We start from the raw sequence: 72,089 nt of genomic DNA on the forward strand, positions 1-72,089 counted from the left end.
TACGTCGGTTTAATTGTAATTAATGTCAGTTTAAACCGACGTAATCAATTTTTAAATTTTTAGGGTGTTAAACCTTTCACTTTCACTTGGTTAAAATCTCTTCTACCCTCGTCGTCGGTCTCTTTTTTTTTTTGCTATGGCCTGAATCTCGAGCTCTCTCTTCTACCACCGTCTTCGATCTCTATCTTCTGCTATGGCCCAAATCTCGAGCTCTATCTCTCTTCTACCACTGTCATCAATATCTCTCTTCCACTATGGTATGAATCTCGATCCCTCTTCATCATTGTGATTACTCATCTCTCATCTTTGTCCTCGATCTCTCTTCTTCACCTTCGTACGCGTAAGGTTTTGTTTTCGTTATTTATTTTGATTCCAGCTTCATTTTGATCTGGTTCTCCAAAGAGATTTTGATTAAAATTTCCTTCTTATATCGCAGATCTGTTACTTCCAATTGCATTTTTTGGGATTCATTCTCTTGTTTCACCTCTAACAGTCAATTTCCATTTTCATCTTGGTAGATTCATTGTCAAAGAGGTTTTGACTAGGCACGTTGTTTTTGCAACGATCTCCTTGTCCGATTCAAGGTTTGTTCTCTTCAACATGCATCTTGCGTTATTGTTTGTTGCTATTGCTTTTTTTTTTCTATGGATTTTAGTTCCTTGACATCGGAAATTGATAAATGGCTCACTGCACTCTTGATTGTACGTCTCCTTGGATATCGCCATAGAATTTAGAATTGGAATAGTCAAATCCTCTCAACCACCGTTTCTTCCTCAAATTCCAGATTGAAAATAGAATGGGATATTAGATTGGGAAATTATATTATATGTTTGTTGAATTCACTTTAACTAATACCTGAAACTAAAGGATTGAATTATATATGTAGTTAAGTTCTTTAGGCTCAGATAGACTCTCTAATGTCATCCACATTTGAAAAAAATCAAATTCAAGTATTCTATAAAAATGTAAGCTTCCTAGTGTGATTATAGCATAGTCTATATATGTACATAAACATATTAATTGAAGTCTGATAATTTAAGCCAAATTTGATGAATTATGTTTTTGAAACGCTTGTCCAAACTAAGGTCTAGGAGAAAAGTATAAACATGATTCGGTTTTGTTTTCTTGTATGTTGAACTTTTGATTAGATAAACTTCTTTTGATTTTTAAGTTTTTTCTTTGTTTACCAAGAGAAAAATATTAAGATATAGATTAATAACCTAGTGAGAAAGAGAGAAATTTAAAACCTAGTTTTTATGTATCCACCAATTGTCAAAATACCATGCTTTCTAGCATCTAATGTATTCTGCTTCAATACCTAATGAGGCTGTAATCGCTGGTCAACTATCAGCAATAGTCTTCTATGCATGTTGGCTACTCTTTTTCTTGTTAAGATTGCACTTTCTAGAATATTTACCTCTTGAGATTATTAAAATAAGTTCTCAAAATGTAGCCTTCCCTGGCAACCATTTGTACCTTCTAAAAAATATTATATAGGATCATCAATTATGAGTTATTATTAATAGTACAAACACGGACCGAACACAATAAAACCATTGAATCGTCAACATATGACTTTACTAGTTACCTATTCTACTTATAAAACATTGGTTTTATGACAATTCCAAATGCGATCCATTTTTAAAATTTCAAATTATCAATAGTTGAACATCGGGTGACCAACGGTGAATGAGCTTTGACGTTCTTTCCTTTTATGTTATCATATTTACAAATATGCTCTTTTATTATATAGGGGTTATAAATTCATCAATAGACTCACAAGAAGGTTCGAGACTATGTGAATGAAAAACAAATTAGGGATGCGACAAAGGAACGGGCAAGAAACCGGCGAGTGATATGATAGTTCAGAGGGCCTTTCTCTATCATCATCTTCATCAGGTATGGTTTTATATGCTATCTACCTCGATATCTTAATTTGATTTATTTTGATGTTATGCGTGCTTTGTTTGTCATATAAATTTCTGCATCTATGTTCTAATTGAAGCACTTGAAGTTCTAATGTCTTGTTTTGCCGACCTTCGTAATTTCTGTGAGAGTGCTATTCCCAATTTGATCATAAAAATAGTTTCTCTCAGTGCTTGAGATCTCGATCACTATAGGGTTTGATATATGATTTTTTTCCCTTTGGTTCCCCTGTCTGTTTTCCCTTACTATTATCTGATTAAACTTTAGAAGTCCTAAGTTTCCTCACATTTGTAGGGTATAAGGTAATTCATTTGAAAATTTGAAATAAAATTCTTTTTCATTAATTGTTCAATGACACAACATGTCCTATAGTGCTCAGATGGACAGCATGTCCTACATTGGTTTCAATCACCATTAATTGTTCAAAGAGCTTCATTTTCTAAAAAATCTTTTTCATTTATTAGCCTATCTGACAACATGTCCTATAGTGCTCAGATGGATAACTTTTGGGGCTTATCCTATTCTGGTTCTTCTAGTGGATATATGATTTTTGCTGGTCCTTATATGTTTATGCCAATAAATCCTTTGACCAGAAGAGGGAAAAAATCAACACTTTAGCTCTGAAAGATAATGATGACTACAGGGGTACCCGTACCCATTTTGCTTTTGTCAAAGGTTCAAAGGAATATGCCCTCGTGTTTTTTTCTAATGGTTCCTGTAGGTTGAATGTCTATCAATCCCAGAATTCATGTTGGGCTATTTATTCTACCAAAGGAGATCCATTGCAGATTGCGGACCTTGTAGTTTTTCATAATTCTATATATTTTCTTACTTACAATGCCAAGATATGGGTACTTAACCAGAATTCTACAAGTATAAAATTTGTAGAGCTGAAGAACACTCCTTCGATAACTTTTAATGACCTTAGGTTGGTTAGTTGTGATGGAAATATTTTAGTGGTCCATTTTGTTCCTGGGGAAATGTTGAACATGTACAAGATAGATTTCTCAACTAAGGAGTTTGTCAGGCTGGACACAGTGGGTGAGCTAGCATTATTTTATTCACTCTATGCAAACTGTTGTTCATTGAGCAACCCAAGAAGGCGGGGATATGACAGCAACACTGTGTATTTAATTATCTGCTCATTTCCAAAATATAACGTGTATTCAGGGAATGGAAAACTGCAAAACCACATTAGGCCTGATCGTGGACTTCAAGTTCCTAAGAGATTCGTACTTTACTGGGTGGATTGGTATTTGCCACATCTGCGGGATGAGGTGGAATGTTCTCTGGTCGAGTAATTTTCTTATTAAACACCATGTTGCTTGAGACAATTTTCTTTAGACATTGTTCCTTTCATTGAATTTGTTCAGTGTACTAATTTAATTGTACTGGAAAAAGACTTGTAATTTTCTTTTGTTTGTAATTTATTTGACTAGACTTAACAAACTTGTCATGCTGTATAATTTCAGTAGCTGTATAGTTGAGAAGATTAGTTCTTGTTGAAAGATGTTATATTTCGTGTAAAGGTGTTGGTCAATCTGCAAGTGTACAGAATCCACCCGGTTTAAAAATATCGAACCACAAAGAATTGAGAGAAAATCACTGGTTTAAGCTTGAAGCTTGTGAGTTTGAAAAGCAATACAAATTCTGATTTTAATGTTGATTGGTTGTGACAAAGAATTGTCAAGATAGCAATGGAGATATTGTTGAAAATATCGAAGGTAAAAAGGCTTTGGGTTGTCGATGATCTATTCCATTCTAGTCTACCTATCCTATGCATATGAAAACCTTGAACCTATCTTTGTTGCTCTAGCCAAACCAATTACTTATTGATGCCTCACATAAGCAATTCTCACAAACTAAAAGTTAAGCCCAATTCCTTGTGTACTTAATCATTCATTTGAGGCTCTAAGCATACATATTCATGCCAGCAAAATCCAACCCTTCCATTATTCCTAGTAGCAAGTATAGAAGAGTCTATTCCAATTCAAGTCCCCAGATACAACAAACTTTCGTTATGATTATAGTCTAGCCTATAGCAAGTGTGCACTCAAGCTAATCATGCATTATAGAATTGAAATACAAAGATAGAAACAAGAACTCATGCATAGAGATACGATTTAACAACTAAAACTTCATAGAATCTCTAAAACCCAAAGCAATGAAAAGGCTAGGCTAGAGGATCCATACAAGAGTAATGAAAGTGAACCTGAAAATTACAAAGTGGAAGCTTCCCATAAGCCCCAAGTTGCTCTTCAGCTTCCAAACTTTGCTAAAATATCAAATGTACCAAGAGTCTAGACTAGCTCCCAAAATAAATGACAAAAATCTTATTTATAGGCAAAATGGGCGAGTCATGGCGCTCAAGCGCTAGGAAAGCATGCTTGAGCCCCAATGCCTAAGCCTCAACACAACAAGTTTCTGTTAACACTGGCGCTCCAGCGCTAGACAGGGGCGCTCCAGCGCCAGCCTTCAAAATTGCCAGGCAGAGTATCTGTTGAATTGGCGCTCAGGCGCCAATTGGAGGCGCTTGAGCGCCACATGCACGCTCATAAACCTCTTGAACTTCACTTTAACTCCATTTTATTGCTTCCTTCAAGCCTTCAAGCCTCTAGCCCTTCCATCTTCAGCTGATTGCACATGAAACCTTAATGACCAAGCTAGGAAAATATCTAGAAACTCAAAGATTAGCTTTGCACAAAGGCCCCAAAACAAGTGTATACTTAATAAAACCCCTAAACTTAACTAAAATGAAAGAAAAGTCCCTATAAAGCTATAAAATTACCAAAACGAAACAAAAACACAAAAAGGATAAAAATGCATGATAATGCATGAAACACTACTTGAGAAAAAGAAAAAGGCTCAAAACTAACAAAGAAATGTCCCTAAAAAAAGACTAAATGAGGGTCATCAAAAGGTACAAATGATTTTTTTTTCTTCTAGTAATCGATGTGATCAAGGTGAAAAATTTCAGATTTTCTAATTTCAAAACTTTTGTGATGGAAATGGAATAACTCATTATTTATCTACACCCAAAATCTCCATAATCAAACATAATGCTTAAAGGAAAATTAGAAATTTGCAAAAAATGACCATAACCACACTTGTTCGAAACTTTATCATAATCACTGCTAGCTTGGAGAAGAAGTCGGCTGGTGGAAATGCTAGCCGAAATAGCAGCCCTTAATCTTAGCGTGTAAATAATTGGCATGTCAAGCTTTGTTGCGAGATAAAACCTTTCTATTCGTTTCGAATCTTTGTCCCAAGCTAATTCACACTTTTGAGGCTTTACCTTCTTTACTAAACGGTGAATGAGCTTTGACGTTCTTTCCTTTTATGTTATGAGATTTTACAAATATGCCCCTTTATTATAAAGGGGTTATAAATTCATCAATAGACTCACAAGAAGGTTCGAGACAATGTGAATGAAAAAAAAAATTACGGATGCGACAAAGGAACAAGCAAGAAGCTAGCGAGCGATATGATAGTTCAGAGGGCCTTTCTCTATCCTCATCTTCATCAGGTATGGTTTTATATGCTATCTACCTCGATCTTTTAATTTGATTTATTTTGATGTTATGCGTGCTTTGTTTATCATATAAATTTTTGCATCTATGTTCTGATTGAAGCACGTGAAGTTCTAATGTCTTGTTTTGCCGACCTTCGTAGTTTCTATGAGAGTGCTTTTCACAATTTGATAATAAAATAATGTCTCTCGGTACTTGAGATCTCGATTACTATAGGGTTTGATATATGATTTTGTCCCATTGGTTCCCCTGTCTGTTTTCCCTTACTGTTATCTGATTAAACTTTAGAAGTCCTAAATTTCCTCACATTTGTAGGGTATAAGGTAATTCATTTGAAAATATGAAATCAAATTCTTTTAAATTCATGTTGTGCTCCTAGTTGATTAGTTCATTTAAGTTAAACAACAAGTGAATGAGAAATTGGGCTTCAATTAGTTAGATGTGTGATTGGCATTTGAGTAAATCCTTAATTTCATTCTCTAAAGATACAAACATGATCTGAGTCTTCCAAATCATTTCTCCACCAATTTAGCCATTAAATTATGTTGAGTTTTATTACCGGTGTTTCTATGTCAGATTTAGAGTAATGAGTTTAATGGCGTCCTATTTGAGGGATAATTTGATGATGTTTTGCATGACTGGAAACACAAGTTGAGAAACTATGAAATAATATCAAGGGGGAAATCTTCCTTTCTTTCTTCATTTGCCATGATACTATGAGATAAATGAACAAATATTTGTGTAATTCTTTTGTTGAAGTTATAAATCAGCGACGATTCTCATTTTCCTTGATGTACAGGAAATAAAATGAAAAAGCTAGCAACTTACAATTTGCTTCCTTGGGATGATCTTGCTATTATTTGCAAGAAACTAAATTTCAATGACATATTCCAACTTTCTGCAGTGTGCAAGGACTGGAGGTCATTTTTTAAAAGTTACTGGAAAAACTCCATGGAATTTCAATCACCATTAATTGTTCAAAGAGCTTCATTTTCGAAAAAATCTCTTTCATTTAATAGCAGATCTGACAACATGTCCTATAGTGCTCAGATGGATAACTTTTGGAGCTTATCCTATTCTTTTTCTTCTAGTGGATATCTGATTTTTGTTGGTCCTAATATGTTTATGCTAATGAATCCTTTGACCAGAAGAGGAAAGAAAATCATCACCTTAGCTCTGAAAGATAATGATGACTACAGGGGTAGCCGTGCCCATTTTCCTTTTGTCAAAGGTTCAAAGGAATATGTCCTCGTGTGTTTTTCTAATGGTTCCTATAGGTTGAAAGTCTATCAATCCCAGAATTCATGTTGGGCTATTTATTCTACCAAAGAAGATCCATTGCAGGTTGTGGACCTTGTGGTTTTTCAAAATTCTATATATGTTCTTACTAACAAGGCCAAGATAGGGGTACTTAACTTGAATTCTACATGTTTGAAATTTGTAGAGCTGAAGAACACTCCTTCGATAACTTATAATGACCTTAGGTTGGTTAGTTGTGATGGAAACCTTTTAGTGGTCCATTTTGTGCCTGGGAAAATGTTGAACATGTACAAGATAGACTTCTCAACTATGGAGTTTGTCAGAATGGACACATTGGGTGAGCTAGCATTATTTTATTCACCCTATGCAAACTGTGATGCATTGAGCAACCCAAGAAGGTGGGGATATGACAGCAACACTGTGTATTCAATTACCTGCTCATTTCCAGAATATAAAGTGTATTCAGGGAATGGAAAACTGCAAAACCACATTAGGCCTTGTTCCGGGTAAGAACATTGAGAAAGGGTGTAATCCCTAGAGAGAGAGAATAACTGAATTTCATGTGTGTATTCATAAAATGAGCCAAAGTCCCTTACAATTGGTATCTGCTACCTATTTATAGAGGTAGTGTTGGGCCCCCATATGCTAGAGTCCTTAATGGGCCGTGTGGGCCTGGCTGAACGAGGCCCAACCCTACTGGCTTGGGGCGCCACCGGGCGGTGTGAACCCTGGGCGTTGCCCCTCTAGGGGCTCGCCCAGTCCACAAGTCCACAAGACACCGAGCTCGAAGCATGAGAGCTAAGTGTGTCTTTAAGAAAACTATAACATAACTGCCTAATGCTTATCCATCGTGTATGCAAAAATCCAAGTCGCCAACATGGCGTGAAAAGATGAAGGGCGAGCGCCCTTGGTCCGCAAGTCCACAAGCTCGAAGCAGGAGAGCGAAGTGTGTCTCCAAAATGTGACCGTCAATCTCTGTCCCCTTGTGATCCTCCTAGCAGGTCGCCCGTTGCCACTTTCCACTTGGTACGGCGTTCCTCGGCTGGCGGTTTCGACCAACGCGCAGGAACTATTCCCAAGCTTCTAGTTGCAATAGCTTCCCCGCCTAGAAGATCACCTAGCCACGCTACTTGGCGGGATCAACAAAGAATGTATAAAGCGTGTAGGTCGCCGACATGGCGCAAATGAAACACAAACCGCCAATAGCGCAAGGAAATACGCAAATACATGAATCTCCGATTGACGCGGGACCTAGAAAGATGGTGTACAAACGCCTACAAGATTAAGGAGTCGTGGTGGCCCGCCTCATATGACGTGACTCGCTGAATAGAAGCTGGCTCGCCTGGTGACATGGTCTCCCGCCAATCTCTCCCGCATCCGCCCCTCGTAGCATCTTCATGGATCAAGTTGCTTCCTGGGCGAGTCCCCTAATATGGTGAAGGGACTCAACCAGTCCACAAGACACCGAGCTCGAAGCATGAGAGCACAATGTGTCTTCAAGCTGAAGTCGCCGCCGCATCGTCCCTAGGAGAAGATCCGCCCAGCACGCATGCTCCTTCACTCGCCATAGTCTACAAGTCCACCAGACTCTGTGTCCAAGTCATGAGGAGTAGGAGTGTCCCCACTTGCCGCATCGCCATCACCATCTTGCTTTAGCCTGTTTCCTAATCATCAAAGAAAAATCAACCACCAAAGATGTGCTCTTATAAATCTAAGTTAAAACCAATTTTGTCAAAGAATTCTGTGCCTTATAAGAAATTAGTTTGACTTGCTCGCCACTCTCAGCGTAAGGCCGCCACCATTTTGCGGTAGGTCGCTACCCTCATTTTTGGCGGTAGGTCGAGAACCCTCTTGCGGTAGGTCGCGACCCTCTTGCGGTAGGTCGCCACCATTTTGCGGTAGGTCGCTACCCTCATTTTTGGCGATAGGTCGCGACCCTTTAGCGGTAGGTCGCCATCCTCTTGCGGTAGGTCGCGACCCTCCTGCGGTAGGTCGCCACCCTTAGCGTGAGGTCGCCACCCTTTTGGCGACTTTTGTGTGTCTAAAAACTGAGTCTTACAGGTCGCCACCCATAGCGTTTGGTCGCCACCCTTTGGCATGAGGTCACCACCCTAGCGGTAGGTCGCCACCCTTGGTGTGATCGTCCCATTTCGGGACTCAAAGTGCTTTGGGTTCCAATGGCCAGTTGGATTACCAAAGCGGTGCTCAGTAGAATGGGCAATTTGTACCCCACACATCGCCAATGAATCCGGTTGTTACGTGGGCTTTTCCGGGGCTAATTTAGTTCATCGTGAAACTTGTTTCACTTTGTAACTAAATCGCGCCATCAGGAGCTTGTCCCACCCAATAACAAACCGCTTATGGAAGAGTCTTCCAAGTTTCACAAAACTTTAATGGTGTGCCTCAATTCACCCACTCCTTCTCTTTGATCCGATTTGCTCCTCTCTGTCTGAATCAAAACCAGTGAAGACAATATAACTTCTAATATCAACTTCAAAATAAGAAAATTAGGAAATACAACAACTGAGAAGGGAATCAAATGAAAGATGGAGGAAAAGTTTGAAGGAATTGGAAAATTTGTTGGCCAGCGATCTTAACCATAGCAACGCTTTACTCGCCAAACTTCCATGGCCAAAACAAAACGTGCCCACCAGAATTCCGCCGCCGGAGTAAAACGTGCTTGCTAGATTCCAACGCCAACGACATTCTCTTGCCGTCGAACTCCATCGCCAACAACACTAGCTCGCCGCCTACCTTCAAAACGTGCTCGCCAAAGCCAACACGTGCTTGCCAAAGCAAACGTGCTCGCCAGAATTTGCTCACCGCCTAACTTCAACGCCGCCGACACTTGCTCGCCAGAATTTGCTCACCGCCTAACTTCAACACGTGCCCGCCAAAGCAAAAGCGTGCCCGCCAGAATTCCAACGTCTCGGGATTGGTTCTGCTCCTCATGTATTGTGCTCTAAACAGATTCCTCGCCTTTGTTCTTTTCTTCGTCATTACCGATCTGCTCTCCCTTGCCTACATGCTTCCTCGATCTGAAGCTTCACCTCTGTTGACGTTCTTCATTGTCGGTCTGAACCATGTTGCTCCGATCTGCCATCGCTGGATGCGCCTTCACGCTGAATCTCGATCTGTCATTCTCTCGTGAACGCACCTTGTTCTTTCCCCTCCGCATTGCCACTGATCTACTCCTCATCAGTCTCTTTGTTGTTCTCGATCTGAAACTTCTCCTTTTATCGCTGTTTTTTTTTTTTTTTTCTTTTTCGAAACCTGATCAGCTTTCTTGATCCGTCATTCTCCCGTCCACTATAGCCACTGAGTTTCATCGATTCCTTTCTTAGTCTCGAATTCGCTCCCACTCCGTCGATTGACAACAGCGATCAAGCTTCCACCACGCTCCGCCTGTGATGCCACAATAATCAACAGATCCGTCCACTCTAAATCGCGAATCCCCTCCTCCCAGTAGCACAGGCGGTTCCGCCTCAGAATGCGTGGCTTGTCTTCGATGCTTCTATTTCCGAACTTCCGCCGCCATTGTTGGCGAACCTTGTGGAAGAAGATGCTGCCGAGAGAACTGTAGTGACATGGATTCTTGAAGGTCAAGGTGCATTGTATTCCTTTTCCAATCCAGAGCCCAAAAAGATCATCCAAGATCCATTTCCGTAATCAAAATCCGTCCCGCGAAATCCACGAAAATCAACGAAAATCTCAAGCAAAATCAGTTGTGCAATCAATCCACGTGATCCGGGAATCAAAAGTTTATCGATCCCCACAGACGGCGCCAAATGTTCCGGGTAAGAACATTGAGAAAGGGTGTAATCCCTAGAGAGAGAGAATAACTGAATTTCATGTGTGTATTCATAAAATGAGCCAAAGTCCCTTACAATTGGTATCTGCTACCTATTTATAGAGGTAGTGTTGGGCCCCCATATGCTAGAGTCCTTAATGGGCCGTGTGGGCCTGGCTGAACGAGGCCCAACCCTACTGGCTTGGGGCGCCACCGGGCGGTGTGAACCCTGGGCGTTGCCCCTCTAGGGGCTCGCCCAGTCCAGGCCTGATCGTGGACTTCAAGTTCCTAAGAGATCCATACTTTACTGGGTGGATTGGTATTTGCCACATCTGCGGGATGAGGTGGATTATTCTCTGGTCGAATAATTTTCTTATTAAACACCATGTTGCTTGAGACAAATTTCTTTAGACGTTGTTCCTTTCATTGAATTTTTCCAGTGTACTAATTTAATTGTACTGGAAAAAGACTTGTAATTTCCTTTTGTTTGTTATTGATTTGACTAGACTTGAAAAACTTTTTATGCTGCATAATTTCAGTAGCTTTCCTGAGATTATTTTTATGCTATTAAAATTGGTTATTTTCTTTTTTATCTTATATTTTATGTGAAACTTTTATGCAAAAAAATCAAATACATATTACTTTATTTTCAACCCCTCGAATAGTCAAAAGACACGACATGATAAATATCTCTGTTCCTAGACATCCAAACTTAAGTTGAAGTTTGCATCACTTTTGTGCTAACCAAAACGAAATTGTAGTAGGGTTAGGTAAGATGGATAGTTTTCTCTTACTACATGACAAACGTTATTTTTAAGGAAGGTTAAAACATAATCTAAAAAGCGTAGGCCAATTGGCTGATTGAGAAATCAAATTTTATTGTTGGCGGCGACTTGTGCCACTCCTTCGCACACAGTCTAGGCGTCTGGAGCTTCAACTGATTTAGACTATGAGTATGAGGATTTTTCTAGATTCTGCTTTCATGTTGAAATGACATTTCCTCATAGTTATTCCTTTTGCATCGTTCATCCCTCGATGAAGCAATCCTTGATTATCTTCTTGAGATTGGTACTTTAATTGCTTTGAGTGATGTCTTGCCATGAATTTGAATTGATGTAATTTCAAGAAGCAAGTGTTGTGTCATACTAGAGATGCACATGACTGTTTCCTTGTTGTCTTGAGTTCTACTCTTTTGTAACTTCTTCTTCTTAGACACTGTGCTTGGTCAGTTGGCGTCTGATGTCTTCAGACGATGACTTCATGTCTTCGGACGATGATGGCAGACTTGGACTTTGTTCGAAGTGCGGGTGATGCAGTTTTATGGACATTTTCCAATTGATCATCGGGTGCTTCTGCTACTTCTTAGTGCTTTGTCCATCTCTTCATCAAGCCTTTTGATGTTTCAGCTTGAAGCTTGTTCATTCAGTATGAAGCTAGCTATATCGGTACGAAATTCACAATCCCTCTAAAGACAATCATTTTTATACTACGTAATAATTTGGCACACTTGCCGATGAGTTATAAGTTTTCCCATATTTTCAATTAGATTAATTTCTTTTGACGTCTAATTTTCCAGCTTCCCAACGGTTCATATCTTCTAAACTTCAACAATTCTAGGAGACAAACTATAAAGTGGGTTTACGGGTGACATTAAATTGCACAAACGAATCTGGTTACAAAACTGAGAGGTAGAATTAACAATCATGAGAGTTTATAATCATTTACCAACGTAACCTTAAGTTCTTTTATCTCGTATAACTTACTTTTAAAATTAATTAATTATTTTATCTACTGTTTTCACTTGCTTACAATCTGCTTTCCTAATAAAATATTGATTCAGATAAATTTATATTTGATTCAAACAAAAGTCAAATCTCAAGTATAAATAAAACCTTCATATTAGAGACAGTATTATTTTTGTTTTTTATTATTCATGTTTTCTTCCTGAATACACAATATGATTATTTTTTGTTAAATTTTAAATATAATTTGACTTAATTTCTCAATGTTTTATGTTAATATATTATTTACAAGTTATATAGATCATCAAATATGAGTTATTATTATTTGTACAAACACAGACTGACCACAATAAAACCATTGAATCATTAACATATGACTTTACTAGTTAACCATTCTACTTATAAAACATTGGTTTTGCGACAATGCCAAAAGGGATCCATTTGACCAACGGTGAATGAGCTTTGACGTTATTTCCTTTTATGTTATGAGATTTTACAAATATGCCCTTTTATTATAAAGGGGTTATAAATTCATCAATAGACTCACAAGAAGGTTCGAGACTATGTGAATGAAAAACAAATTAGGGATGCGACAAAGGAACGAGCAAGAAGCTGGCGAGCGATATGATAGTTCTGATGGCCTTTCTCTATCATCATCTTCATCAGGTATGGTTTATATGCTATCAACCTCGATCTTTTAATTTGATTTATTTTGATGTTAGCGTGCTTTGTTTATCATATAAATTTTTGCATCTATGTTCTGATTGAAGCACTTGAAGTTCTAACGTCTTGTTTTGCCGACCTTCGTAGTTTCTGTGAGAGTGCTTTTCACAATTTGATAATAAAATAATGTCTCTCGGTTCTTGAGATCTCGATCACTATAGGGTTTGATATATGATTTTGTCCCTTTAGTTCCCCTGTCTGTTTTCCATTACTGTTATCTGATTAAACTTTAGAAGTCCTAAATTTCCTCACATTTGTCGGGTATAAGGTAATTCATTTGAAAATTTGAAATCAAATTCTTTTAAATTCATGTTATGCTCCTAGTTGATTAGTTCATTTAAGTTAAACAACAAGTGAAAGAGAAATTGGACTTGAATTAGTTAGATGTGTGATTGGCATTTGAGTAAATCCTTAATTTCATTCTCTAAAGATACAAACATGATCTGAGTCTTCAAAATCATTTCTCCACCAATTTAGCCATTAAATTATGTTGAGTTTTATTACCGGTGTTTCTATGTCAGATTTAGAGTAATGAGTTTAATGGCGTCCTAATTGAGGGATAATTTGATGATGTTTTGCATGACTGGAAACACAAGTTGAGAAACTATGCAATAATATCAAAGGGGAAATCTTCCTTTCTTTCTTCATTTGCCATGATACTATGAGATAAATGAACAAATATTTGTGTAATTATTTTGTTGAAGTTATAAATCACCGACGATTCTCATTTTCCTTGATGTACAGGAAATAAAATGAAAAAGCTAGCTGCTTACAATTTGCTTCCTTGGGATGATCTTGCTATTATTTGCAAGAAACTAAATTTCAATGACATATTCCAACTTTCTGCAGTGTGCAAGGACTGGAGGTCATTTTTTAAAAGTTACTGGAAAAACTCCATGGAATTTCAATCACCATTAATTGTTCAAAGAGCTTCATTTTCGAAAAAATCTCTTTCATTTATTAGCCTATCTGACAACATGTCCTATAGTGCTCAGATGGATAACTTTTGGAGCTTATCATACTCTTGTTCTTCTAGTGGATATCTGATTTTTGTTGGTCCTAATATGTTTATGCTAATGAATCCTTTGACCAGAAGAGGAAAGAAAATCAGCACCTTAGCTCTGAAAGATAATGATGACTACAGGGGTAGCCGTGCCCATTTTGCTTTTGTCAAAGGTTCAAAGGAATATGTCCTCGTGTTTTTTTCTAATGGTTCTTGTAGGTTGAATGTCTATCAATCCCAGAATTCATGTTGGGCTATTTATTCTACCAAAGGAGATCCATTGCAGGTTGTGGACCTTGTGGTTTTTCAAAATTCTATATATGTTCTTACTAACAAGGCCAAGATAGGGGTACTTAACCTGAATTCTACAAGTTTAAAATTTGTAGAGCTGAAGAACACTCCTTCGATAACTTATAATGACCTTAGGTTGGTTAGTTGTGATGGAAACCTTTTAATGGTCCATTTTGTGCCTGGGAAAATGTTGAACATGTACAGGATAGACTTCTCAACTATGGAGTTTGTCAGAATGGACACATTGGGTGAGCTAGCATTATTTTATTCACCCTATGCAAACTGTTATGCATTGAGCAACCCAAGAAGGTGGGGATATGACAGCAACACTTTGTATTCAATTACCTGCTCATTTCCAGAATATAAAGTGTATTCAGGGAATGGAAAACTGCAAAACCACATTAGGCCTGATCGTGGACTTCAAGTTCCTAAGAGATCCATACTTTACTGGGTGGATTGGTATTTGCCACATCTGCGGGATGAGGTGGATTATTCTCTGGTCGAATAATTTTCTTATTAAACACCATGTTGCTTGAGACAAATTTCTTTAGACGTTGTTCCTTTCATTGAATTTTTCCAGTGTACTAATTTAATTGTACTGGAAAAAGACTTGTAATTTCCTTTTGTTTGTTATTGATTTGACTAGACTTGATAAACTTGTCATGCTGCATAATTTCAGTAGCTTTCCTGAGATTATTTTTATGCTATTAAAATTGGTTATTTTCTTTTTTATCTTATATTTTATGTGAAACTTTTATGCAAAAAAATCAAATACATATTACTTTATTTTCAACCCCTCGAATAGTCAAAAGACACGACATGATGAATATCTCTGTTCCTAGACATCCAAACTTAAGTTGAAGTTTGCATCACTTTTGTGCTAACCAAAACGAAATTGTAGTAGGGTTAAGTAAGATGTATAGTTTTCTCTTACTACATGACAAACGTTATTTTTAAGGAAGGTTAAAACATAATCTAAAAAGCGTAGGCCAATTGGCTGATTGAGAAATCAAATTTTATTGTTGGCGCCGACTTGTGCCACTCCTTCGCACACAGTCTAGGCGTCTGGAGCTTCAACTGATTTAGACTATGAGTATGATGATTTTTCTAGATTCTGCTTTCATGTTGAAATGACATTTCCTCATAGTTATTCCTTTTGCATCGTTCATCCCTCGATGAAGCAATCCTTGATTATCTTCTTGAGATTGGTACTGTGATTGCTTTGAGTGATGTCTTGTCATGAATTTGAATTGATGTAATTTCAAGAAGTAAGTGTTGTGTCATACTAGAGATGCACATGACTGTTTCCTTGTTGTCTCGAGTTCTACTCTTTTGTAACATCTTCTTCTTAGACATTGTGCTTGGTCAATTGGCGTCTGATGTCTTCAGACGATGACTTCATGTCTTCGGACGATGATGGCAGACTTGGACTTTAATTTGTTCGAAGTGCGGGTGATGCAGTTTTATGGACTTTGTCCAATTGATCATCGAGTGCTTCTGCTACTTCTTAGTGCTTTGTCCATCTATTCATCAAGCCTTTTGATGTTTCAGCTTGAAGCTTGTCTTAAGCTTTACTTGACCATATTCTCAAGGCGTTCAAGATCTTGATATTCTTATAGCATTGGCTTGACTCTAGTCTTGCTCTTCTTTTCTCTGCTTCATCATTGTATATGACATGGTCTTGCTTTGTCTTAGCTTTGCAGGAGAGTCAATTGTGGTCTTGCTCTTCTTTGTTCTATCTCCTTCCTTTGTAAGAACTTTGGTCTTGCTCTGTCTTGACATTTAGTCTTGCTCTTCTCCGTTTTGTCTCATCTTTGTAGATGAGCCAGTCTTGCTCTTCTTTTCTCAGTCTTTATCTTTGTGAAGACTAGACTTGTTTGATCTACCTCTTCTGTTGCTTTGCGTTGATCCATTCTTGCTATGCTCTATGAACTTCATAATCTCCATGTAGATCTTCTTCTTTGTCCTCAAGCTGGCGCTTTCTCGCCTTTCTTCTTCGTTGCTTTGAATCACGCTTCTTGTCATCATTTGCTTCTCTTGAGCTTCATAGCATTTCCATGATCTTCATAGCTTTGTGTCATTCTTCCCATAGTCTTTATCATCATTAAAACATATCAACTAAATTTTTTTTTTGAAAAGCAACATATCAACTAATATGTTCCTTGTTAGAGAGAAACCTTATGTGAACCTTACAGGTCCCCTGTGTCATGCTCTGCCATATTTTACACACCACCATACACTCGGTCTAGCTCCACCATATTGATCAGATGTGTTCTATACTCGTTTTCTGGAAGAAGACCTACTGATCACATGAAAATACTCATCCATATAACTTTATATTTTTATTTCTTTCAATAAAATTTTCATGTGAACATATATATGTTGTTTGATTAATTTATATATTGTAACATGTCATCTATTTTCCTTTTTTGCAAAAAAGCGTAGCAACTTGGCCTGTGGATATTAATCATTCCATCCAGAAGGCATGATTGAATGTTAACTGGCATTTCAAATTTAATATCCAAAGATGGAAAAAGAAAGAAAGAACACATAACTATATAAACCATATATTAATGTCATGTAGTTAATGACCAAAATATATATATATTAATGCCATGTGTCATAAAAGTCAGCGTGCTACACAGTTGTTGTTGATCAATTGATGTATTACGAAGGCAAATAAACAGACAGTCACATGGGAATGGCTAATTTGACAGAGCTCTATTAGAATCAGACACAACAAAGCAGAATATGGCTTAGTTGTTCAGATGCATAAACAAATTGCAAAATGCGTATTAGTATTTTTAAAACCTAGACCAATTTATAACACACCCATGTCTCTCCAACTATTAACATTAAATATTGCTTTTTTTATGAGAGCTGATTTTTGGATAAAAAAAAATGTAGGGCTTGAAGAGACACCATCAATTTCCAATATAGTGGGGATCTCTAATGAGAGAATTGTCTCATCTATTACTTTTATGAAGGACAACATTTACCACTCTAATGACATGCTAAAGCACTAGTGAATAATCTTGAGTAGGAACTGCTATCAACTTAGATTTTCTGTTAGTAGGAGAATTTGAACTCACGAGATGAGGTGTTAGAATATAATATAAAACCATTAAAGTGGTCCTTACCCAACAACTTAAGCTTTTGGGATAAAGTTGTTATTTGACATGATATGCCTCTATGACCGAGAGGTCTAGAGTTCGATCCTTGCTCCCCTCACTTTCTAATTAAAAAGTGAAATTTAATTAAGCACATGGTAGGTGAGCCTGTGCATTTATCCACGCTTCAAGCCCAAAAGACTCTTGCGTGAGGGGACGTGTTAGAATATAATATAAAACCATTAAAGTTGTCCTTACCCAACCGCTTAAGCTTTTGGGATAAAGTGGTTATTTGACACGAGAGCGTGATTTTGTTATTGGAGAATATTTCCTCTGTTTTTATGTCTTGATGATGAATTCACTTTTGTTTCCGGGAACGATTTGTACAATATACAAAGAAAGCTTTGTGTGCAATTAATCAGCCACTCAATATACAAATCCTTTAAAGTAAACTTTAATTCCCAGAAACCTTTTTATGAGCAGCACTAAACATACGCAACAAATTGCTAAGAAAAAACTTTTTAACAGAAATGATGTGCTAAATGATATACACTAGCTACCATCGTAATTATTAAGCCATGAGGATCGAAGAGTAGCAATATTTTATCTAACAATACTTTCCATACATTTTTCATTGGATAAAATTTATGTAAGCATGTGACCCACTAAATAAAAAAGAGATTAGGGACACATAATGGGAAAAGATGAGCGAGTATTTCGTAGATAAAGTAAAATTAGCAATCACTAGTTGGAAGATGAGTATACAAATTTAATAACAACTCCAACAAACTAAAAAAATCTTCGATGCAGAAACCGAGTTTCAATGGCCCTGCTAGGGTTCGAAGGCCTCTTGAGACGATGGCTTGTGGTGGTGGGCGGTGGGGTTTGCTGGAGCAAGTCGGAGGCGAGCAAAGCCGACATGATGATGGAAACAGTGATGGAGTTTCAGCCTCTTCAAGCATCTAGCAATTAGGTTGACGAATGTCTTCGTTCAACGGTTGAGGAAACATGCCCGAATGTTTCATTTTGACCGGGTTCGTAAGGTTTGCAATAAGGAAGCATGCCTAGGCTATAGGCTATCCGATATGTGGCTGAGTGTCATGTTGGAGGCAGTCTTGTCAATTGCATTGACTAAGTGTTTATTTTATTTTTTTACATTTTAATTGTTCTGTATAAGGCATAATAGTTGGCTTTGTGCATAACTCACAGTTCCAACAAATGTAACACATCTAGTAGATAATTGAACTTCTTAAGTATTTAGTTTAGAATTTGATCTCTTGAGTGCTATGGAAATGGAAGATACTTATTCATTTAATGTGATATCCGAAACTCGAGGAAATTAGTCTCATAACTGACAGCAATATTGATTCATTTGAGAACTAAAATAAGTTTGACAAGTGTACTTATGAATGTTTTTTCATAAAAAGCATGAGATTTTAAGTTTAACATTGATACATACCTTAAAACTTAATTTATCATGCATATTTTTAGCATAGAAGTTACTTGTTCAAGTCCTAACTACTTTAAAACCTAATAAACACGTGTGCAAAGAGACAAGACATTGTAAAATAACATTACCAGGAGTCCAGGACAAACGTAGCACGTTAACAGATACAGAAAACTTGATTAATCTGAGATAGATTAATAAGTTAAGAAACTGATCAGAGATAATCTAATTTACACAATAAGTTAATGGATTTAATTAATAAATAAGGATCAGTGCTGCAACTACTACCTCATTGGTTGCTTCTTTTAGGTTTTGGGGTCTGAATGAATACATGCATTGCATTGCAAAGTAAAATAGTAAACTATGCGTGAAGCAGAGATCTATCATGTGCGCTGTTTCACTGAAACCCACACTCACACGGCGCGTGAAGCTACGCATCGCGCAACCATTGAACACGCCATCTTGGAAATTGGCGGGGAACACCAGTGCCTTCCTTTGGATTTAAAAACTACATTCCCCCATAAAAACAAATCTATTTTCTCTCTCTAAATTCTCATGATTGGTTTCATTAATCAAATATTTTTAGACAGGGAAAAACAAGATAAATTGGTGGAATTGGTTTAAGTATTATATGTATGATTCAAATAAAATAGTGTATTTAAGTTCGAGTCTTGTAAATGCTAAAACTTATATTATGAGAGCGTTTCACAATGATCTAGATTTTCTCGACTCAAATGTGATTGTCTTGCCTGTATGATACATGTACTGCATAAAAAAAAAAAAGTACATAAATATTAAATAGTACTATATGAGGGATGATGTCAATTTTTCTTATAAAGTTTAAGGATGTGTCACATAACTAATGAAATTAAATAAAAAACCTAATCTTCCCAATCTTTAAAATCTGAATGATTAATTGTTTGATATTTTTTTAAAACTTAAATATGACTTTAGCCCTTATAAAACAACACTATTTGTTACTTTGGTCCCTCAACTTAAATATAGTCCTTCTATTTCTAAAAGAAAATGACTTTTGGAAATAAAGACTAAAGTTAATTATACTATTTTAGAAATAGAGTAAGTCTATCCATTTTAAAATTAGGCTAAAAAGCATTTTTGGTCCCTGATGTTTCAAGTTTGTGCAAATTCCCTACTCTATTTTTGTCGACGTTTCTACCCTTCATGTTTTCAAACAGTGCACCGTCTACCCCTCCGTCAGTCATGCTTTCTCAGGAGAGGTTCCTGAGTGGATTGGAGAGATGTAGAGGAGTATATGAAGTTGATGATGATCAAGGAAATGATATGAATTAAATTTCTTTGATGTATATATCAATTATGTATGTAACTGAACTGGTTAAATGCATGTTTTTCTACTTACAGGTCTTGAGTATGAATCTCTCATGTCCCTTTTTTCCAATTTCACTTGTAGTTTCCACGTGGTAGGTCCAAAAAATATTAAAAAAAAGCCAAATCAGCTCATTTCGTTAGTTTTTTAACGTCTGACTGACGGAGGGGTAGACAATGCACTGTTTGAAAACATGAGGGGTAGAAACATCGACAAAAATAGAGTAAGGGCAAAATTTGCACAAACTTGAGACATTAGGGACCAAAAGTGTTTTTTAGCCTTAAAATTAAGGGGCCCTTAATTTTTCATGTACTTTTCTAATATTTTTTTATAAGGGGAATTCTCTGATGTGAACCGAGCCAGTCATGTATAAAGCACATTTTATAATAAAGATAATGTTAAGGTGATAAAAAAAACACATTATGAGATACATGATTGTTTGATTAATTAATTATTTTACTCCTGCTTTTGTTTCTAAGCATCTGTCATAGGAAATTTCAATTGAAGACAGGGAACTGTAGTGCCTACTGCCTAATAATAAACTTGAGTAAGTATAGTTGCATGGTGACTAATAATACCAATAGCAGTGGAAAGAAAACTCTGAACAGTAAAAGGTGACGTTGTTGCCTCATAATATGACACATGAAACTAAATTAAATAAAAATGCTAGCAACAACAATACTTACTTAAACCTTCTTTTAAGACAATCTCTCAATTCATTGAAATTCATGTGAGGTTAATTAAAAATATAGATTACACTTACAATTTAATAAGATTTACATGAATTTCAACTGATTAATAAGAGAATGTTGAGTTATAAATTAAATTAAAATAAGTTCTAACGAATGGTTGATTCAAGTAGTATCCACTTGATTCTCCTTAAGTAATGTTTCAGGTTCGAATTTTTTCGATGAAAAAAACCTCAGCTGAAAAAGTTATCCCCACCATAATGTAAATGTTTTTGGCTCGAACATAATTGTCTCAGTTGAATTATGAAGACATGGAAGTAAGCACTAAATCTTATGGAGACATGGAGACATTAGAAGGATAGAAAAAAGGCCAAGATCACTTTCTCTATCATATTTGACCTCTTAATGCACATGGTTGCTTGGGTTCCTGTTCTATAATTTTTTGATTACTTAAAAGTTTTTGCCTTTACCCTCACAAGCTTACAATCACATGCTGTCCTCTCTCTCTGTGTTGCATTAAGCTGAAGCTCTCATTCTCTCTCCTCTCTTGCATTGTCTACGTGTTTCAGTTGTGCCATTGAATGCTTTTGACTCCAAAGTTGAAGAGATTCCTCAGATCTACAGGGAAACACCTTTGAACATTTTCAGCCCCAATTCATCTCTTTTGGTCTTTTCTGGTCTCTGGCTTCCATTCTGTTAGTGCAGAAAGGTTGGAGCTCTTTAACAATTCACTTTCATGAGTTTGATTGGTTTTTCTTGTGTGTGTGTGTGTTTTAATCTTTAGGGAGCTTGTTGTGGATAATGGATATTGGTTTCATTGTTTGCAATTGGGATCAATCATCTAACTATCTATGTGTTTGTGAAAATGTGTGTTAGTTTTGTGTTTTTGGCTATTTGGTAGTGTTTGTTGCAGTTTGAAACTTATTGCTTTGTGATCAAGCTGGAAAGTGTTGAAGTGTCTTTTTGAAAATGGTTTCATGCATCCAATTCATAAATTTCTTCAGGGCTTGATCCTAGATACAGTTTCTTCAACTTCTAGTCTTCGAATCGCGGTTTCGCGAGATTCCACATTTCCATTCATTAGCTTGAAATGATAACATCTTATATCAGTAACAATTGTGTTTTTTCTCTAATGACTTTTTCATTGTTCTTTGGTTGGTTGGTCGGTTAAAGTTCCTGAATCCTGATCTTGTTGGCTACTTTCACTGTACTACTGTTTGACTTCCTCTGTTCTTTTATTTGAATTCCACCTTTCTTTCATGATATCTTATAGCATGTTTGGATGAGCTTCTCTTTTTCCGGAATCAATTCTGACTCCCAGAAGCTTCTTCCCAGAATTGATTTTGGAATCAATTGAAGGAGGTTTCCAAACATGGACTTAGTTCTAAGTTTGAAATTCAATGCCAAACTTATGAGTGACTCATGTTGGCCTTACAGATTGCAGCTTGGAGCCACAGCAGTGCTTTGGGTTCCCTCTTAGTGTTTGTTTGCGCCGTGGTGATTCCCCTATATGATGTATAAAGCTGAGATAAAACTGGGGCTAGTATTTCCTTGAGATGCAAGTACTGTGGAATTGAAGAAGAAACTAGTTGAGATCACAGGTTATATATTGTAAAGAAAATTGGATGTGATATCAGTGTGGATTCAATGGTTTGCGAGATGGAGAGCGATTGTATAGAGGAGATGGACATTGAAGTCCTCTCTTCTATGTGGCCAGAAGATATTGGAACTGATGCTGGAAAACAGTTTAACATAGAAAAGCCTGGAAGGGACCAAGATATGTTGGAGGAGGTAACAATCATAGAGGAGCCAGCTATAGCTGATTTTCAGCGTCTCTTGGAGCTTACTAATTACACAGATAAAGGGTCTTCGCAGTTGGCATACCTCATGCAACACTGGGAGTATAAGCAGGCCAATGCCGTGCGCCTTCTCCGAGAAGAACTTGACAACCTTAGCAAGCAGAGGAAGGAAGTTGAGCTGCGAAAGTTGGAGATACTTAAAGACAACAATCGATTTGAGGAAGAAAATTATGGGGGTGACAAACGTCCGGTTTCTATATTGGATGAAGTTTACTACACATGGCAAGATTTACCGGTACCACTCAGGAAAAGTGTTGTTGCTGTTCAAAACAAGAGGATCGAAATTGATGCTGAGTATGATACTGCTGTGTACTGGAAACAGAAGGCTTTGGATTTCGAAAGACAGTTGGAGGCAAGTGTCCAGAGAGAGCAGACACTTGTGGAGAAGTTGCAAGAAAGTATAGAGACTATCGAGAGGCAGTCCTCGCCGGTGGAAGAACTTACACAGATTCTGAAGAGGGCAGATAATTTCTTACATTTTATACTTCAAAATGCACCTGTCGTTATTGGCCATCAGGTATATTACTGTGAGTATTGAGTTTTTTTTTCTATATCTAATTAACTTGTACATAAGTCTTTTCATAGGGTGTTAGAATTTATATGAGATTGGATTAGTTTTTCACTACTCCAATTACTAAAAGAGTTGAGAACTTGCAAGCATTAGTGGAATCTTTTAAACTTATATTCTATTCACCACCACTTCATCATGGGTAGATGGAAGAAAGTGATCACTGATCACGCTTAGGTGTAGAGGACCCAGAACAATGACTCAAATTGTGTTTTTTAGTTGGATAGAATAAGTGAACTGTGTGCAACTAAATTCTTCTGTGAAGTTTTGAGTTGGAGGATCAGATGGTGCAAAAAACATGAAACACAGATATCGGAGTATTGAATTATCTGGTATATTATGTGCACTACTTGCCTCTTTTGTCTTAGTTTTAATTGGTTCATCACTAGGAATGCTAGATTTGTGTTTGCCATTGTAAGAGATTTTTCACTCTGCAGAGGGCTGACCCTGATATTTCTCTTCCAGGACAAAGAGTTGCGCTATCGCTTTATCTATAATCATTTTCCAAGTTTACAAGAGGAGGTAATGATTTCTGATGAAGCTCTTGTTGCAAGGTTATGTGATTAAGTTGAATTGTATATTTTTTCTGGAATCAAAATCAGCTGCACAAACCTCAAAATACACTTCTTTATAACAGAAATTTATTTCCTCTTCACTAGTAATTTTACTTCTTTTGTGAAGGAGTTCAGGTCCGGTGGCGCAATATCTTGACTCTAAAAAGTAACTAACTAATCTTTTTCAGGACATCATAGGGAAAACAGATGTTGAAATTTTCACGGGATCTGGTGTTAAGGAATCTCAAGATTTTAAGAGAGAAGTAATGGAGAAAGGATTACCTGCAAAAAAGGAAATCACTTTTGAGACAGAACTGTTTGGGTCAAAGACATTCTTGATATATGTAGAACCAGTCTTTAGCAAATCAGGGGAGACAATTGGAGTAAATTATATGGGAATGGAAATAACAGATCAGGTAATGTTATTTGGTTTTAGAAGCTAGTTTCCGTCTAGTGCTTATAGAGAGAGATTATTTATATTTCTCAAAAACTGCAGGTGAGAAAAAGAGAAAGAATGGCAAAGCTAAGGGAAGAGATTGCAGTTCAGAAAGCCAAGGAAACCGAACTTAATAAAACCATTCACATTACAGGTTTAATCACTCAGTCAAGTCTTAATTTGTGAATTTCACTTTTAAGTGTTGAAGCAAGAAGCTTATTCTTCTCCCAACCCTTCCCTTCCTTCTAATAGAGGAGACTATGAGAGCAAAACAAATGCTGGCAACAATGTCTCATGAGATAAGATCTCCACTGTCTGGAGTTGTTAGCATGGCTGAAATTCTTTCTACCACGAAACTTGATCGGGAGCAAAAACAGCTCTTGAACGTCATGATGTCTTCTGGAGATTTAGTTCTTCAACTTATAAATGACATACTTGATCTTTCCAAGGTTGAGTCAGGTTAGAAATCTCTCTTGTACAATTGCTTGTTATCAATGATATCTGAACTTGGACAATTTGACTAATTTTGATCAATCAGAGAGAAACTCAGAAGTTGTTTAGGAGAAGACTAACTGCTTTTGAGTTTTTTTAACCATCTATACTGATCATTTATATTTCTTCCCACCCCACGAAACCGCCTATTCTCTATAGGAGCTATGAAATTGGAAGCTACCAAATTCCGGCCAAGAGAGGTAGTAAAGCATGTACTCCAGACAGCGGCAGCATCATTGCAAAAAATGCTAATCTTAGAAGGAAATGTCGAAGATGATATACCTATAGAGGTGAGAACTTTATGTAACACATTCATGCTTTGCTATCAAGGATTTGTTTTCGTTGTTGTAGTTGAATGCAGGACTACTTCTATTATACACATCTGCTGATAGCTTTTGGTTTCATAAATCCTAAATGTTATTGAATTAATTAACAGAGAAATGCAAAACATGACTTCGCATGACAAATTCTAAGTAATATACGACTTTAATTGTTTCATCCATACTTGCAGGTCACTGGAGATGTTTTACGGATTCGACAGATTCTCACAAATTTAGTAAGGTACTAAAATTTATGTGATTGGTAGTGTCGTAGTTTCCAATCATTTCTGTAGTTAACCACTTCAGATGTTCCCATTTAGCTGGCATGTAACGCCTCCAAATTTTCCTTTCCCTTTATTGTTTCAAGGAATACTCTTTACTTACACTGATGACTTATTTGTATTCTGAAGTAGAATATAAGCACCCCGTATAGAATTAGCTTAAAATCTCATGCATTATTAGTGCTAGAGCTCAATATCTACTAACGGGGAACTTGGTAGCAATCTGGACTAATGAATTTGTACTTTGATAATACTACTTTACTAGCATCATGCATACAAAACGTCATGAGTATCGTTGAAATCACATTTGATAACCAGATTTTATTTCTTTTTCCCTCTCCCCCATTAAAGAATGTGTTTCTGATTATCTTTTTCTCTACATTTATTATTTTGCAGCAACGCCGTCAAGTTTACACATCAAGGAAAAGTTGGTATAAACCTTTATGTTGTTCCAGAACCACCTTTTGCCAAAGTAGAAGGTCACCAAAAGATGACCGCAGACCAATCAACTATTTCAGCAAATGGCGTGAAGGAAGAGAAGCATCTATCAACGCCTCGAAGTAGATGCGATCAAAACCTTGATGGTATAAAACAAAATGACCATTACACTCAAGATCATGCCTTCAATGATGAATGTAGATCATCAGTTAATAGTGAATGTTCAATGAATGGAGATACTGAGGAGCGAACTCATTCAACAGAAACAACAGTGTGGATACGTTGTGATGTATATGACACAGGAATTGGAATACCAGGTATATAATGACCCTTCTCTAGTTCTCTTATTTTGCATTGATATAAGGTTGATTTTTATTCAGGAGAAGTACTCAATTTTTTCATGTTATCATATGACAGAGAAGGCTCTGCCTAATTTATTTAGAAGGTACATGCAAGTCAGCGCAGACCATGCTCGAAAATATGGGGGCACAGGGCTAGGACTAGCAATATGCAAACAACTGGTAAAGTTTTTACTACAAATCTTCTTTGCTTGAAGGAAATGCCTTTTTGTTTTTATTAATAATTATAAAGTGCCTTTGTTTCACTCCATTTCACATTTTGCTATATAAATAAGTCAAGTTTAAGGTATTTCTTGCATAAGATCTTCCTAGCATAGAAACACATTATTATTAATTCTTGTTGACTTGGTTTCTTTCATAAAACAATGTATAGGTATCTATCTTACATGCATAACATGATTTTCTTTCTCCAGCTAATTGTATATTATCCTTGGTCAATGATTCCTTGAACTTGGAACAGGTTGAGTTAATGGGTGGTCGTCTAACAGTATCTAGCAAAGAACATTGTGGTTCTACCTTCACCTTTATACTTCCGTACAAGGTTTCAACCGCTTGTGAAAACTCTGATGACCCAGATGACCTTTCAGATGTGGAAAATAGTGAAGATGATACAACAGAGGGCTTCTTCCAATTTCAACCTCGCACTTTGGGCTCTCTTTTCACTTCTAATGGATCTAGCAGGCCCAAAAATATATTACCAGGCTACAGGAGCTCGAATAAGTTCAATGGGTTTTCAGATAATTCTGACTCACTCCACTCTAGTAACATATCAAAAGGGACTAGTACATTTGAAGATGCATCTTCAGTTGTTGTTGATGCTCCAGAGATGTCTGACACTACAAGTTCATCAAGTCAAAGCCCAGAAACAAAGCATGAAAGCTTAGTTAATGGAAACAAACAGAACAATGACACTGCACATGCTCGGTTACAGAATGGTAGTGCAGACTCTTGTCAACTTAAGGAGACAGATAGAGAAATGAGTGTAGCAACATGTCAGAGTCCAGGGAAGGCAGACATAACTTCCCAATATGTTAGTAGCAGAAACAGCATTTCATCAGAAGTAACGATGTCCGCATTAAAGCCGAAGATTCTTCTCGTGGAAGATAACAAAATCAATATCATGGTGACGCAGTCAATGGTGAAGCGGTTAGGATATAGCATGGATGTTGTGAATAATGGAGTGGAAGCCATACGGGCAGTTCAGCACCATACGTATGATATCATTCTAATGGTAATTTCTTGTATCTCAAAATTGTGCCTTGCTACATTTTCTCAATATATATCAGTGCCTATTATTCGTTGAGTAGATAGGGTCTCGTAGAGCCAGAAAAGGGGGTTGAGTGCTTTTGGTTTTGTTACAGATCATTGTGGATTTTTTCTATTCTTGGTGTTGTTGGTTTTTGGTGTTTCATGCTCGAATTCTGTTGATTGGACTTTGCGGTTTTCTTGGCTTGGGCGGTTGGGGGGCCTTTGTTGAGTTGGCTTTTTCCCTTGGTTGTATGTTTGTGGGTTTGGTTGGCTTTTCTTGGGCTAGCTTGTTTTGAGATTTTTTTCTTTTCCAATCTCTTTATAGATTGTGACTAACCAAACTGTCCTAAATAAATTTCCTTTTGCTTTCAAAAAAAAAAACTCAGTTCCTATTATCTTCCTGAAAACATGCTAGTTCACTTTTACACATCAATCATGATACCATTGTCTCAATTTGTATTATTAGTTAGAAAGACATGTCTTCATTTTCACCAACTTAATAATTTATGCTATTGGATTTTCCTAAAATTGACATTGCTATATCTTCACGATCATGCTGCATAAAATTCATGCAAGCAAGTTCTTCCGCTCGGTCCATTTCTTAGTGTAGCACTATGACCTGGAACCTCTATTATTATTGCTGTTGCTGTTGTTGTTGATGCTGATGTGATTGTGGATAGGAACTTAGCTTCCCTATGACCATGAACTAGTACCATAAGATATTTGGTCTATAATATTTGTGAATGGTTAACTTAAGAAGTAAGTCAAAATTTGCAAGGCAGGTGTTGTTGCACATTGATGTAAATGTTCCTAATTTTTTGGTCAGGTTCTGAATACAAACTCTAGCTTCTAATTATCATTTGGTACTTTCACTTTGCAGGATGTTTTCATGCCAGTTATGAATGGTCTTCAGACAACAAAACTGATTCGATCATATGAGGAAACGGGCCATTGGGATGCTGCAAGAAAAGCTGGAATTGAACAAAGTTTATCTGCATCGGATGAATGTCCTGTCCCACCTAATAAACGGATGCACATTGTTGCGGTGAGTAATTAGTCTTGTTGTTCCTGTCATGTCCATGTGACTGTAATTACACCTTATTCAATTCATAGCAATCTCTAGTAGTATATCCTGAGTAATTGCTTTTCTTGCTTTGGTATTTGTACTCTTTGAGTTCTGGGGTATTTCTAATTGAGCCATAATTCATAGCTGTTTCTGCTGAAAGCTAATACAAAACAAAATTCAAGCTGATTTGAATTTTTTATCTTCAAAAACCTTAGGAATTGGTTTTAATATTGGAACAAATTACCTCTTCTATAAACACAATCTTCCAGTCGTAAATTATAATTTTCTTACTATATTATATCAATGCAGATGACAGCAAACACATTGGCTGAGAGTGCTGAAGAATGTTTTGCAAATGGTATGGACTCATTTGTGTCAAAACCTGTGACTTTCCAAAAACTGAAAGATTGTCTGGAAAAGCACCTAAGGTGATATACATGTAAATTTCAAATTGTGTATAAAGGAATAAGAGCCTAGGAAAGTTTTGCAACGAATGCATCATGTTCTCTATCAGTGTTGATCTTAAGTTGTATAGATCTACTATATTCTTTTTCATCTTAACAATTTTTTTTAATAGCTCACATTGGAGTGCAGAAATCTCTGCAAAGTAGTTATTAGCTGATAGGACTAATTGGAGAGTGAATGTAGAGGTACAGGAGACTTTTTTATTAGGTTGTGTATTAGGAACCTTGGGAATTGGCAACACAAAGGAGCTTTGCAAAAGCAGAATCATACCAGAGACAAGGTAATCTTTTTCATTAATTAGTTAATGGTATAATTTACTTACTAGTACAAATTATGTAGAGTTTGCTACTATGCTACTAAAATTAGAGGACTGGACTGATTTTGTGCAAGAATTGATGTGCAACATTAGATGAGACATGGGAATTGTAATCCATGATTTAACTAGTATAATGACTTCAATATTTATACATGCAGAGGTCATTTTGAGGCTGTTCAAAATCTGCATATTCAAATCCCTTGTCCCAAATCTTAACATCTTTTAAAGAATCTCAATCAGAAATATGGTTGATGTGTGCAAGCTTACCCTGAAGATGGACTTGGATCCTCTCATAATCATATAACATTGTCAATTAACTGTTTGTGCTTATATATATATTTTTTATGAACTTCAAAGACCCACTTTTTAATACATAAAAATAGAGATAGATGCAAAATTTCAAGACGACAAGGTCAGGTTAACTCTCACTTTCAAAGGATCTTAATCCCAGCGAAGATATAATTTTTCAAGAATATTTATTGTTTAATCGTAAACATAAGTAATAATAAACTAGGTGAAAATTAAGTGTTGATGGCTTTACAGTGATTTTCTACGAGTTGATAGAAAATGGTTTGTGCGATCTCGTTCATCGTTATGTTGAGCTGAAATTTTGATATGTTGTTCAAGATTCTTAGATACTCAATCTGATCGGTCCGATTATCAAGAAAATTTATGTGTAAGGAGAACAGGCCCACACAAGAAGCAGCCACGTCACTTAAATGAAACCTGCAATCCAAAAACCACTCAAAACACACAAAAATACCTAATAAAATCTAGAAAAACTTAAAATGAACGAGAAAATACAAAAATGCATGAACTTAGACTAATGCATCATAAAATAACTAAAACACCCTAATTAATTAAATAAATTCAATAGAAAATACTAGAAAAAACACCATGAATCCACGAGTCAATTCAATCACATCAAACCAATCATCACGAGCCAAAGTGACACACTCAAATACCCCCTCCCTCTATTGAACAACCAATCCTTGACAAGAAAGAGGCCCTTCTCATTCCAATGGATCTCATATGATATATTTATTCAGAAGGCGAAAACCCATGGCAAAGCTGAATCATTTATGTCTACCCTAGAAGCTTCTCGAAGCTTCTATGCTCATCTCTGATCACGAGTAAACCAAAAAGGCAGGTCAAGCATCCCATTGCTTTGGACTAGAGAACTATCTCGAATATTGATATTCTAAGTATCTTCATGCCTTAGGTACTCGAACCGAGGGGCAGTTGTGACGAAATAAAATCTTAGGCCCAACACATTTGTCCACTTTGATGAAGTCCTACTAATTAAAGTGATATAATTTATTATCGAAATGTAACTATATTTGACTACATCATATCTACACTTGATTATCTTCATGTTTATAACAAACTTACATATAAGGGATGAGGAGACACATCTCATCAAGTACACCCTATTTATCCAATCCTAATCTTAAGTATCTCTTAACCTTGCTGACTTAAATGTCCGGGTGCCTTGAGGTACCCACATATGATGCCCACCTAATCACTTGGCTACGATAAGAATGAGACCCTGTGAAGAGGAGGGGCATTTCAGCATGCATGAGATACATCTCTTATACCGTGTTTGGAAATATGGCGAAATACATTAAAGTCACTTCTAAACTAGGTACAAGTTATAGCTTTCATTCAATTGTGCCTTGAATTTTGAGTACAATATCCACTAAACCTGAACCTTTCTTTTTTTAATCCATCTCAAAATACATGAGCATACCTGAAGCTTTTTTTTAACCTGAACTTGTAATGCTAGCTTCCTTATCCACCAGGGGAAAGCCCGGCAAGGGGAAGCTTACATCAGAGAATATGATCATATTTTGAGGCAAAAAGAATAGGATTTTTAATTAGTGAAGCTATCACGTCACACATCCATCCCATGTTGGCGAACAGACTAGGACTCTCCTATCTTTGTCACTTTTATTTTGTTGCAACAAAAGTTTGATTCCAACACTAAATGTCTGAGATTATAATTAGATTACTTTATACGCTAACTTCACATCTAAACCGTAGTGCCCTATCCACTTTTAAATTGATGCTGAAGTACATGGCATGTAGTAATTATAAACAATTAAAAATCTAAACTTATAATTAAAAGTCTTAAATATGTTTAGTCTCTAAAATATAACAAAGGTTGATTTTAGTCCCTAAAAAAATATTCATTTATTTATAACCCTTGAAATATACATTATATTGTTATCTCTTTTAGTTCATGTCACAAAATTTTGCTTATGCTGCTCACAAAATAGTGAGTCACCCTTCCTAATTAGGATATTTTATTAGATTTGACATTATATGCATGTGGACCCACCAATTAGGACAATTCAATATCACATAGTTAGGTTGTACACATGAGAAACACATGAATCTCGGTGGAATTTCAAATTAGATTATGCAAATGTAAATGGCTTCAAGTAATGTAAATGGCTTCAAGTTAACATGCAGATATAAATTATAATGATCTTTTAAGCTACATATAGGCAAGCCTTCTAACACTAATTCAACCACACCCTTAATAGGTAGCTAACTAGTGGATGATTTGGAAGAGGTGAGCTATGACATAAACAACAAAATATCTTAAGCTATGATTTAAAAAATTTAAAATAGATAAGATAAGTGGGCTAGCGAAAACTAGAGGTCACCCCAACAAATTCAGATCGCCAACTCATTCCAGATGATGAATCATATGGATTGTTGTTAATGCATGATTTTAAGGAATATAACCAAATAAAATAGCTAAAATAGAAACAGTTGAGATCGATTGCCGATTATGAATAAAATATATATGTAAATGATTTAAGGACAGATTAAAGAAAGCATATAGAATCTGACAGTTTTTATCTGCGACGAGTTAGTAGGAATAATCAAAAGCGCCGAGCCTAAGAAATTTGAAGAATCAAAGTTAGAGAGCATTTCAACTCTTTTTTTTTTTTTTTTGAAAGTGAGAGCATTTCAACTCTTAATGGGCAGAGAATATATTTTGACGTAATAAAATTATAAAACATATAAAATATCATCTAGGAGGAAACTAATGATGCCGATGGCAAAAGGAAGTTCATATGTGTTGATCCCAAATTCTTCATGTTCCGGTTCTTTGTTAGGTGAGGGAAACTCATCAATCAAGGTCATAGATGGGATATGGAATCAGGTTACGTCAATGTAAAAGATATAAACATATTGACGTGGTTTTGTTATTTCTAACTCACATATGAAGCATATATACAAATGCTTGCATACATTAGGGGACATCAACCTATATGTTCATTAACTATTTCTGTGTCTAGAGATTAGTAGTGGAGTGCACCTGAATGAACTTTTACTCTAATTCATTATAAGAGTTTTGTTAACTTTTGCCTTAAAATAAGTGTTATTCATACTGGTGCGAACGAATATCTAAGCATATACATATATTAATCTTGATTTTCAGAAAACTTAATTAAGAGTACCTACCTTCATATTAATCTTGATTTTCTATATTTCTATTTTACCATATTGGAATTCTAGCAAACACTCATCCACACTTGAATATTATGCATGACATTCAGAGACGACCACAACAAACTATAGGTGCAAATGGAGATCTTCATCATAAACAATTTCCATCGATTATGGATTGATGTTGAGTTCAATTTGGATTTTACATTTTATTGATGTTGGATTCAATTTGAGTTTTTATCTAGATTTGAGTTTTTGATTTCTGGATTTGAGATGAAGGAGGGGGGTTGAGAAAGATGAGGGCTTGAGTTTTTGTGGTTGTGATATTGCAATGAGAATTGTTATTCAGACCCCCTCCCCCACCCCACCCCTATTTAGACTGGAGGAAATTTCTGAAACCCGAAATTACCCCTTTCGAACGCACCTTTAACTTGCGTGATGATCGCAGTTTGAACCTTATTTTCCGAGTGCGAAACAGACGCACACTGAGGGTGCGATTGTGACGCACTTTAAGAGTGCGTTTAAAACGCACCGGCCATTGACCATGAGTCAACAACCGGTAAAACTCATTAAATGAGTCATTAAGTGCGTCGGTACAACCTAGGTCATCGCAACTCTATAAAAAGGGCTTCCCAATCCTTCATTTTTCACACAACACCTCTCTTCTTCCTCTCCTCCTCTTCTATGCTTTTCTTATGTCTTCTTTTTAATGTTATTCTTTTGGTTTAGGGGGTTTTGAGTGGTTGGGGTTATGTGGATGTTATCCCCAACATTAGCAACTTTGAGTACTTTGAAAGTGAAATTTCAAATTCAGAGTGCCAAAGTTGCTAATGTAGGGGTGACCATCCTTGCTTATGTGCTTGTTCAAAGTACTCAAAGTTGCTAAATAGAATAGGTCCACGCTCTCGTGGAAAAGGTCCTCCTCCGGTGTGGTATTGTGATGGAAACATCAAGGCTCACCCAGGCTCAGGTGGCTGCACTGGATCTATCCGGGATGCCGAGGAGGAGAAGACAAGGAAGGGGACCTCAGAAGCCAAGAAAGAGGACCTGAAGAAGAAGAAGACTCCCTCCTGATTGTATCCCATAAGGGGGGTCATTGTACTTGTATATGTCAAGTACTAGGGTTAGGACTTAGGGTCTAGGGGTCATTGTACTTGTATGTTCGAAAATTTTGTAATTTATCATCAAAAAATTATGAATAAAGTACTTATTTGTTTCACCATGTTTCTGTTTCTGTTTCATATCTAGTTCTGGTTTCGAGTTACAAATCGCACTCTCAAGGTGCGTCTTCGACGCTACTCCAAGGAGCGTCTGCGTCGCACCATGTAGAAGCGTCTAACACGCACCCTGGGAGTGCGATTAATTCAAAACTTGTGTCGTGTACAGGGACCCTGGCATGGAACATTGTTTGGGTGTTACATGTCGCACTCTCATGGTGCGTCTTAGACGCATCTTAAGGATGCGATTGAGACGCACCCTGAGTGTGCGATGAGAACAGTAAATGTTACATGTTACCAAAACAGAACAATTGGAGACTAAATTAAGGGAAAATTAATCACATCACAACATAACTTGTCTTTAAAACACAACCTACGTGAAAAGTAATTTGTCTTCAATACAGTCATCCTTTAATTAATCCTAAAACACTAGACCTAACTAGTCTTCGAGGTAGATGCTTTTCCTTTTCCTTTCTTCTTTCTGTCAGGGCTACCACCACCATGCAACTCCATTGCCACTGCCACTGTCATCATCATCACTTCCATACTCCAAGTGTTGCATTATGATATCCCGCATACGCTGGTTTGCCTCGAGGATCCGCTGAGGGGTCTCACTGGGGTCAACTGTGATATCACTCAACTCCCGTAATTGTTCGAGAACATCCTACAAGCAACAATGAAACAGAATCATAAATTGTAACATAAACAAAATCAAACTAGTCATTAAATTATTGATCCTTACCACAAGAGTTACTGCCACATGACCTCTTGTTTCAGGAGGGACCACAAAGCGGTGTGAGATTGTCTTGTACCACTCAAAGTAGCGAGGCGTTGTCGTTGGAGTGTCAATATGTTGAGCAGCCACGCAATGAGCCATGTTCTCAAACCTCTCATCAATATCCTCAACAGGGGGAATGTTTGCCAGTGGTAAATTGGGTTGATCCTGGAGCATATGGAACTGCCTCAACACACGCTCTAGCAGATATGGCCGGATGATGCCTGAATGCCGAATCCACCCACTGTAAAAACACTCCTGCTGAAAGGGCCAATCCACTTTATGCCCGTCATATGGAGTTCATATAACATTGTTATCCCTAAGGTCATCTAGGATTAGCCTCTTCGCATGCAGGTCCACAGTCCCCCTCTTGGAGACCCATTTGCAAGCTCGCGGGTCTTCTCACTGTATTTCCTGTTCAGGTTTCTATCAAACAATGAAGCAGGGAAAGGCTCAAATATCCATGCCTGTAATCAAATAATCATACATCAAGATGAGATACCTTAAATTACGTTAATTACAATTTAACTAAAATAAGAGTTGTAGAATCATACCTGAAACAGATTAAGTATCCTCCAAGACTAGTGGTACTGACCTTGGTGGCGTCCTTCAGCTGGTCATAAAGGAAAACCAATGCCATAGCGCCCCATGCATACTCCCCAACCTTTTCCAAATTCACGAACATCCCCAAATATGCAACATCCACCTTGTTGTTTGTCTTCCCACAGAAGATCGTCATGCCCACCAAACGCAGCAAGAAGGCTCTAGCAGCTTTCTTGGTCTTCCCTTCCTTAGCCATGTCCTCAGCCACCTTCAACAACCATGTATAACGAGCATAAGGTCCTAAGGACTTCCGGATCTCCTCTTCAGCATCTGCTTGTGTAACACCAAGCTGTTTATGCAATGCACTGGCTGCATCCTCACGAGTCAGGACTGGGAGAGTGAAGAATTTTCCCTTCACAGGAATGTGTAGCAAAGAACTAACATCATCCAGTGTGAAGGTCATCTCCCCAAATGGCATATGGAAATAGGATGTCTCCGGCTGCCATCTCTCCACAAATGATGTTAGCATGGTCTTGTCAACGGAGGAAAGGTTGCATGTCAACAAAGGCAATAGACCAGCAGCCTCAACCCTTCCCTTTACATAAGTCGAAAAGCATTTTTTTCACATCGTTATGCTTCTTCTTATCATTCCCAAGCATAGCATTTCCATGGTGGTAGGTTTTCAAGACACCTCTATCAAGCACTTCAGCAGGTTTCTTGTAATGCTTCCACACCTCCAGTGATATATGTTGCTTGAAGCTCTTCAGCAAGGTATTGTCATAAGGCCCCCCAGGAAAGAATATATCATCATCATTATCTTCCTCACCTTGATCTGCTTGTGTATGTCCGCCATCCTCTTCATCCTCCTCTTCCTCCTCCTCTTCCTCCTCTTCCTCCTCCTCCTCCTCAGTAGAACCCTCCTCCTCTTCTTCACCAGAACTCTCCTCCTCTCCTTGACCAGAACCCTATTATGCATCAACCATATCATCATCTTTAGGTTCAAGCTCCTGTACTTCTTCAGGTTCAGGCTCAGGTTCCTGTACTGCACTGGCAGCAGTCGTTGCACTACTTGCACGCCTTTTACGAGTTGCCTCGTCACGCCTTTTACGTGCTTCTTCTTTCTTTCGTAGGGAAGCGGCTTCACGAGCCTTACGTACCGATGCCGTGGGGGGAATTCTCCCTTCGTTGGCCGGTGGCACACTCAAATTCTTTGTTCTTGCCATATTTGAACCAACATTGGAAACATAAGACTCAAAACAGAACAAAAACATAGCATTGAAGCTTTGACAGATAAGGGTCTATGACGCACTCTCAGGGTGCGTCTGTGTCGCTCCTTAAGGGTGCGTATCAAGCGCACCCTTAAGGTGCGTGCATTCTGAACACGCACGTTCAAGATGCGACACAGACGCGTCTACAAGGTGCGATCAAAACCATAACATAATGGGTCGGGTCGCGTAACGAACCTGGGTTCCGGGAAGAATGTTTGGGCTGTTGGCAGCAGAAGGTGGCGATGGGGGTGGCGGCGACTCCACACGGTTGCGGTGTAGCTGGCGATGGCGGCGGCCGGCGGAGGCAGTGGAGGATATGCGTGAGAGAGGGAGGGAGATTTTGAAAGAGAGAAATGTGTTTGGGGGAGGGGTTGGGGGGGGGGGGTTCAGAAGTTTGAAAAAGTGGGAGAAGTGGGAGGGGGGAGTTAGTGGGGAAAGTGAGAAGTTTTTTTTTTAACAGGGGCATTTTGGACAATTCGCCAATTTTGAGGGGTCTGAATAGGGGTCGGGGGGATCTGAATAACAATTCTCTATTGCAATTTAGGTTTTATATATGATGCGTATAATTGTGGTGGATTTGAGATGAAGAATGAGAGTTTAATCTGGATTTAGGTTTTGGGATCAAGATGAACTAGTTTTCTGAGTTTTAGATATTCCTTTTCTCTTAATATTTGTCGTGTGAAAATTCCTAGATTTTATTTACAATTGCCGACTCATGTGATATATAAATCTTGATTATTTTGTCAACTCATTTTAAATATCATATCTTAGCCTTAGCCTTAATGTATCTCTGCTCTTATTTGAGTGTATATTACCAAAAAGAAAAATTGTCAACACCATCTCCCAAAAAAATTATATATGGGTGAATTGGGTTCTCTTTTGTAAATGCACGAGGTGCATGTAGTTTGTTATAGAACTTAGGGGTATCGATCCACATCTAGGATAGGGAATACCAACCTTTTCTACTACAAGTTAAATCCATGCTTAAACAAGACTATGTGCCAATATGCTGAAAAGACCTCAAATCCTTAATGAATTAAAGAAAGATTATGTTCTTCACGAATTAGGACACATACAGGACATTCTCTCACAGTAAATTTATCAACTAAAACCTTTCAAGTATTACAGAACGTTGACATTAGTTCTGCCAGTTGTTTATTTGGTCCAATCAGAAAAACGAAAAGAATTTTAAGAAAGGTTAAGTTCGCTATGCCGAATTGCGGATGATGAAAGCTCGCACTATTATTAGTCGAAGAATTTAGACGCAGTTTGTTTAAGGTTTGTAATTAAAAATAACATTTTTATTACAGAAAGGAACTTCTAAGAATGTTACATCTTCGGAACTTTTTTTCATAAATATCACAAAGCACAACTTTACAAGGGTACTCGAACCTAATATACATAACTTCAAAACCCATTGTGTTACACAACCACACCCATTTACATAACCTTACATATACATAATCTCCTTGTACAAAATTTTGTTGGGGCAAGAAATGCTTAAAAGTACATAACATTTAGCTATATGTGAGTACATTTTAAGCGGAAGTCTCAATATTTGCATCGTTGTTGGACGGGCTCTCCACCAACATGACACGCCGTAACCACATTAATGCCACGAAGACTTTTGGCACAAGAAGTTGTCACAATGGTCAAACCAACCAACAACTCGGATATTACTGTTGGGTCAAATGAGATGTTTAAAACTACAGGGATCCCCACGCCAGGCTAAAGAGCAAACCATAATTGTAGATTGTACATTTTATCTTTCACCCCAAATCTTAAGAAATTAAATGTATGAGTCATTTTACATATAAACTGTTCAACACTCTCATTTTCTTCCAATTTCTGCGCTCACTAGTTGATGTTTGTGGTTACTTTCATTGCATAAAAACGTCCAGTCATGTAGCTAAGTGCGCATTCACTGTGTGGCCTTAGCGTTGGGACCCAGGAACCTTGGTGGCTCTCCCTAAATAAATAAGATTTCTTTATTGCCTTATTTTTATTTCAAATGCCTAAATATTGCATCAGCCCACGAAATGCATGTATTCCTTCATAGGTGTATTGTTGGTAAAGAATGCATGTGGCCATGACCTCACTTATGCTTGCATTATAAGATAAAAAAGAATAATGATAGTACTTACTAACTATAGCATATTTATTTTATAGATAAAGTTTTGTTCACACACATCATTAAGTATAAATGATGTCATCCGCAAGAATGATTAATTTAACATTTTCAAACTATTTCATTTGTAAATCTAGAGTGAAGACATCCTCAACTGCTAAGACGTGTACCAATAGCTAGGGATGGCACCAGCGTGAGGCGGGGCGGGGAGTGTCTTCCCGCTCCCGCCCCCACATCTTTCTTCTGTCTCCGTCCTCATCCCCATTCCCCGCATCGGAGTTAATTTTCACCTCATTCCCACTCCCCATGGGTCCCCACAGAAATCCCTAACATGTCATTAAAAATTTAAATAAGTATGTAAAATACCCAAGTTTAAGCAATAAATTTAAAGACTACAAGTGATAATGTAATTAGTATGTAACTATATCAAATTCAATATAAATATATGATCCAGTTTAAATAAAATTCATCACACAATGTGTAAAGTCTACATAATGAACAATATGAACCGTAAATTACAACATTCAAACTCATAATCTAAAGCCCAACACCAAAAGTATTCTCTCGAGCATTCTACTCATCTAAAAAGTAAAGTTTGTATCGTAAGTAATTCAATATTTATAAGTGTATTATTGTATTTTAACTTATATATACGGGGCGGGAACTCCGCAGGGCGGGGAGAGTGATCCCCATCCTCGTCCCCAAATTCTTATCAGGGGGATTTTCATCCTCGTCCCCATCTCCATGGGGAAAAATTCCTCAAGGTCGGGACCCCAAACAGAGCAGTCCCCACGGGGATCCCCATTTCCAGGTGGAAATTGTCATCCTACCCTTAGCCTTATGAAATTGGGTAATAGAAGAAACACAAGAAAAATAATTTTTTCACCAATCAAACTCACTTTTACCTTTAGAGAGAAAGAAATGAAGGAAAAAGAGAAAAGTAGTCAGTGTAATATATGACATATGATGTAATAAAAAGTGAGAAAAAGCGAGAAAAATGTAGTTGTGAGTGTGTATATATATGGATAAAACTTAGGTCAAGTTCCTTACTTCAATTCCATCGAGTTTATGTGTAATTTTTCAAATTTTGACACCATTTATTTTTAGAATTAGTTGCACATGTGTCATCACATGATTGGTGAACTTGATGAAATGGATTTAAGAAACTTGATGTAAGTTTCTCCCTATATAATATATATATCATTTAATGGTATATGAATCATCAATCTAGCTCAACGAAAAACTGCATGAAACAACATATAGAGCTGAATGTGGGAACAATAAGAAAAATGCACGGGTGATGTGGGAATATCATAGCTAACTTATACTAAAAGCTAAGAACCCACTTTCTTCCTCTGTCTTCTCAATTGTCTGTTAATCTTTCTCTTGATGGATGCTTGCCACTATAAATACCCTTCTTCTCCTGCATCTTCGCCAAGCTCACACCCTCCATCTTCTTCTTCTTCTTTTCCTTCAACCACACGTCCACACCTACACATTTTCATTCTCACCCACCACAAGTCCCAGGTGAAAAAAAAAAAAAACAGAGAAAGCAAAATGAGGAGCATTTCAACCTCAAAGCCAATCACTGCTTCTCACTCCCCATGGCACGGGCCAGTCCCCTACCTCTTCGGAATACTCGCAGCCATGATGGGTCTCATAGCCTTCGCGCTCTTAATGCTTGCTTGCTCCTACTGGGAACAATCAGAGAATCAAGACAGGTCCAACATAGACAACAAGGAGCGTGACCATGAAAACATAGAGCCTGTGAAGGTGTACGAGGAGAAAATCCTGGTCATCATGGCAGGGGATGAGAAACCAACGTTTTTGGCCACCCCTGTTTACCACAAAAGAACAATAGACGACCATGTTCTTGTTCCAGCTTCAGCCACTGCCATGACACAAGAAAATGAACGTTCACAGCATGATGGGAGGTGATTTGTGCCACTACCTTTTAGGTTTGTAAGGTTAATGTGGTAGTGGATGGCTAGATGACTAGATTTAAGAAACAGGGGAGTGATGGGTTGAAACTTATTTTTTTCATCATTCACTCTGCTTTCTTCTTTTTTGTCAATTTTTTGTCCTCTTGGGTTGTCTCAATTTTGATAAAAGGACACTCATTTTATTTCATCCATTTTTTTCTATTATATTATCCATGATTTATCTTAGGAATAATTGTTTGTTTACATATTAATTTCACTTTCACCCCACTAAGATATCAAGATAAAAGAGGTAAATAAGTAATATGATAGATGATATAATAAAAAATGTAAAAAGATAGGAAAAAAGGTCAAAATAGTATTAAGAGAAAGTGGAATGTAAATGAATCAATTGAATTTTTATACTTTTTTTTTGTTCATTCGGAAAACTGAATTTTTATACTAGTATCTAGTAAGTGAAATGTGAAACTAGGATGTGAATTAATTAATTTTATGGTTGTCGGCATTAATTGTTATATGTGTTTAAAGAATTCATTAAGTGTCCCTGAATGATAATTCAAGTGGTAAGAGCTGCAGACATATAGATTAGAGAGGGGAAGATCCAAAATCAATTCTTTAAAGGAGAATATAAATGTTTTCTGATTACCAAAATAAAAAGAATCCAGTGAGTACAAAGTATCAACAAAAGTGACACTTATATAAACTATTTTGAGCATATTTTAACATAAGTTTTTTCAACTTTAATTTATGAATAATAATTTATGAGTTGATATGTTGTATTATGCGTGAATAAACTTATACAAAATATTATGAGTTTATTTATTATTTAATAATAACATTGTATTATATAGGTTTACCGATGCATCCACTCATATACATTAAAATGATACATTATTTAATTCAGCCTACAAGATTGTAACGTATTATGCTACTTAAAATATTTAATTCACCCCTGCAATGGCAGCCACCATCGCAACCATCCTGTTACCGCCACCTCTTCCACTCTATCAAAACCACGCTAATGCTGCTATCGCGGTTACCACCATCACCCTCCACCACTACAACCATCATCACTCTCACCTATCACCTCTACTGCCACCACCACCACCTCTATCGCATAACCATCATCCACATCCACCATCATCACCGTCATTTTCAACCACCGCTACTATCACTATTTGATAATGTTACTCCCTCCGTTTCATAAAGTTTGTTGTTTTGGACCATCTTTCAATATCCCAAAATGTTTGTTGTTTTAGAAAACCAATGTATTTTTTGCTAATTTTTTCCACCTATACCATCATTTAATACATTTTCTCTCACTTATCACCTTTCATATTAACCAGCAACAACTCTTCTCTATTAATTACATTTTTCTCTATCTAAGTATAATTTAATAGTTGGACATCATACCAGTAAAATTAAATAAGGGCAATCTAGTCAAAATATACTATCAATAATTGTTTTTTTACTCTTTGTGCCACAAACTTAAACTACAAACTTTCTTGAACGGAGGGAGTATCAAATAGTTTCAAATGTTAATTACATGATAAAAAGAATTAACCGGTTACAAAAATATGATTAGAGCTACTTTTTAAATATTCACTGGAAACTTTATCAATTAGTAATTTTTAAAAATTGTTTGCGCCAAGTTTTTTCAAAAACTATTTCTGTCTATAACTTTATATATAGATTATTACATCAGAATTAAAACATAATGCATTTTTAATCAAAAGACATATTTCATTTTCAAACTATCTATTATTATTCAATACTTCATTAAACTTAAAATATTATTAATTTAAGCGGTTTCACAAATTATGCAATCTATATGACTAAATGTGAATAATATTAATTTTTTATCTGACTTCACCTGTCAAGCTTAATACTATCATATTTTATACTATCCAATTTTAGACTATTCAACATATTAAATGGTCCAAAGTAATAAGTACATATTAGTAATAAGTGTTTAATTAAAATGTTTACATCTTCAATTTTCGGTCCGGAACTCTACCACTTGAGCTATTTTTTTTGTCAAAGGTGTATAGAATAATTGCCAAACAAGATACAATCTCTTGAGTCATTCTACAATGCACAACAACTTAACAGAAAACCCTAGCAGAGGTCAGGAGAAAAGTTTGCAAAAGTGGCGTCTCACCACTTGAACTACTTGAGGAAGACATGCGGAAGAAACTTGAGAGCATGGACGGATGGACCTACTTACCACACTCGGTTCCTCGCTGTTTGTTATGAATTGTGTTTTGAACGCCATAAGCTAATTTAATAAATTTATAAAAATAAGTTAAAAATAGGTTATAGATTTGAACAACTTATGAAACTAAACAGAAAGCAGAGTTGTGTATAGACATTTTACTGTTTAAGGCGAAAATGTTAAAATGACTTTTTTTACAATAATTTTAAAGATACTTGATATATATATTATATTATTTATCATTTTTATATTAATATTTTAGTTTTTTACGATAGAACTTGGAACGTAAGAAATGAAACAATGAGAGATTTTTTAACAATTTGATATCAACTTTTAATAATTCACTTCAAGGTGGAAACAATGAAAATTTTCTTTTTTTAGAGAAGAAACAATGAGTGAAGAGCAAACTTGTATAATACTATAAATATGGGTTCGGATAACATGGAGCCCGATTTTCGGGCTCCAAAATTAGAGCCCTGTGTTTGACCGGTGATCAACCTTAATTTCATTTTTCAATTTTTTTTCTAAAAATTATTAATTTACATCAAAACTTAATTAATGAATAGATCTCAATTTAATTTAATTAATCAGTTGCTGAAGCTCATTTCATCATCGCACATCCACCGCCTTACCTCCGTCGCGGCGGCTCCGGTGCTCCGACCAATAACAGAAAAAACCTTTCTACTTTCTTTCATTTAGGAAAATAAATCTGGGTTAAAAAAACATACAAATCTAGATCTCACCAACCTCATTCAACTGCCCATTAACTACCCATTCAAGAGTCCATCTCCAGATCTACCTTTTCATTTTACTTTGTTCATCCTCATTCACAACTCAATTTATCTCACTCATGACTCAACCATGGAATTTCTTATTTTTTTAAATCGTAGAATACCCATCAAAAGTCATTCTTCTGGAAGGTTGGATCCCTTTTTGTTCAACCTCCGCCGCTCATAAATCATCAAAAGCCAAATCATTCTTAACCAATAAGTGGCATTTTGATTATGAGCAAACCCAACAAGAGATATTAAAAGCCAAGCATCAGACTTGCTTATTCTGTTGATTACAAGAAGAGGGAGAAGAAAAACATGGAGATCGCTCCCTCTCCACTTAAACCACCACTCCTACCCTCTCTTTCCTCCGCCGCTACCGCCCTCTCTTTCCTCCCCACCATCCCCTCCGGCCGCTCGCTCTCCACCCGGACCACCACCTCATGCCACCACCACGCTCTCCCTTGTTTCAAATCGCGCGCCGCTGCTGCATTTCGGATCTCAAGCCTCAAAAGGTTGAACCTTTCTTCTTCTAAGGCCAAGATCTGTGTTTGAATCTGATAAAGAAGAAGATCTATGTTTGAAACTGATTAAGAAGATGATAAGGTGAATCATGAGAATGAATGAATGAAAATTTCTGAATTTGAGTTGTTAGGGAAGAAGATGAAGAAGATTAAATTTTTATTAACTTAATCGTTTATTATAATTTTATAATTAAATTTTTTTTTAAAAAAAGTGAAGGGTGATAGCAGGTCAAGAACAGGGCTCCAAAATTGGAGCCCGAAAAATAGGGCTCCACCATAGCGGGACCCTATAAATATATAAGTCATAAAAAAAAAAATAATGTTGTTATTTGCTCTAAAAAACTAACGAGTATACCCAAATTAATTTTTCAATTTCGGAAATGGAAAAATAGCGGGTATTTTATTTATTAGTTTTTTTGGAAAATATAAATTTATTAATACAAAACATTACAATTAGTAACTACCAAAGTTGCACTTCTCAGTTCCCACGTTGCAATTAATATAATCTAATTTTTCATTGTTCTATTACCTTTCTCAAATCTAATTAAGTACTTTTGTTTCTATACTATAAATCTAATTAAGCTTGACCTCCATTCTAAAGTCTAAACTGATTAAAAAAAAAACTCCCTCTAATTCTTAATACATTACAATGAGTAAGTGGTAAAGGTTATCGGATCACCACTTCCAACATGGACCAAAACCAAATAGTTTCTTAAATAGTATGAAATGAGTTTTAACTTTGTTATAAGGATAGCTCATTTTCAAACTTAACATATTATCCATGGATCAAAACCTTATTTAACCCTAGAATTTTGTGTCTAAGAGCAACCCCAACGCTGGTTTCTTAACCCAGCTGGAGTTGCTAAGAAATGTTTCTTATTTTGTGGCTGCATTGGAGTTTGCCTACTTGGCAGTTTTGGTTTCTTAGCAACAGTACAAGGAACTCTGCTTTTTGGTTTCTTAGCATTAAAAACTAATATTTTCTCTCACCAAAACCCAACTGATTTCAGTGGGAAAACAACAGAATGAAGATGAAGGCAAGAAGATGATGAAATTGAACATAGCACAGAACACAAAAATGATAATCAAGATGAGGCCGAAGCCGTTTGGGGGTGGTTTAACCGGTTTTTGTTTTAAATATTTAGTAAAATTAAATTTAAATTAAATTCGTATAAATATTAATTAAATTATTTTTAAGTTGAAGGATTGATTTAATATTAAATTTTAAATCTAAATTGGGTGAAAATAAATATTATTAATTTATGTTGTATGGTGTGACACGTGTGAGACCCTTCAAATAGTAATTTAAGAAACCATGGGTTGGAGCAAAATCTGCTTCAGTTCCTTAAGAGTCCTTAAGTCTGATGTAAATAGTGTAGAATAGTGTCAAATAGTGTGTTAAGAAACCAAATAAGGAATTGTGTGTTGGAGTTGCTCTAAACTCTTGTTAAAGTTTATCAATCCAAATTAGAGGTTCCTTCCTAATAATTGTGCTCTGCTTTATGCTTCTATATCCTTTCCAGCGTTTTCAACTTTTTATGCTTAAAGTCTCCTTCTCTGAATTCTCTCTGCAGACTGTAGTAAAGTGTTTTGGCTAAGGCTCAACCACGTGTCATTCCTCAATTGGCCACTCCCTAGATCGCCCCTACCCCACCACACACATTCACACTTAACCACACAAACCCACAGCCTCTTCCATCCATCAACAACCTTCACCAAAAACCAAACGCCAACAGTAACATTCATTCACCCTCTCACCCACCCCCAAGCTTTCTTCTTACAATGGCCATCACAACCACGACTAAGATGTGCGATTCTTGCAAATCCTCACCTGCCACCCTGTTCTGCCGCGCTGACTCAGCCTTCCTCTGCTTCCCCTGCGACTCCACCATCCACGCCGCCAACAAGCTCGCCTCCCGCCACCCTCGCGTCCCTCTCTGCGAGGTCTGCGAGCAAGCCCCCGCCTCCGTCACCTGCAAGGCTGACGCCGCTTCCCTCTGCGTCTCCTGTGACCACGACATCCACTCCGCCAACCCCCTCGCCCGCCGCCACGAACGCGTCCCCATCGCGCCGTTCCACCACCACAACCACAACACCACCTACCTCTCCGACGCCGATGCTGCTGACGTCACCACCGATGAAGCTGAAGCCGCTTCCTGGCTACTTCCTACCCCTTCCAACCCCAAAGGCCCCGATCTCAACTCCTCTCACTACTCCTACTCCGAAATCGACACCGTCGAGCTCGATTTCACCAAAATTGACTCGCCAGAGCATAACAGCGCCGCCACCGCCGACGGAGTCGTTCCGGTGCAATCACAGAGCAAGATCACTACAATCGAGCACCACTACGACAACGACGCTAACAACCAAATCGATTTCCCTACCTCTAAGCCTTTCGCTCACAACTACAACGCTAAATCGCACTACCACGCTGTAAGATTAACTAAGAACAGGAAGATCATGTTCATGGTTCAACGTACCTCTTTGATTTGAAATCTGAACGAGTTTTTTTGTGTTTTCAGGTGTCGTCGCCGTCGATGGAGGTTGGTGTTGTGCCGGACGGGAACGCGATGTCGGAGATTTCGTACTGTTGCTATGGAACGCCGGCGCCGGCGGTGGAGGCGGTGCAATTCTCGGCGGCGGATAGGGAAGCTAGGGTTTTGAGGTACAGAGAGAAGAGGAAGAATCGAAGGTTCGAGAAGACCATTCGCTACGCTTCGAGGAAAGCTTATGCGGAAACTAGGCCCAGGATCAAAGGAAGGTTCGCGAAACGCTCCGATGTGAATGTGAATCTTCTCACGGAGGAGGACCCTTTCTCTGGATACGGCGTCGTTCCCACATGCTGAATGAAAGCGGTTGTGTACGTTTATATGTCTGGAGTTCGATCCTCGCCCATGAGAATGAAAGTCGTCGGTCATTTACTGTGAGCATCCGCGTGCGGTGAGGGAATTAGTCATTGCGTTTGACGTGAATGACACTCAAAAAAAAAAAAATAGTTGTAGCCTATATAGGGTTCATATATACTATTAACCCTTGAATGACTGATTTATCTTACAATGTAGTGTATGTTTTTCTGTGTAACCTTTTGAGGTTTTTCCCCAGTTTTTGAATATCACCTGCTGTATATATTTTTTGTTGGGAGTGGAGGCAGAAGCTATGTAGTGTGTGTTTCTTGAGTGATAGTGAATGCAAATAATCAGTGAATTTTGGTGCTCATGACTTGCAGCTTTACTCTATTGCGTTTGGGTTTGAATCCAACTTTTTTGCTTTTGTTGAGTCTTGATCTTTGTAGAATTGTTAGATTGGCAAGATGTGTTATCGTTGTTGTTTGTCCAAAGAGAAGCATTGAGTGTAGGGAAGGAGAAGCACTTTGCTTCGTAATTCTAAAGAGGTTGATTGGCTTTTGGATTAGTGTATCTTAATCTGTAATACCATTGGTGCATCAACGTGCATGGTGTGTGATTAAATTAGTATTATGCAATAGAAGGTCATATTTAAATGATAAAAAAAGTGGGTACTTGGGTGCCCATAAATTCAAACGAGGGTAGGCTACAAGAGTGAGTTGTACCAATAATATATAAACACTTAATGTGATAAGTGCTCACTAGATCATTTTTTAGACTATTTACGTTATGACCCTAGATCAATTTTAGCTTACTAAATATGTTCTCATCCTTTTTAATAATTATGTATTTTAAACTTTACCACTGTTAATATTACTTCCATCAAATTTGTATTATGGGCTATATGAGTTTGTCTACCCCAATTCAAAATGAAGAATCTCTCTGATTTCCACCCTTCAGTTGCTACCACCACAAAATGTCTTTTTTTCACCCTTTTTTTTGCATAAGAATATGTTCTGCAACTGCATGATGAGTGTTTTCATCAATACTCCAAAGCCTCTAGAAATTTTTGTTTTACCATATATAATTCTCTCACAAGAACAAAAATAGCTAGCTTGTCCCAGTATAACGGATTTGGGATTGGGGCTCGTGACACCATGACGCCAACGCCAATTTGTGATAAACATGATAAAAAAAATCATCTTTTCATTATAAACCGAATCACAATCAGTCTTATTATATGAATACACCACATGAATTTATTTCAGCCACAAATTTTTCGGGAATTGTTTTTTTGCAGAAAACTAAAACACAGATCAATAACCATCAATTTTCAGATTCTATTGCAAATCACTGAATCGAGATATAAACAAGAATGGAATCGGTTTCCAAAATCTGTGCGATAGAGATTGGGAAGAAGGGAAGAACCCTAAAACCAGAGGCAAAATGAAAAGAAGGTGAAAAAAAGTTGAAACCGATGAACATATATGAAACAAGGTGAAAAGGTTAATCTCATTCAACATCCAATTTTTTCACCTAACATAAGGACTGAATTCGAAAAATAAAAGGTTCTGAGGTTAGTTTATAATTACAATAAACCTACATGGTTGATCGAGAGTTTCAAGAAGTCCACAATATTATTAATAAATAATCCAAGTGTAATTTTCCTACTGGTACATGTCACTCATGTATTTGACCCAAATTTTTTTTGCTTGTACCAGAGAAAATGCAAAAAAAAGTGCATTAAAAGAATCTCCTTTAAGAATAGAATAATATGGAGTATTGATTCTTTCTTATTCTTTTTCTAATGTCATATCTCTTATTTTCTCTCATACTCTCTTGTATCTCACACGTAAAATTGTGTTAGAAGAGACAACCAAACATTTCACAATAATACGAGATTTGTTAATTATTAAATACACGAATTTAAATGTGTCTTTTGGTAGGGAAAATTTGGAATTTGACACGATAAAACAAGGGGTATGAGTATATTGAAAAGAATAATGTTGGCCGACACCCAAACCCATTATGAAAAAAATGGAGAGAAGTAAAAGATATAATATATGATGTGATAAGAATAAATGAGAGAAAGAAAAAAAGAATGTGAGTGAAAATGAAATAGTACAAAAATGTAAGATGTAAATGAATCAATATTTTTTTGAAAAGTTACACTAACATATCATGGTTCTTGTCTTTGTTAGTAAAGGGAAATAGTTTTGTTCCCACTTCCATTACAGTGGAAATAGAGTGAAGAGAAAAAGAGATAAAATGAAAAGAGAGAAACTAAGAAATGTGTTAAGTAATATGATTAAATGGGAGAAGAGATAGTTAGAAAATGAAGTGTAAATTAAGTGCAAAATTATATGATTTAATGAATCATAGCTGGAAAATTGTTTGTAGCAATAAGTTTGTATTTCCCGTTTTAATTTACCCTCGTGGAGCTATATCGTAGGTGGATCGAGATTGTGTGGTGTGGAACCATTTTAGATTGTGATCAAAATTCTCACGGAATCCATGCAGGGAGTTGATATGGTTACATCTTTGTGCACAATGTGACAAATTGCTTGCCATTATTGTCAGTTGTCATCTTGTTCCCACGTCAAATTTGTAAGATTACCTTTTCTGAAATGAACTAAGATTTTCAATGGACAAGGTCACAACTCACATGGGTGGTGGACTGGTGGGGATGATTGCTTACATTTAAATGCTTCTCTCGCAAGTGCATGCATGATTACGTTTTATGAAAAAAGTACAAACTAAATTTAAAATACGTTAAAATTTTAATTTAATCTAAAAAAATTAGCGATAGGGAGCTATTTTAATGAACAATTACTAACATGTCTAGTGTTGGTTAAAACTTAAAACAAGTTTAAAGCATTAATTAAAGATGTTAGAATATTATTTTTTATTATATGGAGAGGGTTAAAACACCAAAGAATTTTTTTTAAAGTTTTGGTCATCCCCTATAATATAAAGCATTCGATGTCACTCAAATTCTTTACATTTTTTTATCTAGGGCTTCTAAGTTATGTCATTCAATTACTTTCCTTTCTCTTCTAAATTCATGCAATTAATCTTATTTTTAGATTCATTTATTTTTAATCATCTTATGTGAATATGATACATAATTTTTAAAGTGCAAAATTAAAGTGAAAACTTTCTTTGTTTGAATAATATACTTAAAATGAAATTAATATCAATTCTATAGAAGCCAATAGATCACATTTTCAATAAAATGAGTGACTTGTAGAAAGAGGACACGACGAAATTTCATAAGAGTTAGTAATTACGAAAATTGTTTGTATACTTTCTTAATTTATAAGATATATAAGGATGGTAACCATGGGGCGTGGTGTTGTGATTACTCACATCATCCCTTAAACATTAGGTCAATGGTGAGATTCTCATTCATAAGAATGAAATATATTTTCTTGTGAGTTGTTTATTGCTTTTAGAACGAGCATTTACAACAAAATGATCAATTACTATATAGTCGGTGTGTATATTTTAGGTTCACCAAATGATAAGGAATTGTATTTACAACCTCATCTATCATGTTGCCTAAATTGGATGGGACCAACTTTAGGTCGTTGAGTGGGGAGGATATAATAACAGGACTTTAGAGGAAAATTTTGATCAAATCAGTTGTTTGAGAGTTGTCAGCTGGGTAGCAAGTGATTCTTTTAGGCCTAGAAGTTGTTGGGAGTGGATGGTCGAATTGAAGAGCTAACATTGTCTTCCCCTTTGAGCTTAGCCTTGTCCTCAAGGTTGAGAGGAAAAGTTAGGGTGTGATTCATGTGCACCAAATCCAACAGCTTGCTGGACTAAGATCGGATAAATGATGAAAGAGAGTGTCGGGTTGGAGTACGGGATGTTACAAACCAGTTGGATAATGTTTTGGCGCAATCCGCGTGCAACGAATCCAAAGACTCTTGCAGGATAAGATTGAACAGAGGAAGTGTGTTTGTTGTAGTGTGAGTTCACAAATCACAAATTTGAACCCAATAACAGCCTAGGTTATTAGCTAATATACGCACATATGTTCTTTTAAAGCCATTTGCACTGGTGATCTACGTTGGGTATTTTGTTCATAAGTTTTAAAAGTATCATGCGAGTTCAACATTGCTTTAGGTGAGAATTTTATTTATGGTAGAAATAATATTTTTTTAAAATTAGAAACAATAATAAAAAAAAGTCAGAAAAAAACACAAATAGGTACATGGTACTTTGTAGACTGTTCCAAATGCATTTGGACTTGGACCCAAAAAATTGCACTTGGACTACAATCCATAGACCATTCCACTCATGAATGGGACCTGACATGAATTTCATTGGACTTTCACTACCTAAAGTGCTTCTCCACCACACAATATACATCGAATGCATTGCTTGATGTTCTCTTTGGAATCTCTATATAATGCTATAGCTCTTTGTGAAATAAGATGTCGATGCCAATTAATCAATTATCATAAAGAGAAGGTCATCCTTCTTTTTGTCATTTAGTTTCTTCTACTGTCTAGGCATGATGTGCATATATTTGTCCAGAACAGGTGTACAGTGTACCAGTTACATTGGTGGAATATAGAGGAAGCCACCTTTATCAGATAAATTCAAACAATATAGCATCAAAATCTTTGTTGTTATATGGTAGTCGGCACAACATTGAATTCATGTTATTGAGAGAATAGTAAGAGTATTGTATTTGGTTTAGGTGTGATATGATAGAGATAAAAATGTGAGAAAAAAAATAAATTTTGTTAGTTGTTTGGTATAATAGAAAAATAAGAGAAATATAAAAGAAAAAATGATGCGAAAGGGAATTGTTATTGTCACCACATCCATGACTAATTATATCACCCTTTTTTTTCTGTACAAATTATATCACCCTTAAACCGGTGAAAAATACTAAAAGATCTTTAATGAAAAGAAAAAAAAAACATTATAATTCCTCACCACCCATCTTCACATCCTCTCTCATCTTTCTTCCCTCACCAACACTACCCATACGACCATACTCATACCCATCATTATACTTCTTTTCTAAATTCAACCTTCATCTTCTCCTCTCTCTTCTTTTTGCTATCGTCGCCCATTCGTGTGTCCGTCGTCGCCCTCTCCAGCATTGGTCGTGGTAGTCGCTGTTATAGTCGAGGCGGTATTGTCTTCGTTTTCAAACTTGTGCATTTTTTTTTTGCAACTAAACGCATTTTAAAGTATGCCACCTACGCATTTTAGATTGTGTTTAGTTATAGATTTCGACAGGCCTATTTGTTTAAAATAAAAGAGATCATGTAATCTAGTAAATCAGAACTGGTATCAGATGAATTTTAAAATTATGAGACTACAACAGTAAATCAAAATAGAATATTTGAAGATTTATGATGGAATAAAAAAAATTCAAAAATTCAAAATAAAATACCAGATGAAAGAATTTGGCTCCGAGACACAGCTCTTATAACAAAGCGATAACCGTGAAATTATTTTATTTTCTCTTCAACTTTGCAGTTGACTTTGTCTTGATTCGAGATTGTAGAAAAATAAGTTTTTGAGACCGAAACGTTCTACGTACAATGCAAAAATCCTAACCAGACACTGGAATTTGCAATTTGTTATAGCTACCTTAACCAAGAATAATCCTACTACCTTAACCAACAAGTGTAAGTCTCATATTTCCTTCCAGAAATTAAATGGAAAATAAAGTGTGTAAGTAACGCACCTTGAAAGTGTGAGCGAAAAAATAATTTAGGATTTTTTCGGATTTTACGAATATAAGGGTGACATGAATAGATGTGAGACCGATGTCAATAACAATTCCCAAATATTTATCTAGTTGGTTAGCTCACTAACTCTTGTTACTGATCCCGTTAGTACTGCCATATTCCAAAATATAAGTAGTTTAAGGTTATGTGCGAGTATTAAGAACTTATTATTTGATAAATATTTTGATTGAAATACTCCTATTTAAAGTTGATTTATATTGAGGAGAGAGAAATATGACTATTAGTTACATGCATAGTAAGATTTGTGATAGGTGAAAATTGGAGATGGTAGGTTATAGATATAATCTATATCTATCTATCTATCTATCTATAATCTATCTATCTATAATATATATAAAAGAGAAGTTCATGCAGCTTAGAGGGTAATTTTGTAATTCACTTTATTATTACACATTTTTGTATTTTTTTCATGGTCATTACTGTAATTATGTTTCTTATTGAATTAGAAATCAATCAGGACCGTTCGTTGGTTTTGATCTTAGCAACCTCTTTCAATCTTGGACACAAGTTTTGAACACTCTTCAAATTATTATATCTACACATAGGTGATTTTTGACATTCCATCTCATTAAATTTATCATACTGCTTTAATGTAATACATGTTTATATTCCTAATAAATTTAACGTTTTAAATTTAAATATTAATTAATGTGTGAATTTTAATAACATTGATTTTTCGTATTCCATTAGATTAATCAACAATGCTTTAACAAGCATGCATACTAATTTTAAAAAAATATTTTTAATTATTATGTGATTTTTGTAAGTAATACAAATATGTTATTTTATTAGCACATAGTTTTTTATTTATTCTAAATTTTTAGAATTTATGTATTTTTTCCCTTCAAATTTCGCCATTTGTCTAATTAAATATTTATTTATATTTTTATACATTTTCTAAAAAAATATATATTTTTAATTCATCTCTTATGAAATTGATTTTAAAATTTGATAACACAAATGATTTTATGACTTTAAAAAAATTCTTGACCTTTCAATATTCTAATTGTTTCAACTTTTCTAAATGAATTATTCATGACTTTTCATTGTCCAAAACTCCTATTCCCAATTTCAATTAATTCTAAAATGAATAATATTCAATGAATGGAATGAGGAAGATGATTTTTGAGGCTTTTCATATCCTTCATGGTTTAGTCTCTAGGTATAAATACTCTTCATCTATTTGGTTTGTCTGCATCTTTTCTTTAACTTCATCTACATTTTTTAGCTCCAGAGTTGTCAGTGACGGAAAATCATAACACAATGCAGGGTTTGTTTTGCTGCTGTGAAATTGGTGAGCTACTAACTTATGTTTTAGGTTTCAAGCTTTGTAAATCCTGTACAGAACATCAATGTGGTTTTTAGATAGTGTGTTCACGTTCTGTTTTGTTCTTTATTTTTTCAAGATTTTTCTATAAGGATGTAAGATGTCAATATTTTCTGAACAATGACTTAAATTTGATTGAAACCTTGAAATCTTTAATGTTACGACCATAGAAAATATGAGAAGTTCATATTTATCGATTTCATTTTTGTGTGATTTATTTTTCTATCTTCGTGTCAATATGTTTCTAATATGCATTCTTCTTGGTTCAAAAACTAATCCAAGATGTTAAGTCAATATCTTCTTATCTGAGGTCAATTATTGATGTCGATCTACTCTTGAAGGTATAATGTAACCAATGTGAAGTTTCTTATCCTAGGCTTGGTTAGAGCCATTAAAAAGTTGTACATCTCAAGGTAGCCAACTGATTAAAGTTTATGAACTCTCATCTTTTATATAGTTTTTTTATATCATTAATCTTAGTTTGATTCAATCTTTCCATTGTATATTTATCATCCTTAAGAAATTTGGTATATGGTATTGAGAAGCTTTTGTGAACATCCTCTAGAGGCTGGAAGCACCTGCAAAATTGCTTTTCAGTGACCCAATTTTTCATCCATATCATTTAACATCTAAATTATTATCGGATAATTTTTTAAAGATTGTTTTGTAGGTTGACAGTCATTTTATTTGACTTTCTTTGTCAATTGTGAAGGTATGTTTCGTTCAGTGTGATAGATATATTTTTATGTCATATTTTAGCTTTCTTTGTCAAATTAAGAAAAATTGTTCCTCAATTTTTATCTTCTTAATAAATAAAAATTTATGCTTTTGGAAAAAGTCCACTTAGAATGTAGATCTATCATGAAGGCATTTTTGTTTGAATGATTATATGACAAAAGAATTTCTAATTTCAAGTTAAATTTTCATAATAAGTGATTTATTATTTACAATTTTGTTATTAATGAAATTTTCTAGACCAAAAATTGAAGAATATTTGGCTTATTTTCTTTTTAGGGTTGAATTCTTATACTTACAAATAAAAATTGAATAAGATGATTGTGTTTAGTATTGAAAAATATTTCATTGAAATGCTTAGTCACTATCAGCAACTACTATCATTTTCAAAAAAAAAGCAACTACTATTCAATAAAACATCCAAAAGTAAAATCTTAAGCATATGGGAGAAAAACAAATGTGAATATGAAGAAAACTCATTAATATACTTTCGGAGTTATATAGGAGTTAGAAAATTCAAACTTTAAAGATTTAATTCAAATCTCACTTTAATGTGTCTAATGATAACACAAAAATAGAGAATTTACTCTACCGACTTTTGTACTTCTATGATTCCATTCACATATTCTTACTATTATATAGATTTTGTTTAATTTTCTTTATATGGTACTTCATTTTTTTATAAATTAAAAAAATATTAAATTCAAGAATAAAATAGTTTAAAAATAAAAATTTAATTCATAAATAAAACTAACATTAATATTTAAAAATTCAAGGCCTATTCACCTACATTTTTTTTAATATTAATTACACACTAAATAAAATAAGTTAACATTAGTTATAGAATTCCATGAGACATGGTAAATACAAATTTATTTGTTGAATATTTTAATTAGTATTAATATTAATCTTTAATAATTAAAGGTAGGAGTTTTAACATTAAATTTGATATGAATGCCAAAATAAACATAGGAATAACCTTTCACTTTCACCAAACTTTGTTTGTAAGATCATAGTTAATATTAGATACACACCAAATAAATATCAGTTATAGCTTTACTGAGGCACACGTAATTTTGTTTTTTGGAAGTCCAAATATATTCATATTTAAAAAAGTGTGAAGAGACTAGGCTCGGAAAGACAGAGGGGATAACAAAAACAAAAAAAACTGTAACCATCCACAAGACTACACAATCGCTTAATCACCCTAAAAAAAGAAAACAAAAAAAAAAACCACCCTATATGAAAGAAAGAACCCAAGGAAGCAAAGCGGAAGACCTAGAACCAATACCAAGAGCGACACATACACTCAGGGTGTCACATACACTGAGACACACATAATTAGTTTTAATTTATATTATAATTAATTAAATAAAAATTAATATTAATATTAATCTTAAAAGTTGAAGAGGTGATTTTAATATTAAATATGATATCATTTCAAAAAAATAACCTTCTCACTATCACTTTCCATTGAAATTCTATTTGACAGTTTCAATCCTCTTATTAATGACATGCTATATCCTTCTTCTATTTACTCAAAAATATAAAAAAAAAAAAGTGTTTATCATGATTTGGTTCATATGAGTTAGGAAATTCCATAGAGCACACAAAGTTAGTTTTAGGTTATTGAATTATTAGTTAAATAATAATTAATTTTAATATTAATTCATAAAAGATAAAGATGGTGGTGGGTTTAATATTATATCAAATGCAGAAGATAACCTTCTCATTATCCCTTTTCCCTACAACTATATAAGTAATAAAGTAAATAGTTTTTAATTCTATTAAAACTTTAATTATTTACCTCGAATTTTCTGCAAATGAGTTTATTATTATTTAGCTCATTATTATTTAGTTAATATAATTTAGAGAATTCCATATGACACAATTAATATGTTTTGATCTAGAGAATTATTAATTAGTTATTAATTAATATTAATATTAATACATAAAAGTTAAAGGTAGTGGTTTTAATACTAAATATGACATCACTCCAAAAAGTAAATTTTCCACTAGCCATCCCTACAACTATATGAAGTAGTAACACCGCTCATTCAAAATGTGCACGTCATATAGCATGAGATGACGTATTTGCATTGAATTAAGGCTCAAACTCAGCTACATATACACCGGAGATTAGATGTTGATGTTTTAGCTTAGAATGTCTAAATGTGCTATAATTTTCTCTTTAATTTTGTCATGATTTCCTCTTGATTCAATCCTACTTTTTATACTGGACAACTTCCTTGGTCTACAAATTGGTTTTTTATTTCATGTTTTTTTTTTCACGGTAAATTTTTTTTTTCAAATTTATGATTTCTTCTATCTAGATTTAATTTTATGATTTTAATTCTTAAAATTTATTTTGATAAAAGTAACAAAAATAACAAATATTTTGAGAAATTATAGGCTATAAAAAGCGAATATTATATGATGCTAAATTTTACAGAAGGGCTCATTCATTTCCAGACATAAGAAAAGTATATGAAGTTACATATGACACATTCAAGGACGTGTGCTATACAATGAGTTTACTAAACGATGATAAATATTACATTGATGAAGTAATAGAAGCTTTGAATTGCAGTACTGCAAACAATCTTAGAATACTTTTTACTACTTTACTCGTATCATATCAGTTTTTAAGGGCATAATTTGTTTGGAAAGAAACCTGAGAGTATTTAAGTGGTGATATTTTACATAAACAAAGACTTATTATGCAACGTAGTGGTGAGTACATTTTTAATCAAAGCTCATACAAAAATAAGTAAGTACAAAATTCATAAAAAAAATTATATTGCTTCTACAAAATAAAAACAATACATTCATCACTTGAAAAGATACAAATTTATGTTTGATGTCTAAAATTAATTTTATTCTTTTAATTCATAATAAATTTTATTTTAATAAACATAAAAATAACACAAATTTAGAAAGAAAAAAATATACACGATAAACAAAAATGAATAACCCCGTGCATCGCACGGGTAAAAATACTAGTATTAAATAAGGGAATAAAAGGAAAAAGTGAGGAAAAGTGCTTTAGATTTGCAAAACAACTTGTAGTCGCAAACCCTGCTAGGAGCCTCCGGAGGGTTGTGTGGATTTGGTTCCGGTTGATGGCGGAGGTCCTTCCTCGAGTGCGATCATGCCCTCGGTTTGTCCTACTCCGCTGGTTTCAGGGAGCACTCTTCGTGGTCGTTATGGGACGCGGGCCACAAAGGCATGGATGCTTGGTAAGCTTGTGGGTTGTACGTTTGACAGTGAGGATGAGGCGACTATCCGCGATCTGGCTGAAGAAATTGAGGAGTGTTGGCCGCCTTGAGCGATGATATGCTCTTGATGTTGGCTTTTGGATCTGGTTTAGGTCTTCACTTTTGCGTTCTTTGGTTTTTTTTTTCTTTTTGTTCAAGGAGATTCTTGTTGTTTATATCTTTCAGGGATGGTTAAGTGATTGTGTATTCTTGTGGATGATTAAGGACTTTTGTTTTTGTATTCTTCTTTGTCCTATTCTCGAGCTTAATCGCTCTCTTCTCTATTATTATTAATATATTAATATATTTGAATTTCAAAAAAAAATTTAAACATGCTACAAATGTTAAAACAATTTGTATTTTAAAACGGAAGAAGAGTATAACTATATGTTGGTTACATGTCGCCAAAAACTAACTCACTGTATCTTCTTATATTATATTTAAAACCAGTGGAGGAGAATAAGTATAATTACTTATAGCACATAGATATTGTCAAGTGTCTCAAATAAGGAATACATTTTGTTCATATTCTGAACTAATCTTGCTTCTGACGCTTTATTCCAATTATATCTGGACAAGACTCTATGTTATCATGTGAGATACGCTAAGTTCTGAAACCATCACTTCTGATGAGTATACATCTCTTCAAGCGTAAATTCTGATCACATAACCAGACTCCGAATCTAGATTCTTCACAAATTCATCAAGTCATAGATTCAGGGGGAGTCAGGGGGAGACCCTAGCTCAGAATCAGGTGCTAACCCAGATTCAGAAAGAGCATTGCAAACCGTTACACAAGGATAAGTTTAATCTCTGATCTTTCCTTTCCTGTGTATTCAGTTTATTGTGTAAAAATTGTTCATCAAAACACTTGCTTTGTCATCATCAAAAAGGGGGAGATTGTAAGATCAAGGTTTGATCAGTGGTTGCATCTCTATGTTTTGATGATTACAATTAAGGTTTGTGATGATGAACAATTGTGGTACCCTAACGTTTGTCTTTTTAAGTTGTGACAAACAGGTTCTGAATCTGACCCAAGCCTATTCGTTCAGAAGAAGAAGAACCAAGGGTTACTAAAAAGAGAGCTATTTAATCTACCATGTTCGTTCTGAACAGTGGCAAATACTTCAGAAGCTCTGAAGATGGAAGCTCTCAAGAAGTTCTGAAGACTCAAGTCAGAAGTTCTGAAGACCAGATGTTCCAGTGGAACGGTCCAGAAGCAGAAGACTCAAGTTCTGAAGACTTACAAGAAGTTGGTTCTGAAGACCCAAGCTATTCTAGCTCTGACGATCAGAAGTTCTGAGGAACTTGTTCAGAAGCAGAAGTTGCATGGTCAGAAGAATCCAAGCTTCAATCTGACGATGATCAGAAGCTTCACCAACGTTCATCTGAAGCTCCTTGATCTCAAGTCAACTGGTGAAAGGACAGGTCGCTTTCACAGTACAACGTCGTACATGTCTCAGTCTGTACGCCACCTACCTTGTACAGCCTAGCAGTCTGATATCACAGAATTGCCACTCCAACGGATAAAACCCTAGCAACGGCTACATCACAAGTCTTGGAGTATATAAAGGCTGAAGAAAGAAGAAAGAAGTTAAGAAACTTTGCTGAAAATATTCAACACTTACGAACCATTCTCTTAGAATTATTTCTTCACTGTTCTAAAACATCTGAGTTTACTATTCGCTTGTTAGAAGCACTTATTGTAAACCCGAAACCTTTTACATTATATTGTAAAGTTCATCAAGAGACCAAGGTTGGTCGGATCTTGAGAGGACTGAATCAAGGCTGATTCAGTATTTGGCTAGTCTTAAGAGGATCGGTAGATCAGTTTCTTAAGAGGATACTAGTGTGAAAATCAGTGTATTGTTAGTCACTTAGCAGGTTGCAAAGTGCAGTTGTAACACTCATTGATTTTAGTGGATTGCCTTCATCAGAAGAAGGAAGAAATCACCTTCACAGGTGGACTGGATTAGCTTGAGCTTTTATCTCAAGTGAACCAGGATAAAATACTTGCGTGCTTTACTTCCTATCATTCAACACTTAGTTTTTATCTTTGAGTTTTGAAAAAGCTAAAAAATATACCCGTGATTGAAAAACTCTATTCAAACCCCCCATTTCTAGTGTTTTTCGCACCTTCACTCTTATTTTCACCAATCACAATTCTCACCAATTATTTAACCAATGATTTTTATTCTCTCTCTTTCATATAAGTCATGTTAAATAAGGGCGTTTCAGTCAAATTATAACATCAATTAATGAACTCTTAAACTTTGCGCATAACCTTAAACTACAATAGTTTTGGAACTGACAGAAAGTTTATACTCCAAATAATTTGTTGTCTTAGGATGGCAATGCATTTTTCTCCATTTTTTTCCCTTCTATACCCTTATTTATTAAACTTTCTCTATCCACTATGTTTATTGCAATTCTTGATACTAGCGTTTTTACCCCGTGTGTTGCACGGCGATTAAGTTTATTGTGTAGATATATATGTAGAATAGTTGTATAACAGAGAATATGTTCAAATATGTATGTGAATAGACCAATTAACTTAAAAATGTTAAATAATAAACGTTGTATAACCCACCAATGTCAACACATGAACAGTAAAATAAATCCAAGTTTTTACAGAATGCCTTGCAAAAACAAAATGTTAAATATTGTTTATTTTGGAGAATTAAGACAGATCTAATCAGAATAAATTAAATCAATTCCTTTGAATAATTCTGGTTTTATAATTTGTAAGAGCCATGTCAGAAGTCAAATTTGAGGAAGACTTTTTACTGATTTTTATTCCTTCAATTTTATGGTTCTTTGTTTAAATTTAAATGAGTAAAAAGTCAAGCATTAAAAACAAAAATATGAGAAATTAAAACAGTTTTATTCATTACCACAAAAATCAATTCTCCATAATCAATATAGGTACATAGTTAAAAAAAATTGGTACGTACAACCGTTTCTTTTTTTTTTAAATGGAAATAAATTAAAAATCATATGATATTTTGCGAAAAATTCTCTTTATACATAAAATAGGTTAAATGCATTAACCACCACCATTTTGATTTATTTATTGTAATTGGACAAAAGAGTTTAAAGGTACTGACCACCAACATTTAATGTAATTTTATTTCATACGAAATTTAATAAATTAATTACGTTGAATGAATTTTTAAAAAACATGATACAAATTAACATTATGTGAAAACGGTTTTTTTTAAATGCATTAATTACAACTTATATTAAATGAATTAGTTACATTCATATTTAAATATAGGTGAAAATGACTTTTTACGCAGATTTTGGCTAATTACAACATTTAAAAATAATGTTGCCGCCCAATAAGGTATAATCATTTCATTAATGCATTAAAGTAACTTTGGCAAAATTATGATATGAATTAATTTTTATAAATTAATTGTATAAAAAAAAGTCAAGCATTAAAATCAAGTGATTCGTACTTTTTTATGCATTATATGATTTCGGTTTATATATGTCTTATTATGGTTATTACACTTAATTAAGGCAAAAATAAGCAATACTTAAAAAATTAAATGATTGTAATTAATGCAGCAAATGTAATTTGTATCATGATTTTTAACAAATCAGTCAACGATATTAATGCATATAATTGTCGTTTATATTTTTAAAATTTATATACATTGAATATAGTAAATGATTAAGTTAATATTGAATGTTCACACATTTTTTATTGAAGAGAACATATTGAAAGTAAATATTTTTTCCTTGATCTATGAGTTCCACCCATTTTTAATTTAGGTGTTTTTCCCAATTTATGAAAACATATACTAAACACATTATAGGCGGATTTTTTTGTATATACACAGTAAAGGAAGGTTAATTGAAAATATCTAAAGTAATATCAAATAATAAATAAAAATTTATAATTAAAAATCGCAAATTTATAATTATTTTCCGTATTTAATTTAATTTCTTTATTAATTTTAATTTCCTTATTAAAAAAAGTAAATTAAATTAAATTTAATTTCCATATTTAATTTAATTTCCTTATTTAATTTTATTTTATTTCCTTATTTAATTTAATTTCCTCATTTAATTTAATTTATTTATTTAATTTAATTTCCTCATTTAATTTAATTTCCTTATTTATTTTTAATTTCCTTAATTAACTCAACAATCAATATTTTTTTTTTTTGAAAACTCAATATGAAATATTATTAGTGAAAAAACTCTCAATGAGAACATCCCTCTCATGAATAAGGAAAGCAACAGAGTCCAAACCAGTTACAGCGAAAACAAAATAAGACCCTCTCAAACGCCTATACTTAAGATTTGTGCCTCGTTAAAACTTTACTAAAAAAACCCAGTGGGAAAAACCCTAGTAAGGAAAAAGAGTACACAACCTTAAGTAAACAAACCCAAAGCCAAAAAAAACTAACAGACACAAGGCTACCTCACCATCACCAGCTTTGAAATAAATTACATCTCAAGAAACATAATAACCAAAGATACACAAACAAAACATCAGGACTTGCTGTCCATATTTCACGTCCCCACCTCATTCAGCAATTGACATTCATCATATATTCTTGAAAAGAGAATCACACAATATTGCTTTAGAACAGATCAAGTCAATACCCTGCAGCACCATAAAAACCAGAAGGCAAAAAAAGACAAGAAGGAATACCACACCGCACACAATTTACACCCAAGAAAACTATGCCAAGCATAAACTCAAGGACCCTCTTCGACCTCCACCTCCCACATAGCTTGTTCCTGAAAAGTAAACAACTATCTCTCAAGCCACGAAATTCCTGGCTTTCACACACCCCCTGGCTGCAATAATCAGCTCCAATTTTCTCATAAACTACCAACCCCACCATAATTAACACAGCTCGCATAAAGTAAAAAACTCATCCCGGTATGCGAAAAACAGCTCCTTCCCCATTCTTCAAAATACATCAAACCATAATCCACAATGCACTAGCTCTGTCCCTTCCACTCTTTGCCAGATAATCTGCCTTTCCATTCCCCTCTCTTAAGAAATGTCTCACCCCCACACAATGGACCAAAGAAATCAGTTGATCAATTTGTCTAACACATGAAACAGCTTCCATGGCCTATGAGCTCTGTTTATTCACCCAACCCACACATAAGGAGGAATCACTTTCAATTACGATTGATCTGACATTAAACTCATGGCAGAACAGTAAAGCATGGTAAATGGCTTGCATTTCACCCTCGACCCATTCAGCTTTGTCTCTTGCACTAGCAACACCTCTTGCTTCACTTTCTGAACAGCGTTCATGATTGCCCGACGACGTTCCTCTCTCCCCATCCCCATTCTGCTGCTAGCAATCGCTGAAAAGGGGATGATTTTTTCTTATTTGATTTTCAAGCCCTATAATTGCTATCTCCTCATTACCTGTATAGACCAAACCCAGCTCTTTGCCCACTGCCCAAACCTGTCTAGCTCGCGCACTTAAATCCACCGTGAGGGCATATTCCTCTTCATCAGATTAACTCATTATCAGATTTCGTGACCCCACTAGATAGACCAAAGCATCCCATCTCACGGGCTTTATCTTTAATTCGTAAAAGCGAGATTCTGTTGCTGTTGTAAGAATTTTTAAAAATAATGCTAAGATTATTTATGGTTGGTGCGTCCACAGGATCATAAACTAGTCTCCTCAAAGTTGATTTCGGTGGCCCAGTAGCAGCATCTTTCACGTAAGTATATTTTAGAGGGTTTACCCACACATTTCTGGGCCAAAAGCTCCTTGGCTGGCCCAATGATGCCACATTACAGTACCCATCACTAGACTTCTTCAAATGAAATTGAGATACACAATTTGTTGCACCATCCTTGCATGAAAAAGTAACCGCTTGACCCTCCTCCACAGACAGTGCCTTCTAAATTAACTTCTAAGATCTGTTGCTCAACCAAAGGATTAGTGGTATTGATCAGAACAATCGCAAAGTCAAAACGCTCCTTCCTAGAAGTGATTTCATCAACGCATACAAATTTCCCCACAACATTTCCCAAGGCTGAGAAAAAATGAAAATTCCACGCCCCCACCGGCACTCTCCAAACTCTAATCCATACCACAAAGGATTCGCCCACTGTCAAGAGTGTACATGGTTTCACCCATTCAAAGGACTCCTCCAAAACACTCTTTGCTTCATTGAGAGTAAATTCCATTTCCTACTTAGACTCAAATTCAAGCAAGACTTCTCGTGCCCCCATCACCATTAAGGTAAAGTTATTAAGGCCCATCATCCTAAGATGATCCCAAACCACTTCAATAGTTTGTATATTGTAAAAAGTTGCGCATGCACACCGCTCAATCCACGTCTTTTCCTCTTCCGCAAACGAATACATAGCGTTGGTGTTCGGCCCAGACATTTCCTTCTTGACCTGCACAATCTCTGGGCTGACCTTCTTGTCCTGCACAATTTTTGGGCTGGCATTCTGATAAGTGTCATATTCACCATGTTTTACATTATATTTTAGGCACTTATCTATTGTAATAATGGGAAATTTCTTATAAGTAACTCTCTTTTAAGTTGATTATGTAGAAAATGATTATAATCTCAATTTGAGTGGTAGGTTAATTGAAGAGTATTTGAGAAAGTGCATGATTTGGATGAAAGAAAGCTTGTAAATGAAGAAATTCACTTAGCCTTGAAGAATCCCACTCAATAACTTTGAAAAACCACAAGAAATCAACCTTGTTGTTCCAATCATGCTTAGCATGTGTTCCAGGGTGCTAAGCATCATCTGGCAATGGAGACTCCTTCAGCATGAAGAAACAGGGTGCTAAGCGTCTAAAGTGGAGTGCTTAGCATCATCTGGCGGTGGAGAATCCTTCGCATGAAGAAACAGGGTGCTAAGCACCTAAAGTGGAGTGCTAAGCACCCTGTAACAGATCTGCAATGCTATAAAACTAAAAGTTCAGCACAGAAACAGGGGAACGAAAAAGAGGACATAAAACTCGAGAAAAGGAAGAAGGATTGAGAGATTGGGAGCTTTGTTACCTTCCGTCGAGCTGGGAACACGCCGACGATGTAAGACCCCGTTTTAGGGCATATTATTTTAATAATAATATTAAATAATATTTTGTGAATTACTTGTGCTATGTGTGATATTATGCCTTTTTAAAAGGTGATCAATTTTTAGAAGCAATATTAATTCTTAGAAATCCCTAGACGTTGATGTGCGCGATGATACGAGCATTTTGACTGTAATATTGCTTGGGTTCTGCGACAGCGACTTTTAGGTCAAAATCGGCCTGACAGAAGCGATGAGTTGGCGAATCGAGTCGACGAGGACGATTTCGTGGGCCACACCTTATTGGGAGGTGCTGGCATGATTTTATGAATATTCTATGAGGGAATATTCCTTACTTTGGTTTTTGAAGGTTTTATTTAAATAAAATGAGTTTTTATTTAAATAAAATGCATTTAAATAATTTTAACCTATGGTTTAATATCAAAATTAATTCTGAAAATATTTTTGAGGTATTATGGAGCTGATGCACGAATTTTTGGAGCCAAAATTATTGAAATGGGTTTTTGATTTTAAATTTGAAGTTTTGATGCATTTAGGAGAGAAATGATGCATTTAATGCATTAATTATTTTGGGGTTTTTATTTAAATTATTATTTTAAATATTTTTTGGAGAAAATCTGAGCATGGAGAGTGTGTTGGGCGGCCAAGGCTTGTGGAGGAAGGAAAATGAGACTTTTGCAAGTAATTTCCTTTTCTAGCTAGGTTTTATGAAGGAGAGATATATATTAGGGGTTTTAATTCTTTGACTTTCAATTAATGGGGGATTGATTTCTGAACTTTTAAAACCTCCAAGGATCTTTTCACATCTGATTTAAAACCCTTTGGATTCAGATTTATATATTCTAAAAGATTAAGGATTTAAATGATAGTTTTAAAAGGGATTTAATTAGGAAATAAGCCAAATTTTGAGGACCGAATCAAGGAAGGTTGGAAGAGACTAGAAACACTAAAATGGGCTGGAAATTTCGTGGGTTTGGGCTTCTTCTTGAGGATAAAGAAAAGCATTTAATGCTTGGCTCTCACCCCTCACTATAAATAGAGTCTTTCCCCCTCTCATTTCTTCACACCAAGAGCTCTCCTCTCCTCTGCATTTGCGTGAGCTCTCTTTCCCTCTCTTGTCTTTCTTTTATTTTTCTTGTTCTTACTTCTTAGGTTAGTTTAGTTTCTAAGCCTTGAGCAAGGTCATTCTCAATATGCTCTGTGGTTGCAGCTTAAGCTGATCTGCCAAATCCAGAAGAGAATGATTTTAATCAAGTTGCTTAGAAATGTTTATCTATTTGAGGGTTTTCTTAAAGAAGTTCTTGATGTTCTTATTTTGTTCTTATGACTTTCAAAGAAAGGATTTTATAAAGGAGGTTTTGATCTTGGAAGGATTGAATCTATGCGAAAATTATGTTTTTCTTCGAAAGTTCTTCAAGTGTTTTTATGATCTTCAAGCAAAATGTTTTAGAAAAGAATGTTTGATCTTATGAAAGAAATGATTTTGGATTTTCAAGGTTTTTGGGGGGGAATTTCGTGATCAATAAGGGGATGGGCTTATGATCGATTCGATTGTCCGATTAGTAACGTTACTCTGTCCGTTCGTTTGTAGGAAATTTCCAAGTGTAGATCTAGCTTCAAGGAGCAACCCGAGACTTCTAGGAAAGCGTACCTTTGAGGTAAGGGCACTTCGGCTATGATTGATTGTGATTGTATGATGGCGAAATGATTAGGACCTTATGATTTTCGAATATGCGAGTAAGGGCACTTCGGCCTCGGCCTAGATAAATTGTTTGTGATTGTAATTGTTAGCAAGCATGATGCTAGGACTATTGATGATGTATGTACTAGATATGCTATATGATGATGATGCAATAAATGCTAGGTAGTGTTATTATGAAAATGCCTATATGCCTAGGGTGTTAGCTATATTTATTGCTATGCATGCAAGTTATTATGCGATGATATGTTGTTCATAAGAGATGAACGTGATGGGCTTAGGGCCTAGTGATGATGACTGACTTGCATGACATGCATTGTGGACCAAGTGACCTGGATTGGGCTTGGTTGGCCACGGCTAGTGACCTGGATTGGGCTAGTCGATGGTGACATTCAGGGGAGGCCCTGAATAAGGACGAGCAAGATACGACGATGTTGGAGAGGTTCAACCCCCGATCTTCAAGATGTTGGGCAGCGGTGTGTTGGAGAAGTCCATCCCCGATCGCGGATTCGTGTTCGTCCTGCCTTTCCATGAGGGATTGGCTTATGGATATCCAAAGCGTCTACATGCATGTGCACAAGCATTGACTAACAATAAACTATGAGATAGTTCCCTATACTTGTGAACCTTAGAACTTAATATAGTTCCCATATTTGTGAATGTTAGCTTAGTGAAGAACTTGTGATTGATAAGGTAGTATACCCTACTTATGATATGTGTGTGTTAGAAGTTGACCCTTGCTTGTTTACTGTTTGTTGTTTGGGGCGCTTAACGCCTAGACAACAAGCATGCGTGTGACCAGTCAAGATGTGGCCCTATACCTGCTTGATGTGGACAACGACAAGGTTCGAGACATCGACCGCGCGACTGATGGTTCAGCTATGGGATTGGCGAGAGAAGAGGATTCGAGACGATGTGATGCAAGCGTTGGAGGAGGCCTTGGAGGGCACGCAACCCATGAGTCGAGTATTGAGTGTGATAATTGAGTCTGTACTTGGGGGTGAGTTGAGTTTGTCTATAGGGTTCGAACCTAACCTAGAGACCTTCTTGTTGTGTTGGCTCGGGGGTGGTCGAACACTAGTTTAATCATTATGTTTTAATTTGAAAGAATCATTGTACGCTTCCAAAACTTATATTAATAAAATGAATTATTCAGTCTACTTCTCAAGTTACTACTTTTTATTTGTTAGCAATGTTTCAAAAAGGTTTTTATTTCAGTTAAAATTTACACACGTTTTTTAAAAAAGGTTACTAAAATGACCCTCGAGAAATCGGGGCGTTACAGACGATGACATAGATCATCCATTTCTTCTCTTTAACTCTTGTAAGCATGAAAGCTTCCATGGAAATGGATAGCTAAACACTTTTTGTGTTGGGATTGGATGTAATCATTTGAATTCTATGTATTCATCTTGATTTTCATATATGAATTCATGTTTTATGTGATGATTTCAATGGGTTATCTTGCTCTTAATGCTAGTTTTAGATTGATCAACTAGAGCTTGTTATTTGATTTGATTGCTTAGTGGAAACTTTGTTCTTGAATCTGGTAACCCATCTCTTGAATCTAAGTTCTAGGAATAGAGTTAGTTCAAGAGTCAAAGAACACCTAAGTTTAATGCTTCTTGCTTTCTAATTTATTCAAGGAATTGATGTTTGGAAAGTGATTTGATAATCTTTGTCATTAGGGAACTATGATGAAGTTAAGAACTGGTGTGATGAAATCAATCATAAATCATGGTTTGTATGTGAAATCATAGAATACAACGAAGTTGATTGATGAAACCCGATCCCAACCATTTTCTCAACTTGTTTACAATCCTTCTTACTATTGTTTGTTGTGTTTTTCCATATGCTTTTGATCGGTAATCAAAACAACCCTCAATCAACCTTTAATCCATTGCTTAAGTAATTTAGCTAAAGAACGACATTGTATTCCAATTCCCTGAGGATGATAAAAACCATTGCTGTACTACAATCGAATTTTGAGGGATTCGAAAGTGGTTCGGTAAAAACATAATTGAGACAACCCAGGAATCTTTGTAGTTGGGTTTTGTCAATGATTTGATCAGGGAATTTATCCGTGAACTCGATGGCTCTATTGATAGGAATGATGGTTCCTTGGTGGATGTTGTGACCAAGAAATCTGATTTTGGTTTGGAACAAACTGACCTTTGTCTTGGATACAGCCAAGCCATTCCTTTTGATTACAGAGATGAACGTATTGAGATGTTTGAAATGTTGATCTAAAGTTTGGGAAAAGATTAGAACATCGTCAATGTAGACAATAGTGAATTTGGAATAAGGATTGAAGATTTCGTTCATAATCCTTTGGAATTCAGATGGGGCGTTCTTTAGCCCAAAAGGCATAACGTTCCACTCATACTGCCCAAAAGCAGTATGAACGAAATTCATCTCAAGAGGCATAGTGTTCAAGACGAGAAGGATCAGATCTTGACCGCTGTCAAGACTGATGAAGAAGGTAATCCTATCATGGAAGATGGCAAATTCATCTCTGATGCTGTCAACTCCTTAATCTTTACCATAGCCCAACATTTTGTTGGAGATCCTTCCCTCATCAAGGACAGATCTGGTGATCTTTTGTCCAATCTGAAGTGCAAATCTTTGGGTGATTTCAGATGGTATAAGGATACCTTCCTGACCAGGGTTTACACCCGTGAAGACAGACAAACAAACACACACGCACGCATAGACTACACATATATATATATATATATATATATATATATATATATAACACAAACAAACACACACGCACGCATAGACTACATATATATATATATATATAACACAAACAAACACACACGCACGCATAGACTACACACACACTCACTTTTCTTCTTCTTTTTCTTTTCTCTCACATTAAGCACTCTCCACTCTCACTCACATAACTCTCTTCTTCTCTTTTCTTCCAATTTCTTCCTTACCCACTCAAGCACCACGCACATCACCTCTCTAGTCTCCTTCAAAATGTGTTTTCTCATCTCCTCATGACCATGTAAGTTCTTCTTCTTCTTTCTTCTCCATACTTCATGGAATTCGAACCCTAGCTTAGCAATTGGAGGATTTAAATTTTTCATACATAATTAATTGTTTGTGGGGTGTAATGACTGGATTTTCATGCTTCATGAGTGATTTTATGGTGCCTTTTGATTTCAAGTTCCATACTTGAAGAATTTTGCATGTGTGGCTTGAACCCTTAAGTTAGAATTTGGGGATTTTGAAAGGTTGTGCTTTCTAAAAGCTCTTTGGATGCTATTGTATGAGTTTTGTTAGTAAAAGCATGAATTGCATGTTAGAGTTTCTAAGTTGGTCATTCTTGAAACTTTGTCATGAATTCATGGTCTCTTTAGTAGCATGAACTTGATGTCTTGATTGTGCTTATTGAGAATTGTTTGAAACATTGAATTGGGCACAAAGCTATGTTGTTATTTGAAGAAAATTAAGTGCAATAATGGGGTTGATAATTGATATGGTGTGGTGTTTGGCCAAGACTTAGGCATTTGAATTTCAAATTGAGAAACAATGTAAAATTTGGGCACCTACAAGGTGTTTGATGAAATGTTCAAGTAAATGAAGTGCACAAATTGCTCTGAAGTTTGTTAAGACTTAAGACTCATGCTTGATTACTCTTTTGTGATCTTGCCAACGAATGTCAAGGGAAGTGTGAATATTATTTTGGTCCTTTGACATGTAAGTGGGCTGTGTATATATGTTAATTAGGCATGAACACACTTTGCAAATCAATATTCAATGCACTTGGACAAGTGACTTATCGTACATTATGTGAAATTGTCAACTAACTCATTTGGCTCTTGGATATTGGAACTCTCACTTATTTTTCAGGCCTAAAGGAAAGATAACAGCTAACAAAAGAGCCTGTGAGGCAGTTGGCTCAAGCAGTTCAGGAGGGTGGTATAAATCAGATGCCACCAGGGATATGTATTACTACTTGGCCAAGGAAAGTCAGTATCTCCCGGAAAAAAGGGTGGTCTTGAAGGACAGTGAATTTAATTCCTTAACAGATGTACTCAAGGAGAGGAATTGGATGAAGGTTAGAAATCCACCAGAGTATTTTAATCCAGAAACAGTATTACAATTCTATGCAAATGCCTTTAATGATGAAGAAGCAAAGGACAAACAATGGACATGGGTGAATAATGTCCGAGTGGGTTATGACAAGAGAACCATCAATAATTACCTCGGGAAACCATGGCGTCCATCCCGTGGCAATCAGCTGAGCAAATATCAAATGTTGCTGGATCCAAAATTCAATGCAAACATGAATGGGCCCACTTAATTTGATATCAGAAAAGCAGTGTGTATTGAAGGTCTCAATGAGAAGGAAGAATTAACAGGAGGTATCCCTAGGAGACATATGACTCAGCTTAGTCAAGTCTGGACATCATTGCTTCTGCGGAATATTTGGCCATCTCTTCATGTGACAAGCCTTCCTGTCACTAAAGCAAACTTGCTTTATTCCATTCTCGAAGGCCACAGTGTGGATATAGCGGCAGTTATGTCTAACGCTATTACTGATGCTATTCAGAGGGACGCACCAGTTATGATTCTACCTTCTATTATCACTGACTTGTGCAAATTTCATAATGTACCAATTCTGTCCGGGCACCAAGAAGCATTGAAAAGTGAAATAGATGCCAGTGCGTTCAGATCTTCTGCCAGGAGAAAACTAAGGAAGAACTACTCAAGGAAATCCGGCAAAAGAAGGAGCCTAAACTCCCACCAGCCCCTCAAGGGCCATAACCTTCCCAAATGGAGCTTCTTATGGCTTCTATGCAGCGCTTAGAGACAACACTTGGGGAAATGAGGGAGGAAAACAGAGTTCAATACCGTGCGTGTTATCAAGCGCATGTTGAGTTGTATAGGCATGCAAGGGACTCTTATTACTCTCCTCAGCCTCAATCTTATTATTGGCCCACAGTTGAGGAGTATGTTGCTCAGGTACTATGGCCCGGGGCCAGGCTTTCTTCTGTAGGAGGGGAGGGACAACAAGATGGAGCTGGAAATGATGGAGATGATGACTCTATGGATTGAGGAGGATTCACCATCATTTCCAGCTCCATCTTGTTGTCCCTCCCTTCCTACAGAAGATGGCCCGGCCCCGGGCCATGGTACCTAAGCAACATACTCCTCAACTGTGGGCCAATAATAAGATTGAGGCTGAAGAGAGTAATAAGAGTCCTTTGCATGCCTATACAACTCAACATGTTCTTGATAACACGCACGATATTGAGCTCTGTTTTCCTCCC

At 35.9% G+C, this 72,089-nt stretch overlaps 5 protein-coding genes across 5 annotated transcripts; all 5 read left to right on the top strand.

Moving 5' to 3' along the window:
* The first annotated feature begins 6,263 nt into the window (after positions 1-6,263).
* LOC130719025 (uncharacterized) lies at positions 6,264-7,226 on the top strand. Its single transcript, XM_057569675.1, has one exon. It carries the CDS (start codon positions 6,264-6,266, stop codon positions 7,224-7,226), a length of 963 nt encoding a protein of 320 aa, XP_057425658.1.
* Positions 7,227-13,723: 6,497 nt separating this feature from the next.
* On the top strand, positions 13,724-14,773 carry LOC130719026 (uncharacterized). The gene has a single exon (XM_057569676.1). The coding sequence runs from the start codon at positions 13,724-13,726 to the stop codon at positions 14,771-14,773; it is 1,050 nt and encodes a 349-aa protein (XP_057425659.1).
* A 6,502-nt stretch (positions 14,774-21,275) lies between these two features.
* On the top strand, positions 21,276-29,058 carry LOC130718702 (histidine kinase 5-like). The gene is made up of 13 exons (XM_057569332.1): positions 21,276-21,565; positions 22,294-23,232; positions 23,749-23,805; positions 24,026-24,253; positions 24,334-24,427; positions 24,526-24,732; positions 24,925-25,055; positions 25,277-25,326; positions 25,763-26,121; positions 26,222-26,325; positions 26,624-27,394; positions 28,292-28,456; positions 28,787-29,058. The coding sequence occupies exons 2-13, from the start codon at positions 22,504-22,506 to the stop codon at positions 28,907-28,909; spliced, it is 3,018 nt and encodes a 1,005-aa protein (XP_057425315.1). The 5' UTR covers positions 21,276-21,565; positions 22,294-22,503; the 3' UTR covers positions 28,910-29,058.
* Positions 29,059-39,951: 10,893 nt separating this feature from the next.
* On the top strand, positions 39,952-40,774 carry LOC130717914 (protein GLUTAMINE DUMPER 2-like). The gene has a single exon (XM_057568314.1). The coding sequence runs from the start codon at positions 40,044-40,046 to the stop codon at positions 40,590-40,592; it is 549 nt and encodes a 182-aa protein (XP_057424297.1). The 5' UTR covers positions 39,952-40,043; the 3' UTR covers positions 40,593-40,774.
* A 5,016-nt stretch (positions 40,775-45,790) lies between these two features.
* LOC130717912 (zinc finger protein CONSTANS-LIKE 4-like) lies at positions 45,791-47,319 on the top strand. The gene is made up of 2 exons (XM_057568313.1): positions 45,791-46,536; positions 46,626-47,319. The coding sequence occupies exons 1-2, from the start codon at positions 45,886-45,888 to the stop codon at positions 46,947-46,949; spliced, it is 975 nt and encodes a 324-aa protein (XP_057424296.1). The 5' UTR covers positions 45,791-45,885; the 3' UTR covers positions 46,950-47,319.
* Positions 47,320-72,089: the final 24,770 nt, after the last annotated feature.

The sequence above is a fragment of the Lotus japonicus genome, chromosome 5 (assembly GCF_012489685.1).
Source record: "Lotus japonicus ecotype B-129 chromosome 5, LjGifu_v1.2".
NCBI lineage: Eukaryota > Viridiplantae > Streptophyta > Magnoliopsida > Fabales > Fabaceae > Lotus > Lotus japonicus.

What these genes read in the sequence shown, in the direction of transcription:
- LOC130719025 (XM_057569675.1), top strand. Translation starts at nt 6,264, where the DNA reads ATGAAAAAGCTAGCAACTTACAATTTGCTTCCTTGGGATGATCTTGCT.
- LOC130719026 (XM_057569676.1), top strand. Translation starts at nt 13,724, where the DNA reads ATGAAAAAGCTAGCTGCTTACAATTTGCTTCCTTGGGATGATCTTGCT.
- LOC130718702 (XM_057569332.1), top strand. Translation starts at nt 22,504, where the DNA reads ATGGTTTGCGAGATGGAGAGCGATTGTATAGAGGAGATGGACATTGAA. An exon ending in TCTTTCCAAGGTTGAGTCAG is followed by an intron (nt 24,733 to 24,924) that starts GTTAGAAATCTC and finishes TATTCTCTATAG; the next exon opens with GAGCTATGAAATTGGAAGCT. An exon ending in ATTCTCACAAATTTAGTAAG is followed by an intron (nt 25,327 to 25,762) that starts GTACTAAAATTT and finishes ATTATTTTGCAG; the next exon opens with CAACGCCGTCAAGTTTACAC.
- LOC130717914 (XM_057568314.1), top strand. Translation starts at nt 40,044, where the DNA reads ATGGATGCTTGCCACTATAAATACCCTTCTTCTCCTGCATCTTCGCCA.
- LOC130717912 (XM_057568313.1), top strand. Translation starts at nt 45,886, where the DNA reads ATGGCCATCACAACCACGACTAAGATGTGCGATTCTTGCAAATCCTCA. An exon ending in CTAAATCGCACTACCACGCT is followed by an intron (nt 46,537 to 46,625) that starts GTAAGATTAACT and finishes TTGTGTTTTCAG; the next exon opens with GTGTCGTCGCCGTCGATGGA.